This window comes from Camponotus floridanus, unplaced genomic scaffold, assembly GCF_003227725.1.
Source record: "Camponotus floridanus strain SB8 unplaced genomic scaffold, Cflo_v7.5 scaffold15, whole genome shotgun sequence".
Lineage (NCBI taxonomy): Eukaryota > Metazoa > Arthropoda > Insecta > Hymenoptera > Formicidae > Camponotus > Camponotus floridanus.
In genome coordinates, this window is record NW_020229270.1 from 762,520 (window position 1) to 817,609 (window position 55,090).

The following is a 55,090-nucleotide window of genomic DNA, read 5'->3' on the forward strand; positions in this document are numbered from 1 at the left end:
AAGTGCCAAATATTACAAAAACATCGACGCTTAATAAACATTTTAAAAGATAAATTTTAATTTTACGTGTACATATTTGTGAATATTTTCTGTGTCTCTCATTCATCTAAAATATTTTTAATCCTCAATTTTTCTCATTTTCTTGTCATGCATATGTGCACCAATATATTCGCGTTATCTTTTTAAGATATAAAAGAATAGATATGTATCAGGTACACTCACTCAACCAAAGCCCGGTATACAAAAGATGAAGGCAACGTGAGGTAACGCGATGAAACTGCAGATTTTATCAACTTTAGTCGACTGATGCGCGTTACCCTCCGAATGTATCAAATTTCGAAAATGTTTGAGCAAGCATATGACGGTCATATGACACTGTTAACCCCTTTCAAAAGCACTTTAGGATTGAACTATCGACGCACCCTTCAAATATTTGTCATTTATTTTTAGTAGTTATTTTTCCTTTTTTCATACAGTTGCAATTGCACAATTCGCGTTTTAAATCATCGAACTATTCTAAAATTGCCTTTTATTCTAATCAAATTTTCGTGCGAGCTAAACTCTTAAAATGCAAGAAATTGTACTGCAAACTATGTCAGCGAGCTCTCAAAAAAGACACGATATTACGAAAATTCAGCCGTGAGATCATAAATTTTTCAACGATTTCCAATAATTTTAAAGTTGTGAAGTTGTTGCGATTTTCATAGTGGATGCTATAACGCCATAAAAAAAAAGTTTCTACATAAATATCTGCTGCATTACGCCATGTCTTATGAATATTTAATCGCGCTTCGTTCGGATCGTGTACTGAAGCGTGTAAACATTCCTACAGAGATTCACACACATTTCTATGTATAATATATACATGACGAATATATACTTCGATATGCAGCTCATCGTCAAGCTTTAAACGTGCCTGAACATTGATTGTTCCAATTGCAATGTCAGCGGTTTTCGAGTTTATTTAAAAATATGACAAGAGAAAGATATACGGCAATGGAAAACATTCTTTTTATGCTATTTAATACTTATGGCAAAATTGTTCAATAAAAAAATATCTTATTGATAAATTCTTCCCTCTCTATAATACATTAGACGCATATAATACTTATCAATAATTACTAATAATTATTAATAATTACATTTTATATTTCGCAAAAATATTTTGTAAAAATATTTTCCGCACGAAGTCAAGCTTTGCTCTATATCAATTATCATCGATAATTGAGACTTTAAAGGATAATTAGAGGCGGAACATTCTTAGCAATATATACAATCGTTTTCAACAAATCTTATTTTCTATGATCTCATTTTAAGGGAATTTTCATATGGCAAACATTTATTTGCCATTATATTAATAGCGCATTCGTTTTAATATCATAATAGTTGAAGGCAGAGCATTGTGCAAAAATAAGACTCACCTGTCGCAATCTCGTATGTCGCATCAATATTGGAGCAATTGACAAAATTGTAATACTCACCTGGAACAGAAAGAAGAATATATCGTATTAATATCTTATGTATATATACTTTATATATAATAATTAAAGCCTATAAATTTGGCTAAAAATAACATTAACAATAGATTTTACTCGTATTGAGAATTTTAAAGAAACTGGTCTTTACACAATTTGAAAGAAACAATTAGGAAAGAAACAAATGGAAAAAAGAAGTAAAAAATCGCGAGAAAAAAAGAATTTTATTAATGGATAATACTATATAATGGATAATACGAATCTTCTCATGCGAATACGTGAAAGACGTATTCCCGGAATATTTAAAGAGGTAGCGGTGAAGAAGCTATTATTGTTAGCAATTAACTGCGTTTAACCGTATGCCCACGAATATTATCAAGCTCGTTGATAAATATGAACAAGCATGACAAAGAGAGAGAGGTAGAGAGAAGCACTCATTTTAATTATATCGTTGGTATTCATGAATAAACATGAATTCTGGATCTGACGTCCAAAATGTGTTCACGATATCACGTGGCAAAACGGCGATCTTTGCCGAGCATGAAAACAATGAGAAAGAAGACTAGATAATCCTTGTTAGAGCAAAGTTATATCCGTGATATAGCCTGATTTTCTATGAAACGACAGAAAGATAGATCGAAAATTGCGCAAATAATTAATAAAATTGTAACATAAATCATATAGAAAATTATAATATTGTATGTAAATACAATATGTATAAATACATATATTATACAAGTACATTACACATACATATCTGTAAATTAATTGAAGGAACATAATATTAATTAAAGAAACGTAATAAAGCATCACGAGATAATTTGAAATGTGAAAATTACTCACTGAAATCATGTTACATACAAGCCACATATATTTCAGTGAATTTTTATACTAATTCTTTTACAACGTAACACAGCACTCTCGTAGATTATAGTTTCTCTTTGCGAGAATATTTAACACAAACAGTCGCTTTGTAAACCATAGATCTATATCAGCCTTCTTCATTTTCGTGATGAATGACTATACAGGCGGCGTATTTTCATTTATAATTGTAAGTAACTGTCTTGCGGTTCTCGCTTCGTGTATGCGGTTCGTATTTGCCTTATACATTAAACAAATTTATTGAGAAGATTTTCTAACGAGATTAGCTCATATTTGCAGAAATTACGAATAAAAAGCTATCAAACTTTAATTGTCATATTTTCTCTTGCTCCACGTGGAGATTAACACTAATTAATTAGTGTTTGTTCATATATACATTCAGAATATTAAGTATCAGTGTATCAGAATATCCAACGATCCTCTGTAAAATTATAACAATAATGAGAGTATCATTTATCATTTATATGTAAAGCCTTACAAATACTCATGATACCATCCATCTCAAATAATATTATTTATATTCCACAAATGTGTCGTAACTGAATCTCATTAGTGATTCTCGTGCAATTTCCGATAGAGATGTACAATATTTCATAAGCCAAAACAAATATTTTCCCCGGCGCGCTAAGAATATTATCATATTTTAATAATTCAGAACGCTAGGATTTCAAGTTGTTGCAAGAGGTGAACGCTGTGATAATAGAAAATATTATGGCATACGACCGGCAAAGCTCTCTTTTCCTACGCTCGCTCTATTGACTAATCTTATCAGCGTTGTCATAAAGGAAAATAACCCGCGGACACAGGAGAGAAAATTATGGGATATTAACCTCGTTCCGTATACCGGATGTCGAGAGCTCGAGAATCAAGCCGGCGGATCCCGGCTTGAAATGTTTGCGATCTGTCGTTTACAAAACGGCCAGCAAGATTAATGCCGTCAATCATGGCGATTAATGCGAGTACACTCTCTTTCATTATCGCACAAATTGCATCGAAAGGCCGATTATTCTTTTAAAATAATGCTTCAATTAAAAACAGGATAAATAAAGAATGCAATTTAATATTTCACGACGGAGCTAGTTCAGGGATCATAGTTTGCGCCGTTTTCTAACGTTCATATCACTCGGTTAATCCACTTTTTTGGGATCGCGTGAACATTCTGTCATTTTTATCTTAATTACCATATATCGTATTAAATATGTGTAAATATACGTTAATACAGTAGGAAGGGAAGTCATAAAAAGGAGTACGCGATAAAATCATACAATAAAGAGAGGGAGAATACTGTACCAACATTAATTAAATCTCTCGCATCGCATTTTACATAGGAATTGCAAATATTTATTTAACGATTTAAGAAGCTTATCCAGAAGTGCATTTTACTTAACGTACATATTCATGTAAATAAGAAGAGGAAGAAAAGTTATCAGTCGAATAAATGATCGTAATAGTGATGCAATATCAAAATTTGTTTTGCATTTGCCGACTTTGCAATCTACGATTGATGCAAATTAGAGAATTGATAGAAAAAGCCCCGCTCGACTACGAGATGCTGAATTAAATCGCGGCTTTGCGAATTCATTTCTTTTGATGATCGAATATCTTTGAGGCTGCCATGCGGGAAAGGGATCTCTGCGAGATTCGCGACCTGCAGAGCTTGGCCGAGTAAGGAGGTAAGTGGAAGAATCGATGTCTCGTTTGCCTGACGAAACGGGTAAAAGGGAACGTTTCTAAAGCGCCTGGACCAATACCAATTGCTTGGTTCGACGGATACGGACAACTTCAAAAGATGAAGATTCTCGCTTTTAATTCCTTTTACATTTGTGTGTGACCAATTCTCTCGGTAAATATGAAATCTTAAACTGAGAGAAGAAATCGGCTCTGTTTGATTATCCAAAGAGTGGATACGAAGTCATATAATAGATTCTTTTTTTCAACGGCACTTGGATTTTTTTTTAAAGCGTAATTGTTTTCGTTGACCTACTATCGACATCACACGAGTAAGTACGATTCCAACATTAAGTAAGAAAAAACGTGCAATTTTTTAAAGAATTTAAGACGTACAGGTATTACTCGTGATCTATAAATCGCGCAGGAGGATAAGAACCTTAGCTTACGTTTCAGCTGAATATAATTGGCAAGTGATTCATTTGTCATTGTTATATCTGATTAATAACGTAAGGCGATAACGACCGTTAACGAGCATCTAGAGGATTATTCACATATCTTAGAGACGCGTAAGCTAAGACCATAAGATCAGCTAATCCACGATTGATCGACTATTTGATACGTATTGATAATATCAAATAAATTCGACGAGATTTTCTAAAGTATATAAAATGTTTAACTGTATAATAGCATATTTTAAGTTAATATTTAATAATTTACAAGAGAGTTTTTATAATCTTTTATAAAAATATCTCTTCGTTATTTCACAATATGAGATATGATTGCACGGGAATATATTTAAACATGTTTCCTAGATTTGTTTACTCGTTGAACAAACAGCGATGATTCTCTACGGCAAAGTTAAAACGGCAGAAACTTTATATGACAGAAATTGCACGATGGACACAACGGGAACTCGCCAACGACAACGGTTCCAATAACGCATTAACCAAGGCTCTCTTGCGCGTAAAATGCATCCGTTAAAATTACTGGAGCGTTATTTTGTTGCGCGGAAGTTGCGCCGAAGTAAATGCTCGTATTTCTTACAAACGTTTACAAAACTTTGTCGGCGATATCGCGGGGATACAATCGGAATTTATCGCAGGAGATTTCGAGGACGCGAAAGTAGATGAAAACATTTGCGCCGCAGAGTACTCGCTCTTAGTTACTCTCGTTACCGAATTTCAAATACCGAGCGTCGAAGGCAAATATCCCGAGGACGAGAATACAAAGCATTTGACGATAAGTCCTGCACAGCGTGCATAGACGACGAATGCATCATGAATATTTCAAGTCCCGTAAGTGTCTGCCATCGCGGTAGAAGCTGTTTCGAATTCAACCGAAGTTGAAGCAAACGACCAAGTGTTCCTCCTTCTCTCTTCGTCTGAGATCGATGAAGCTACTTTTTCGATGCATTCGTCGTTGCAAGGGAAACGCGAGTAGCTGCTGTTATCGTCAATGTACAGTTGATAAAAATAAAAAATCACGTTTCGTATGAAAATATGAAGTTAAAAGTAATAATTTAAAATAATAGAGCAAATCGTGTAGATATAAATATTTTTTCCGTTTCGTTCTCTTGTTACTATCACGGTGTCGCTTGTAATCAAGAAATAACATATGTACCTGACGCAAGAAGCGAATGATAAATGTGTACGTGTGACTTTTAATCTTGCAGTGCTCGCGTCTCTATCATAGTAAACCGGTAATACATTTTTCCACGTCGCTTCCGCCGTAAAGTAGCTCTATTACGGGGGTATTTTTTGTCTCTTTCATCCCGTGCCATTAACGATCATTGTAATTACAAAAAAGTCCATTTGTCAAAAGCTCGTTCATCAAAACGATCCTACAACTCGATTAAACTAGAAACGAATTAAACGGCAATTCGGTTGCATAGATATCGACGTTTTTTTCAATAAAGATACACGACTGACGTTATCGAAAGCAGTCCAATTTCCGTTTGACTGGCAATGACTCACCACGTTTCTTTCCAGAGTATTAGGATTGAGAACCATCATTCGCTTCTGTTTCTTGATGAGTCTGCTGAGTCGTTGAGTTCTTTGAGCACAGGTCAAGGGTTTTCCAGAGATCGAAAATTCGTCCTGCAGCTCGTTCTCGAGATCATCGTCTACGCTCTTTCCAACCTGCGAGTTCTTCGATGTTACTGTGCTCAACGGAACAGCCTTCGCGATCAGAGTTTCGCTTCGTACGCTCCAATTGGACCCGCCATATTTCTTCATATTCATCAGATCGCCTATGCTGCCTCTCACGCTGTTGCTGCCCAGCTGAAGATTCGTTCGGGACAAAGCAGGCGAATGCGGAAGCGATTCGGAGCATTTTTCCGTCGACTTTACAACGTCCGGCAGACTCCTCTTGCTTTGAAGCTTGTCCAGGTCCGACAGGGACGATCCTCGACGTATTTTTGCCCGTGGTTGAAAACTTTTCTTCAAAAATCTCTCCTTGTTCTCCTTCTCGCTGCGATTCACGCTTTTCAAGGATAACGATGACTTCATAGCGAACAGACCCGCCTTCAGAGGGAACAATAAAGCCCATTCCGTCGACTTTTCCCGAGTCTCCATTGTGTATCTCTTTTTTCCTCCTTCCTCTTGAGAGACTGATAGACTAGAGAGACTCAATAAAATAGCTCTTTTGTTTCAGTGGAAATCGAAAACTCAATTCGTCGGAATATTATCATTTTCCGAGCAACACAAGAGTCACTTGATATTCTCGTCGTTCGCAACGATTTGAACACAGTATTTCGTTATACAGAAATGAATAAAATATTGAAACAAATGTTGCGGTTATACGTCAAAGATATTGCTATCTTTGCGATAGTTTCATATCCGGTCTGATATTTAAGGATATCCGTTTCTGTGATTATCGAGTTTTGCTCACATCGTCCGTTAATTGTATCCTTGTACTTTGATTTGACAAAAGTTTCTTATACGTAACCCATTATTTTCTTTATAGCTCGTCGCATTTATCTTCATTGCACATGTATAAAATTCACAGACCTCATACTCTTCTTTTTTTATCCTCTTTGTCATAATTTCTCTTTCGGGGTAAGTCCTTTATATTTTATATATAAATTTTTCATGCCTTTGACATTTTGAAAATTGAAAAGCGCGACGCGACTTTTTATTTTGATGCGAATTTATAGTTTCTCACGCGCGAAGAAAGATCCTCTTTCGGCCAGTTCCACGATCACACTCGCTAAAAAGATCCGAGCACGGGAATCGAGCCGAAGGAGGTGGTCAGTCTCCCTCGGTCGGATCGCTAGGTGGTATTTTCACTTAAGTTAACACGACCCCCCGTGCAGATGTACCCTTTGCGAGGCACCCGACAACACTTCCGTCTAATAAAAGCCTAATAACGATCGATACAATCGCCCCGCCTCTTTCGTTCGCCGATTCGTTGTAGTCAAGGGTAGGTGCTTAACTTGGAGCCAGAAGAGAGCCCTAACTTGAAGAGAACTTGAAAAAGCGGGATAAAGTATCGTCCCCTTCGATTACGGGCATCTTTTATGCGACATCGACACGCTCGTAGTCGTCGGGGATTGTAACTACGATACTGGAAGGAAAATGCTCAGCTCGCGTTGACAAGTGCGCGTTGACAAGGCGCCAACCGCGATAAGTAAATGGCGGGAGGCGAGACCTTGTCGCGAAGGTGATACCAATTCCTCGCCGTCGAACGAGGCAATCATACGGGTTTCTGATTATGACACGGGCCACCGGCTTGACCTACATCGATTACATTTTACGAGGTCCTATCGCGCGTATACGCGTCTACAAGCTCGAGAGTGTCGCTTTCAATTTGTTAAAAGCGGCGGCGATTTATTTTAATTGCACGTATGAAACTTTGACGCTGCCGATAATATTTCTTGACACACGTATTTATAATTTCATTAAAATACATAAATTACAAATATTATAAATATTGGTTTATTAAACGTGATTCTAACTGACGGAAAATTATAATGTAAAATATTTACACATGTGCATGAAGATGCATTTTATACTCGTGTATGCTTGTTAGTATTTCATAATAAATATACAATAATTTTAATTTTATTCCCGTTTTGAGCGCCAAATATTGTGCGTAATAAATGGAACACTGGCAAGAGGAAGGCCGCCTTTATCAAGACGCGTTCGACGATGGAATGTAAAATGTACGGGACGCAGAGGAATCCGAATATATAAAATGCAAAGTGAACGCGGTCGGAGTATGGAAACGTACGTCTTTACGTGAATAATAAAAAAATGCGGCAGCGCGAGACGCGACGGTGAAATCCGGCGCGATGGTAGCGGCTATCCGGCGACCACGATCAAGTATAAGAACGTGTCTACACGTAAAAGCCATTTTATCAGTAAGAACAAGAAAGGGGAAAAATACGGTGCGGGAACACGTCGCTCGAGCTCTTGTAAATCGCTTTTGCGAGAGCCCGGTTCCAAGCAATAGAAAAATTTCTTCGCCGTCGAAATGTCGTCGCGCTAATGCGATCCGAGCATTATTCTCGCGGAGGAAAAGGGAGAGGAAGAAAAAAGCCACATCCAGTAATTATCGCGCAAAGTTTGCAAAACGTGCCACCGACAATAACCGCCACCATCATCAGATTTTTATCGCGACGACAATGTTTTGTTTTCGAGAATTTAGAGACGTATGACTCGCGATTGCTCGTGAAAATCGTACCCGAGGGACTCCTCGCACTCGGTTTAATACTCGGGCAAATCGATCCTAATTGTTTCCCGGAGGACAATTATTCCGCCGAGGATAGTTCTTCCGGCGGACATGCAATCGGCAACGGAGAGGGCAGCGAAGAGAATAACGAGAGAGCGAAATACGAAAACGAATGTGCGAGGACACGCAAGGGCGATAATTGATCTCCGCAAGAATAGCAACTAAATTTGACCGTTGTTCTTGCGCTCGAAAAATTCGCATTTACTCGCGAAACGATTGTCTAAATACTGCATACACGTTTCCTAATGTTGCCGATTCTTTTCGCGCTTTTTTATTTTTCTTAAAAAAAAATCGCATTTTTTACGCGATATCGCGCGGCGACATAAGCCTCTTTGAAAATTGACAGCTTTATTTGAACCATTGTTGATTGTAACAATTACCAGAGGAAGCGACCTTTTTGGCGCGATTTCCAAGTCATAAAAGAGGAAAACAAACAATCGTTTCCAACTGCCTGTTTCACTCGCCCACGACTCCGCGCAAATTTACATTTTCCATCACCGCCAAAGTTTCTCGACCATATATCGACTGCCGTTGCGGCTCTCTCTTTCCCAAGAGTGCGCCAGATGCGTACTCCGATTCTCTCGTTTGGGCCAACAAGACTGCGTTAATGGAAGTTTCGTGTAAGCCAGACGATAATCTGGTACCGGATGATACGACGACGAGCGCTACACTTTTCAAGTGGCGATACCTAAACGATAATGAGCGTCGATAATTCGAGATACTTTATGTCGTCTCGCACCTAAATCAATAAAGCGTATGACGGTAATAACATTTAACGATCATTGATTAGTACGATATGAAATGTCGGTGTGTATGAAACTCAAGGAGAAATATGTCTTCATCAGGAGTTATAAGTTTCACGCGAGGAAACTCGTGGGGAAAAAAAGGGGAAAAAAATACCGTAATGCCTTGTAATGCGCGTATATCGTGACTCTTATACTTATCACTGTGTTTCGAGTGAACTCAAGAATAAAGCGAACATTTTAGTGAAACGATGCTATCGATATGTCACGCGAATACTCGATCATTTTTACAAGTTCACCTCATCCTTCTTGGAAAATAACGTCACGCTTCTTTATCCGACATTGGCAAATTATTTGCGCAATTGTTTCGCAGCTGTATGTATGTACGATGCTGATGTATATCGTCGAGTCTTGTTTCTGGTCACCGGAAAAACATTTTTCTGCCAATCAATAAAAGGCGACTCCCCGGTCTGCATTAATGATAATGTCGCCAGTGTTCTATCAATCATCATGACACATTGGCACATCGGGCAAGCGAGCGCAAGATATATGAGGAAAATTAATTTATGCAAATTAGATATACCTGTACAGAGATAGAATCGACGAGTTTCTATTTTGCCTAATTTAAACCTCATTGCCTAAATGTATTCATTGATTAAATGTATTCGATGGGGATCAATGCACTACCAGCGACCTTTCGGCCTTGAGCAATTAACACATAAACGCGCGACAAAGCAAAAAACCCGTAGCTTGTCTATATGTGTGATCGACATTATGCGAAGGTAATGATTGACAAGGCCAGCCTTCGCGAAGGACTATGCGGGCCGCCGGTATCACTGCATTTTTTCAAAGGTCGTCGCTGCAGTCATTGACCGTCATTCAAGCCTCGCATAAATCTCAATTTAATCGCTATTGTCGTTTCATTTAAAAAATAAGAAAATTCTTTCGCGGAGAAGTTGAAAGTGAGTCTGCTCGATCTTTAATCGCCATTATGCCATTTCGTTAATTAATAATTAATTTATTCGCTCGCAATTTTAAAGAGTGTAAACTTTACGTACGTTTAGCTGCATGATGATCTGATTGTACGCCCAATGCCAGCGTTGTCTCGCCGTCATTTCCGGACGTTCTTTCAGTTGCGTGGGTACGGGCGCGACCCCGACCATCTCTAGCAGTTCCTCATCGGGTGGCGGCTCCGGTGGACTTCTCGGCGGAGTGTCCATCTGAACGCTCTCGTCCAGTGACGCTTGCTTAGTTATGCTCCCTGAAATTGAGTCGACCGATTGATAGATTAATAAATTATTAAATAATCTCCTATGTTTGATTTGTTCAATAATTAATAAGATATTTCCTTACCGCGCGGACTGTCAATATGCGACAAAGACGGGGTCCCTTTATATTGTTCCAATGAGTCCTCTCGAGAGTTACGAAGCAAGGCTTCCTCACCTCGTTCGTACCTTCGGCAATAATACGAATTTATTGTATACATACAAATTAAAATATCAACGGTATTGCAATTTAATTTTATACCTCTCAAGAGTCTCGTCCCGCATCTGATAGTCCCCGTTTATCGCGTTGCTCAGAACGATGTCGCTCTGATCTATCGATTCCTGATCCTTAAAGTGACCGCGTTGATAGCTTTCCGCTCTAGAAATGGGCTGCAGCGCGGTAAAGTTTTGTCCGTAATTGTTTCCTCGTAATTCTCTCTGCTGATATGAATCGGTTCTGGTAAGAGGCGGCTTGAATCCTTCGGTAGTCGACGAGAAAGAATCTTTTCTGGGCAACTGTGAGTACGATTCTCTACGACTGTAAGACTCCTCGGGGAAATTATCTGAGGCATAAGAGTCTCCTCTAGTGAGCTTCGGCTTCTGCGTCGCTGACTGAGAGTGTTGACTGAGCTGACTCTGATGCGACAGCTGCGAGTCTTTTCTCTGTGGCTCCTTGGGAATAATCTCCGGGTATTCCTCGTCCTCGACGATATCCTCCTGATAGGAATCCGTTCTGGCTAATGGTCGTTTGCCGTTCACGATATTCGTCGTGGTATGAACCATTGCGGTTGTGGTTACGTGATTGGCAGTCACGTGATTGACCATCGTGGTCGTTTGAGATTGAGCGACATTCGGCAAAGAATCTACCAAAGTGACGGCTGCGGGACTTGAATCACCGGCCGTCGAATACTCGCTATATCCCTTCTTCAACTGATTGCTGCTGACCGAACTTACAGCAGTCTCAAACGAATCCTTTAATTCGTCATCTCTAGACTCGAGTGAGTCCGTGTTTTGCTGAAGAAGTGGGCTGGCTTCGCGCTTATTGCCAAGCTTCTTCCTTCTCGAAGTGCTCAATGGCGACGCGTCCTCGTTCTCTTGATAAATGTATTCTGATTCGCTCGACGGATAGCCATTCGTTCTTGTCTGTCCACGAGGCGTAGTCACGGAGAGCTCGGGAACTTCGCTCTGCCTTCTATCCGTCGTTGTTGCCGTCTCTCTTGGGCTTTCTTTGTAACGCTGCTCCTCGAAAGATCCTTGATAAGAGTCTGGATATTCATCGTATATCTCTTGATAATTTTCCTGATAAGATTCCTGATAATTGTTCTTGTATGTTGTAGGCACATCTTCCTGTTTACTGTATGGCGTTTGATAATTTACAAAATCTTCCTGCGGCTTCGTATAAGATTCCTGATAGTTTTCCTGCGATGTAACAGGCACTTGATTGTACGTTTCTTGATAAGTCTTCTGATAATCGGTCGACGTATTGATATTATATTGGGAATCGTACTGCTCCGGTTGATACTGATTATATGTATTCGTCACATTATTTTGATCATAAACGCTCGACGGCACGGTGGTGACATTATAATCATCGTATTGCTCTTGATAAACGTCCTGCTGTTTATAATCCTGTTGGTGATACTGAATATTGTTCTGATTGAAACCCATCTCATGATAATTATCCTCGATTATCATACCGTCAGGTTTGTCGTATTGATTTTTCGTCTGATTCGTGTACTGGTGATCATTTGCCTGGCTGGCGATCGGATATGTCGTATCTAAATAGGATTCACGATACGTTTCAGCGTTTTGTTGCTCGTAAGGTTGCTGGAACTCGTCCTTGTACGAATTCTGTTGCGCGTATGTCTCTCCATAGCTGTTCTGTGTTTCCTGCTCCGGATACGATTGGTCGTATTGGCCGTCAACCGTTGCGTATCCGTATTGATTAACCTGATTTACCTCAGGGTAATGAGTCTTGTTAGCGACGTGCACCTGATCCACCTGAGCACTTTGCTGTCCGTAGCTGTTTTGTGTTTGCTGCTGACTGTAAATGTTCTCCGTATACGTATCCTGTGGAAGATTATCCTGACTACGGTAAGCGTAATTATAGTCCTCGTTGTAATCAGACTTGTAATAGCTTTCCTCGGAGGGCGTTCGGGTCTTTGGCAGTTGTCTGCTCGGCGTGGCGGGCAGGGAGGCGAGTTTACGGTTGATTACAACGTTGCTCGGCTTGGTCGGGGTCGGAGGTAGTTTCTTACCGGTGCCGCCCTCCTGCCGCGACATCGGACGCTGCTGCGGCTGCAAGATCTTCCGGCGACGAGTATTGTATCCGCTTTACAAAGAATATTCAGTAAGAATTGCAATATATATCTAATTATAACGTATAATATATATCTAAATATATATCCGTCTCTTTCAACCAAATATTATTTTAAACGTATTTAAACATTCCAGAATTAAAATGAAATAATAAAAACGAGGAAAAATGTATAATAAATATAATCCTTTTCCGAAATGACGTACTTGTAGTCGAGTTCTTCTGATTCGTAACTACGCTGTCTAGTAACAGTGGGTCTATAATCTGGCCGATGTATACCGATGCTCGAAGCTGGTCTCTGTGGAAGCGTCTTTCTGTTTCGCTTATTTTCATAATACGTGCTCGTTCCCAAGTGCCTTTTCCCTCCGCTGTCCCATTGTCTGTCCTCGTCGTCCTGACCGTATCTATAAAAAAGGAGAGATTAGTTCCTTCAACGATGATTTTTATCGTTTCAATCTGCAGTTTATTACTGCTCTACTGATTTACCTCTCATCTTGATAGACGTATCCCGTTATGTTGTCGTAGTATTCATTATATCTAATATCCGTCTCGCATTCCGGATATGTAGCGCTCATTTTACCCACTCTGCCGTCGCTGCTATATCCATCAGCGTAATACGAGTGATCGTCATATAGAGTCATTTGTCTTTCCAGAGACGGTCTTCTGTATGGAATTGCTTGAAAAATATAAGCAGAAATGTTAAACTTATTGGTTTTCGTCTTTGACATTATCTTATAGCGGATATTCAATAAAACTAAAAATGAATAAGCTTAATAATAAAAATATATGAATTTATTTAATATATTTTATCATTACGTATAATTCAATATAGTTCCTGGAATTTATAAATGCATAAGGATAAGAGAGAGAAGATTTAATAAAGAAATTTTCATTACTAACGTTTTATAACAAATATTCGATAAAATTAAAAAAAAAGCTTAATAAAGAAATATGTGGATTTATTTAATACATAATATACTTTATCATTGTACATGTAACAAATAAATATAGCGTCTGGAATAAACGCATAAAGATAAGGGAAAGAAAAGATTAAATGAAAGATAGGAAAAAAACATGAAAACTTTATTTAATAATCTGCAGTGCATTTATAATTAGATCTTACCTTTTGCTCCTCGTCTTTTTGTAGATGTCGTGTTGTTTGAGTAGTATTCAGTATCGCTATAAATCCTCGCGTCGTCGACCTTTGTTCCTTGATAATCATAACCCTCACTGTACCAGCCGTCTTGGCTGAAAGCATGAGATAACGATCAAAAAACGTTGATCACATCAGGAATGAGAAATTGAGCTGTGAATGATATGACTCATGATAAAGGACTTTTATTAATCTTCTGAGTGATCACAGTTGCGATTACTGCATCATGCAAATGCCTGTGAATTGATTAACTCGTCTTTTGAGTTTGCTAATTAATGCCTTCAATAATTCATGTTTTTTTTATTTTTAATGACATTTACATAATCTTTTCTAAAAATTCAATCCCTTTTTTTAAACTATATATGTTTAAATAACCAGTAGCATGAAGCCATGTGTAATTAAAATAAAATTAAACTATAAATTAAAAAAGTTAATCTATAAAGTAATCGTAAAGCGTGTGAATATTATTTTTTATAACGTTATACATAAAATTTTTATATACATTACATAAATGCTTGAAAATAAACATTTGATAATGGTGGCCTACATTATAATGAACAGTTCACTTGAGTTGTAATCACTGTTGCGATCGATGCGTTTGCAATTGCATATGGTTAATTGAGTGCAATGCAATCGTACAAGCTAACCCAGCATTGCGATAATGCGCGAAATGGTGCTATGCGAGATATGCTTGGTAAGAACAAAACATGATAGATGAAGTTGATAATCACGTATGCGTGAGCGAGTAGTGCTATAGAAATAAAAGTCATTGAAATCCTCACGAAACCGCGCTCGTACCTGTCGTCGTAATCCCATGTGTGCTTCCGTCGTCTGAATCAGGCAAGAAAATAATAAACGATTTTCTTCCGTCACATCAATTTCTATAAACTTATAAAACTATGCGCAATTTGTTGCATAGACAACAAACGCTATACATATTTTTGCACAAAATAGCGCCGTAAATTAACGCGTGCGAGAACCGTCAATATTTGTTTAATTTATTATCTCATTGTTGAGTATAATTATGTTGTAATATATAAGTATATTATAATTAAATATATATTGAATTAATATATAATTAAATATATATTGAATTAATATATAATTAAATATATATTGAATTATTATATAATTAAATATATTGATTTATTATAATTGAGCATACTAGTCGTGTGAACAATTCGTTTCGTTTATAATACCTGTATTCCTTGTAGTGCTTCGGTCTACTGTTGTAAAAGAGTGGCTCGGAAGACTCTGAAGGGTGCTGCTGGGTCTGCAAGTATCTCTGCGGTAGACCATCCTCCGGATATGGCTCGTCGTATCTCGGACTATGGCCCGAACCCCCGTAACTTCCATAATTACCAGGCGCCAGCCTTCCTCCGACAGTGACTGGAACCTGGCAACGTTATCCTCTTAATTTACTGTCGTGTAATTAGCGAATATAAGAGAATATAAATCGAGAATATAATTGGAACAGTTGATTATTTAATTGACACACAGTCCAATCGTTTCGGGCTCTTTACTTCTCTTACGAATAATTGAAATGAATAAAATCGTTACATGTCGGAGATGTCGTTCAATAATATTCATATATTTATTTGATTCGCGAGTGTTCCGTGCAAACTTTTCTGCGATTCCGTCGTCGATCAATACCTGATGATCGTCTCTCTCGTAACTATTTTCTCGCGACGTCTCGAGGGATCTTTGAGGTGTAGCCAATTGGTTAGCCGCCGTACGAAATTGTGAGGCCGAGCTGTTCGCGCCCTGTCCACCTACTGGATAATTCAAGTCCGACGTGTAGTCAGAGTCCTCCGAGTATCCCGCTGAAAAATGGATTACAAAGTATAGTCTGTGCTGTGGAAAATGATCCGGAGAAACTGGAGTAAAATATTAACGACGCCCCTGATAATGCCCTGATAACTTCGCATATCGAAGTGCATAGATATCGAAATATCGCCTCGCTTCTGCACGTTGTGCCGAAATTATTTATATTCCTGCAACTGACACGGCTAGGAAACAAAAGGCGCATAGATAACTGAAAGGAAAAACAAAAGTCATACTTTGAATAGACAGAAATGCAAATTATTTTACAATAATTCTCACAGCCTCGTCTATACCGAATTCGATAATACGCTTGATAAAATTACGTCTGCACGTTCACATCGGCATCGTAACTTAGCTATTCTCTGAACAAAACGCGAAGCCAATTCCAACTTCGTCGTGATAGTTTCGCAACTTCCCACAGACAGAATTGGTCGATATTGGTAGAATCCGGGAACTGAAGTGGTGCAATAGCAGGAAGCAAGATGAGTATAATTAACAGCCATGCGACAAATTGATCTTTACGTAGGCATCCTCTCGATCTCCTGGAGGATCCAGGAGACCCGTGTGTGTTTCTCTTTTTTTCTCTTTCTGGAAATTTGAGACTGGTAGAAATGCAAATTACCGTACAAAAGGTATTAATGGAACGTTTGCAAAAACATAGAACAGAAAAATCGGCCAGACATCAATGAGCTATTCAGTACAAAGAGAAAGAGGAAGAGAGGAAGAGAGAGAGCTAGTCTGCTTGCATGCCGTCTCATAGCTGTTACATGGGCTTCCTAGAAAGGGGTTACTAGAAAGGGAGTAACAAGGGTGGTAAGTTACCGACGATATACGTCGATGGCCGATAACACATATGAAATGGCGTCCCTTATGCCTATTTCTCTCCAGAGTACATCTCTACATATTCTCCGTGGATAAGAACGGCGTACAGTCCCGATCGTAGATAGGGACTAACACGAAACTAAATTGATTTCTCGCATGAAAAAACAGGGGCGTAAAAGTTTTATGACTTACTCGGAAGTAGCGTTCGAGCGAACGACCTAGAAAGCCACGGTTTCTAAAAATACTGCAAGTATGTCAGACGTGTAGATGAAAGCGTTGTGTGACGTAGGCTGCAGTAAATTAACGCTCGCGATATAAATTTTACAGCGGTATCCAAGCACGACAATTCAATCTCTCTTCGCGTATCGCGCCTTCTCGGAGTTCAAATAAAACGCGAGTAGTAATGGTCCATGAACGATTCAGCGCAGGAAAGTAGTAAGGGTGCATCATGGATCAGTCGCGGCGAGCTAGGAAGCGAAAAGAGATATATCGTGCGCAGATCCTTTTGAATAAAACTGAAATTGAAATAATCCAATATATGCGCTTTTATTTTATAAAGCTGACTCTTTCACAAGGAGAGCGGATAAAGATTTCTTCGATATAAAGATTTCTAACTTTCTTGGAAGACGCGTGCGTTTCATTTATTCGGATTCGCCGCGAATCAAATTTCCTCGGAGGGAAGGAAAAGCAGATTCTTCGATATATCGCGAGCGAAATATGCCGGATAAGAGAGATGAAATCGATCGGGGGACGTTTGTCTCTCGCCGCAAAGAGCATTCGAATGAAATATCAGCCATCTAAACTGTAATTTGGACGGTACTTACAGTGGCCTATATTGTATAATATCTGCCTTCGTGCCTGTTCGGCCCGCGCCTCCTGGTCCATCATGTTGTTCAGCATTTCCAGCTTCCTCTGCAGATCGGCCGCCTCCGTGTTCTCGGGGTCTTTCGAAAAGATAGATATCGATGGGGAAACAGTTAATCGCGAGTCTCGATAATCTGACGTCTTCAGTCGATCTGTCATCCTAAGTTTACTTAGATACCAACGAGAGATTCTCTCACGAAAAGAAAGATAAATAAATTATTCAATATACACACTGCCTACATATCTATAATAATGTTTCACTAGTATATCTAACGAGCTCGCGATGAAGAGTAGCTATAGAGATTTTTAATTTAGGTGGAATATATATTATTTAATCCTTATGTGCAACTATACATTTTTCATTAACTGACGTGAAACAAAATATAAAATGTTTATAAAACGTGTCTGTTTACCGGATTCGAATGTACACATTGCTCGAAAATTGCGCAAATCTAGATAAGTAGTCTAGAAAGAGCAACTACACTAGATTACCCTGTATAAATAATATAACTTCTGGCGTTATTTTCTCTCTCTCTCTCTCTCTCGTCTTTCTCTCCTTCCTCTCTATTATAATTACATATTGAACCAATAAACTCCGAGGAGAGTTTGTAAACTTTATCAAGCTACGACAACGCGACTCGCCGCTTCCAGAGTTCCAGGCCGATTTATTACGGGACTACCGCTCGCGAGCTTCCCCATCCCAGTCAACAATTCTACCGTTCTGACGACATTAGAGAATATTTCCCGGTGGAAGAGAGAAAGAGAAAGAAAAAGACGACCGTCTCGGCGTTTACTCCACGAGCAAACTGAGTGCATCAATTTTCCGCGTCATCTTCGCGCTTCTCATTCTGTCTTCAAGGAGAATCTACCATTTAACTAGCACTTCGATCGGCTATTTAGGATGTAATATACGTACGCAGCGTCATGATGAAAGTACGTCCCTGTTGGCGTTACTCCAAAATGGATCGCACTTATTATTTCATCCGCATCTTCTATGCTTTTCTTGTAGCATTTAATTCTCGCAATTTTACTTGCAAATGTCGATGTCTTAGTTAATACAGATGCTTTTTTCGGCTGCAAAATAATCGGTCGTTGCAATATATGCGACCTTGGCATATATACTTTGCATTTCATTTTTTGCAGACGTTATAAAGTCGCATGCGTTTTGCGATGCATCTTCCGCAATTTCTGTTGAACGTTGATGATCAGCTCAACTAGCCGCTGTGCACCGTGAAGAACGCATTTTCCCGGTTTCTCGTCGCCTATTCTCTTGGATGCAATTAAAAAAAGGGTCAAGCCCTGGAGGAGATTTTCCGCGTCGTCTCGGAAGAGTTCTACTTTCCTTTGAGAACCAGGGCACTCGTTTCGGATCTACCTCAACCTCGGCGGCTATCTCCATCCTTCTCCTTTCCGGTGACCCTCGTTACTCGACCCTGCGATTCTTTCGTCCGTTTCTACCGCGCCGACTCTCTGTCGTCTCTTTTAAATGCAAAAAAAACTTACACCCAGCTGCACCCAGAGAATCATAACGCGGTAGTCGGAAAAAAAAGCGGCTTCGCATTTTCGACACGCCTTCCTGTTGTTTCGTATTCCCAGCTGAACGGGATGAAATAAATACAATGTTGCAACTGCAGGCGCCGGTAATGGCGTGACAGTAACAGCTGGCCACCCACATATTAACAAACTTTGAGCGACAACGCGCGATGACGCGCGTAGAGGAAACAGAAAAAAATCTCGTTTCTTTCTCACTCTTATCTCCATTTCAATGCTTGCTTTTTCTATCTCTGCTTTGCTCACTATCTCCTTTGTTACTTTATTGAAAATCATTCACGTTCAAGCAGCTAAATTAAGGATTATTGGCGTCGATATCGCAATCAAATATAATTGGCGACGATTTACATATCGATATAATAATACACAGGAAATCTCAATTATCTTACATTTCCTTTTATCTCTACAAATTTTAACAATTCTATTTATATTATCCATTAAATATTCCGTATACGTGTCATTTGTCAATTTCAATTGCAAGAAATTTTGTTGAACTTTCTCAGTCACTTTTAACTCTGTGCATAATTACGTAGAGCGACCTTCCGGAATCGAAAGAGAGACCGTATTTCTCGCGGGATTCTCAAAGAAACGAAATAAATTTCACACAATAGAGCGCCGAAACCGTAGTTCCCACCCTCTTCATGTACCATCGCCGCTTGAAGAAATTATACCACGTTACCGCTGCTTCTCAAGCAGACTCTATTGATTCTTCTACGACTTTAGAGAATCGCTTCAGCTGACTTTAAATGGGCATCCGACGTCTCTTGTCGGTGTAAACGATTGAAAAGATTTTCTGCGTCAATATAAAGCGTTTGGAGAAACGCTTGAAATCTTCTCAGACATTTTATCATTATTATCATTTTGTAAAAAATTGCTAAATAAAATAGCAAATTTAATTTCAAAACAACTCGACAATTATAGCATTTTTTTAGAAATTATCACATTAAACAATTAATATCTATTATTATATCGTGTAATCCTATTTTCATTTTAATATATCAATCTGTATAATATTGTTTATAAAAATATAGGTTATTAAAAGTTCAATATTACTTCAGATTATTTTTACAAAAAGCGAAGCGTTTAAAATAACACCAAAAGTGAATTGTGTATTTGGTTTCAAACGGGTCACCTTATATACTGGCAAGCAATACAGGTAAGGATTTATTGGCAAGTTAAATCCCCGGAAGGTCGTCTTCGTTCTATTCATCACCCCTCGTCGCTCTTATCTCTAACTCCATATATCCGGTTCGCCCCTTCGTGCCCGGCCACACACGTGGCTGAGCAGAAGCATGCAATTAGTCCATTTCAAATAATACAAGGCATATAAATAGAACATTGTCAATTATTAGATAGATGGTCGAAATAAATATTAATGAGCTAGTCTGGAAAGTATAAACGATATCGTCGAATCGTACCGATTGTTGCCCAATCTTATGACAATTTCGATTTTGACGGGTAATATTTCTCAATAGTAAAAAATCATTAAGATATATAATTGCAGGCAATGCTAAAATTGATTATTAATATAATTTAAATATATGAGAAAATATTTGAGGGAGAGATGTATAGAGAAACTTTACGTAAGATTTATATCTCAATATCAAGCGATAATATAATTTATTCATTTAACTAAGAAATGTCTCATTTAATTATTCTGTCCTATATATATATATACATATATATATATATATATATATATATATATATATATATATATATATCGACCGCTAGCTTCCATTCCAAATTTAACTTTTTTGTAAGCAAGAAAGTCGGATATACATCGTGCACAAGATACGTGTTCCGCACATCAAACATTACACTAACAGGTATTTTATGTTACGCTGTACGCATCTCAAATACATAGAATCCTTCTTCCCTTTATAATACGTAATATTATTCGAGCAATGTGTACACATGTCTTGTCAATCTTCTCTTTAAAAATTAAAGAGAATTTTTTATAAATTAAATGATATATTCTTGGTTACAATAATTCTTCTTCATTCAAATTTAAAAAGAAATGTTATAATAACAATCTTATATCTATAAATTATATTATTATCTTAGCACTTATATAACAAAAAAAACTTTCAAGAAAAATGGAACAAAAATAATTTAGCTTCATCGAGAAACAGAGAGGTGTCTCTTTCGAAATACCGTCTTCATTGTGCGAGAGAACGGTCGCGGAGGAAAAGAATAGGTACATACTCCACAATGCTTGCTCATGCTTGAATAAGATTAAACTATAAGGGCTCTTCCGTCATCGTATTCGAATGAATTTGTACTTAACGATGGACAGTGTACTAACCACTAATATTGATATTGCTCCCCCATCGTGGTTTGTTTGTGATATTCTGATGTTAACTTTACTAATAATGCCACAGCACAATTCTCGTGTAACTAATTACAAAATACAAATATAGTTACGTAAAACAGATATATAGGTAGAGAGACGGAAATAGCGGAAAAAGGGGAACAAGTGTCTACGAACAGTCGTTAATTACAGTGTCGCAGCCATAGCTTAATGTATCTGCAGGTACCCTCTCTTTTTCATGTATCGTTACTTGAAAGAACAACACACTGGACAATAGAATCTCTGGTCTCTTTTTCTTCATTTTCTTTAGCTCATTCGAAATTCGTCCCCCCTTATTGTGCTATCGCCGCGCCACTGCGTGCACGTGCGATGGTGCTCCGGAAATAAGTGTGTGTGCTCGTAAAAAAAAGATGTACCTGAAGAGAGAATATCTCCTTTGTCTTCAGTCGATTCAAATTAATATCGACCAATTGAACAAATGCAATGCGCAAAAATGCAGCGCTCGAAAGAACAAGGTGCTGAGATGTGCTTTTGAAGAATTATCATATTATTCAATCGCGATGCAAAACTTATTCTTTTCTCTGATAAAACTTATTAAAAAAATTAGGACATACAAATGAAATAATAATTCTCGAATATCTGCGGGCTGATATGTATATGTATATTATTATATATTTTTTACGATCATATTTTTTTCTCTAAAATATGATATAATAAACATCTGAAGCTCATCTCCTTTCCAATTAAATAATTAAAAAACGTAACTTCAGGTTCTCTACATTATAAATGAGTTACGTACTCGTATGCTAGAATAATGTAGTTCACCGTAATAATATCCATCAGTGCGTATAATAAAGCTAATTAAAATGATATTAAACTGATTCAAAGTAAGGAAACAGAGGCTGGCAAATAACTGATTACATAACAAAAAAAGAACGAAACGATATTTCAATGAACAAATATTTGAAGATATAATAATTCGAACAAATCGTATTTGGAATTAAATCAGATACGCATATTTATCAAATAAACGCATAGTGGTTAAAATTGAATAAAAATCGTTATTGTCTGTACTCGTCGGGATCACTTTCCGCAATTTCATTTGTTTCTCCATTTGTTAATTCTAGCAAATTTTTCACTACGTGCATCACTAAAAAAAAACACGGTGCTCGTTTCAAAGGCACGTAACGTTCGGCGACTGCTTCACCAACACCGTCAGATAATACTCATTGAAAATAAAGCATCGCATGGGAAATATTTTATCATTCATTTCTCATTTGCAATAATATTACTGCGGATATAGTACCGTGTATTTTTGTTTTCCGATAAAATAGAATAATAATAGCGCACCGGACGAGGGCAATTAAAGAGAATACGTGAAAGCAGAAACATCGAACATCCTACCTCTTTTCGCTAAAATCACACATGACAGATTCACACGCAGTGATATCTGGTGGTAAAGGTAGGGGATCATTCGGGGCGGTGATGCTGTGCTTGTTTTACGGTGTCGTGTTACTTGATCGACGACGTACGAGACGAGTGATATATCGAGCGATAAACCGACGTATCACACGAGACGCGAGAAAAGTAATCGACGAACGTCGATGTCGAAAATTACGGGGAGGTCGCGTCGCGTCGACCGATGATGCAGCGCGTCGTCGATGACATTCGGGGTGAAAAGGCTTCGATAGGTTTCCAGCAACACGGCCGCGCGTGTCGTCGCGATGTCGTAATTAAAGTCAGCGCTAATCAGGTATGAAATCGTATCAAAGTCCGCCGTTAACGTCTGGAACAACTGTCTGGTCGCGTGACTACCACCCACTCAGATGTATACATTCCCGTTTCCCCTCTTCTCGACACGCACGTAGTACACGTATATAAAGCTTAAAAGCAACACTTAAGTTAATGAAACGAACCGAAGGGAGAGTTGGCTGTGGTGGAAGACAAAAGATATCCGAAAACGGGGCGCGATGTACGAATAAAACTGAATGCCCCTCGTAAAACCATCTTTCGGCGCGATCCTATTTCGACAAGTTCTATTTCGCGCCAGAAATGATTACAAACGTTCCTCGTTACCCGCAGACGCAAATTCGTGCGCATTGAAAGCGACGCGCAAAGAAAGGTAAGCCGAGAGATCCGGAATAAGGAGAGAGGTTTCTGGTGCAGTGACTGACGAGCAAAAAGGAGTTCGTTAACGCTAATTGCGTACAAATCAATTCAATATTCCTTGTCGCGAATCGTGGACACGCGTATTGACACATACAATCTTCGAGAGATTAAAAATAATTATTCTTAACTCACTTGTCTCCGAAAATAACAGATAAAAGTGACACAACTGATAGTGATACAACAATTCGGATTTTTATATGTGCAATTGGCGTGCATTGATGTTCTTGTGATTTAAAAAAAAATTACACAGTTTTACAGAGACATTATAAATCTTGGTTACAGAGAATTCTTCGAAAGAGCATTTATCTCAATAATTTCATAGAATTGGTTTTTGCGTTAATCGTAGTTAACTGCTTTAATAAAGAATTCGTTAAATTTTATAGCACAAGACGCAAATCCACGATCGGCGAGAATATCACAATTCACATGGCACTCGGATGCAGATCGGTCGGTGGAGTCGAGACGATAAAGCGAAAATAGAGATCTCGCGATCAACGACGATCCCACGATCAGGATCTTTTAACGAGGGTACCTGAGCCACACATGGGCCGGGCTGCTCGCAACTGCATTGCTGTTTTGCTCGTTAGCAGGGCTTTCCATCCAGTTCGTTGTACGCGCTTTCCTGATTGGTTAGACACTGATCAGACGGAAGGTTGTGGATGTGCATGATACGAGTGGCGATCATGTCCATCGTTTTGCGCTCTTCAGCGCGTGTCATCTCGCGCGATTGCGATTTCCAAAAGTGCTACGCGAACTTTTTCTTTTTATCATTGTAATCTTTGCCGCTGGAAAAGCGAAATAATACAACGTACAATTATGTACGCGTATCTTTGGAATGTGTCTTTTCTTCAATTAAAAAAATGCTTAATATTATATAAAATATATAACAATGTTACAAATAATCCTGTAAAAAATATACTTACTGTACAAAATAGTCTGTTTTTCTAAAACTTTCTTTTATCTGTGGCTTCTTCGTAATCTAAGTTTTTAATGAAAATTTAATCGAACATCTTTTTCACATTAAAACATAAAAAAACTATTTAACACCTGATAAATTATTACAACCAACTTTTAAATTAAATTTCTAAATTATACTTACAATTAAGAAAAAGATGAAAAACATAATTTTTCTCCTAAATCAGTTACAAACTGATCAAAGAATCCATAGATGAAAGGAAGGACAGGAATTTTAGTACACTGTACTACGTACTCGAGAAAAATGTTATAAAGTAATCAGAGAAAAGGAAAAGAGTCACATCGAAAAGACACAAAAGATTTTGACAGCGCGAGATCAATATTTTCCTTTCGTACCTTTCCCTCGTCGAATTATAGCAATAAATAGGACAATTTCCTTCTGGTCCTGAAAGCTCGCAAGTAAGTACGTTCTAAAATTACAAAAATTTATCTGACAGTACTTGTTACTATCGCCAATTTCACAGGACGAAGTATATGAGGGAAGGTAGAGAGAAATTATGCTGCGAACGCAAAAGTCGCACACGCGCCATTACTATCCGTTAAGTAGTACGACATTAATTTTGCACCGACGTCGTTACTATCTGCAATTTCCGAAGAAATCATATTATCAACTTTCGATATTTTAAGTTCGTGGAATTGTAGTTTACGAGTTCACGAGAATTATATTATCGGCTAATATATATACTTCGACAAACAAGTAACCTATTTCTCGAATAAACTTTAATTATCTCCTTCCGTTCAGCGTCTCTTTCCCAAAGTCTTCTCGATTTCTTTCCTAAGCAGCGCCTCTCTTCTTTCACATCGCGTCGTATTCTATTTACATGACAAGCTAAACGAACGTCTCTCTTCCTCTCGGAGAAAGTCAATAACAAAAGTTATTACCGGCGGGCGGGAAATGTACTGTGTGCGCGGTAAAAATCCATTAAACAGCGCACGGTTGGCGATCGAAAAACCGGAAACGGCGGCCGCGGGAAAACGCGGACGAAAAAAGAAATAGCGTAAAACAAGGAAAGAGAGAAAGAGAGAGAGAGAGAGAGAGCTTAACAGATCCATAGCACGCGGCTAAATGACGGCGTTAGCCACACGTATACCACGGGGGTTTATTATAAGCGGCCTCGTTTTCCTTCATTTCGCAACACGGTCAAGCAATGCATCGCGTGGTAAAAAATAATTTGCACTCCTTTAATGAAACGCAGAACATTCGTACACGTCGTCGGGCCGAGCATCGGTCGACGTTAAAAAAAAATATTCGCGCACCCTCAACGCGACATCTGATCGCGATAATAGAACGCGACGAGCTCTTTCTAAGCGCTAAAAATAAATCTCTGAAAATTTGCATACAAATTAAGACGCGCGTCTATATACGTACTATCGGAATTTATATTCGCGGAGCGTATTAAGAATGTCAAGTGCTTTCGAGTGTTCGTAAATTCATTTCGGGGAGACGATCGAGCGAATCGCCACGTACGATTAGCCCCTTTTCGAAGTCCTTCTCGAAGTCGTCGCGAAGGATCGATAGCGTATCGATTCGCGCGGGTGTCGACGACCGGGCACTAGGTAAAAGCACGTCAATCCTGGTTAAAGGGCCGAATTACGTGGACTCTCGCGGTCCCTCGTAAACAGCGCGGATAATGGAATATTCCACGTGTATTCTATGTGTATATATGCGAAGATGCGGGGGAAAAGTTGTACTTGTTGCTGCCTACGAGTTTGCCGAAAACTCTCCGTGAATTGCGCGTCAGATAGTCGATAGTCCGGAAATTGCCAAGGGACCCTCGCTGGCTTGATAATCGCCGAAGCGAGGAACGAATCGTGGAAAAACCTCAAAAAATCAACAACCGCAAACGTAAACATTTCCACGCGCGCCTAAAATATTAAAACTTTAGATACTCGTTGCGAATATTTCTTGGCCCTTTTTTTCCTCGCGCGTACGTCCCACGAGAGATCTTAAGCCCGTTGAATATCATATTGAGAAATATGAGATCGCAACTTGGTTGAAATTTCGCTCGCTGCAAACTGCAGACGGACAGAAAGAACCACTCGTAACTTTGCAAAGGCGTGAGTTTCGTAGCCCCCTTCATTTGCTCGGAAATCCCTCGGCATTTTCTCAAGAGTACCATATGCCGTTTCCTTGTTACCTTTTATCGCGCCAAATTTCAGACATCGAAATAATTTGAGAGTGCACGTAACTACGTAAGTACGACGGCAAAGTCGAAAATGTGCGGGCGCCGAGCCAGCAGCGGATCCGACAAATTCGTAGACATAGTCAATTAAAAGTTCGTCCCTCTCGTCGCTCTTGCTCGACGAGAAAAAGCCGAACAGTTCTCGTCGATGATAGCTTTTGCGTCATTCTTTTTCTCGCCTCCACGAACTCGACATTGCGATCTCATAATTGAGTGATATGAAGAAAATCATCTGGTGATTCTCGTATTTTATCACCCCCATTAACCTCGCACCCTTATCATGCGAGATCAAATTGATTATGACGTCAAGTGAATTATTACCGCCCAGATGAGCAAGCAATTAATTTTGCAGCAAAAAATTATTAACAAAATTATTAAAAAAAACTTCATGGTAAATTAAGACGCTAATATGAGGATATTTGAGAATTCAGGCATAAAAGAAATAATATATTATTATTAAATATCTTAAATATTGGAATTAAAATTAACAAGTTATAATTTCAATTCCTTATTGTTTCGATTCCTTTTAAATGATTAAATTTCATCATGTATAAATCATTAAATGAAATATTTGCTTCAATAAGTAGATGTCACTTTTATAAATAATAGTCGCTGCGTTGCGTCGTTAATCATTGATTGTAAGAAAGGAGGAGGATTGTAAGGAATAACTTTAAAGTAATTATATCATATTTTCTTAATGCTTGAATTCAAATTTTTTTACATTGCATTTTAAATTTTTCATCGATTTATAAATGTAAATTGCCTGTTATTTATCATCGCGTGATTAACGTCGAGAAAATAATGCTCAAAATACTGCGCGATTTTCATATTTTGCTGATTAATACGCGCGCGATCATAATTAATTGTATTTTCACAAGTGCGTGCGTGAATTATATAAGTGTCATAAAGGGGCAGGTAAAAATAAATGGGAAGAGAAGAAAAAACTCGGAGATATCTGACAATGGCGAAGCAATTTACATTTAACCGCAGCGAGCAATTTACATTTAATATTTTTTCTTATTTATTATTTTTGAGATTAACTATTCGTTCTTTTATGTTCGCAGTAATAATAATGTATGTTTTAGATTTTATTTTAAAAGATATTTAAAATATAGCATAATCAAATTAATTTGTATATGTATAATATTTAACTTTACATTTAAGATTTATTATGTATTCCAAATAATTATATATATGTATATATATAATGTGTGTGTATTTATTGAAATATATATATATATATATATATATATATATATTATAAAATAGAGAATTTACATTTAAAAAGAAACATTTTTTCTCGTTAGTTATATGATTTTTTATCAATTTTTTTATTCGCGGTTAGATTAACAAATTAGCTATAAATTAACAACTTGAGTACATATTCAATTTGATTTCTCGTAATGAATGTGGTGGGTTAATGGAGGTTTCATTATCAATTACAAGCGAATTACGGGTAATTTTCGCGCAACATTCAAAGTTTCGCTTCATATATTCGGTTTCCTCGATAATGTTAGTTATCCCTTAGCATTAGCCACTTTCTTTTCATCTTTCGTACTTTCGTACTTTCGCGAAACGTTCACGTTCGCCATTTTAGATTACACTATTCGGAATTCGTCGATCTTGAAATTGGAAGATCGAGTCTTTGTCGGCGCCGACTCGAATTCAGCGAGTCGAACTTTCTACTCCGCAAGCATACTTTTGGCAATCGCATCGCGTTTAATGAATACCACGCGGTAAAGAGCGAACTGTCGCTTTGCGACAGAATTTTACTTAGTCATGGCGCGATCAAAACGCAGTCATGCTGGCGTTCAAGGGACGAATTAGGAGCGAATGAGCGAATAGTAGATCGGAGATGCGATCGCGCGATTCGATCGTGATATAAAGACGGACAAATTACGTTGTCCGGAATGCGCATGAATATTTTCGCATAGAAAATCAGAAATCATTGCAACCCGGATCTTCTATTCGCTTAACACAGTGACATCGATAAACTGTATACGCCAAACGTATTCCCATATCTCGCATATATACATACATACATACATATATATGTATGTATATACGATTACATACGTCAGACATGCGATTTCATCATCTACTGTAATCTAACGGATCGTGTCGTCACTTACCGTACGGCAGCTCTAGTCGGCAGTCGATTAAAAGCGAATGACCGGTCGGTTTCTTCGTACCGATGATATCATTGCCCCTCTGCTCCAGCTCCAGACCTAAATTGACCCACTGTCCTGTAGTCTCCTGAAATGTCGGGAAACGTAGGGTTTTAAAAAATCAAAATATATTTTTCCGAGAAGATATATGCACGTACGTTATATATATGTTCTCTAGATTTACTCGGTGGTGACTGGTTGTAACTTTTCGTTATACGGTCACCGACTATTAAAATCGTTACAACGACACTCACGTACACTCTACGCGCGGAAACTGCCGCGGTATCCTCACGGTTCGTGCATAAAATAATGAATTAATTAATACCGGCCATTATTCACTCTACCTTCAACAGTACGTTGCCGGCAGCGCGGGAAATAATTCACTCGAGACAATCTCCCTCTCGTATTCCGGTCCCATCCATGCGCAACCCCCGAGAGCAGGTGCAATTATTAGATATGAGCCGTCGTGTAATTTATGTAACCGGAATAACTTCGTTCGAAGCCATATTCTTTGCGCGGCGTGTGGAATTAATCTGTACGCGGATGGGGTATTACGCCATTGCGGATATGATGTACTTTATGGACGTGCACATGCAGTTTATATGCACCGCCAGCATCTGGCGTCGTCGTCGTTAGAAGAAGGAAAAGCGTTAGGCGAGGAATATTCGGTTCTTCGATTTTTCCATTTCCGCTTTTCCGCTTTTCAAAGCGAAAAATGAACGTAAATTGGACCGAAATCGTGGTAAATCTAGAAAAATTTTGACAAAGCTCAAAGATCAATAGACGACGAGCGAAACTGGAGAATCGCGACTGCAAAGTTCGACATATAACGCGTTATATCGCGTAGCACGTAAAACAAAAACGTGAGCGTAACTTCGAGCTTCGATGGTATAGCGGTTTAAAAGCTTTATAATCTTCGGGCTCAAATCACGCCCGATCAAGACCTTTGTTGGTGCCAATTTGAAATTTTGCATAATATTCTTCCTCTTAAAAATATCAATTTTTCTCCCGAACGTGAGAGATAATGACAATTTAAATGTGACGTAATTTCCATGATCGGAATAATTAAAAAAACGATTAGCTTGTAAATTATTCATAAGTTTCGCGATCGCTGTTGTAAAATATCGTTAACAAGTCAGCGGAGAAAGAAAAATATGCATATATAAATTAAACTAGAAGGAAAAATAAACGATCGACTAACTTATTTCTGAAAGATGATTTAAAGGCGAGAAACTTTAACTTCGCAAACGTCCACGTGCCGTGAGCTTCGACATCGACAAAGACGAGGAAAACACCGAGATTGTGGTATGTCTGCCGGCGAAAAAGTATTCCTCGAAAACAAGATACAAATCCCATGGCGACACTCTGTCTCGAATGGATCTGTTTGTCTCGAAAAATACAATCGCTCGAGAATTACAATCGTAGCGGAAAAGAAATTGCGGCCAAATTTTTTGACAATGCCTGAAGAAAGCACTAAAACAGTGATACTCGTACAATTGCATCGGCCAAATTTTGTCATCAATTGTCTTGATTGTAAATTTATTATTAAGAGAATCACGTATATTATTTGATACAACATTACTTTTGAACTAATGAATATCATCGAGCAATAGAAATGATGAACGAGTTATCGTTGTGTAACGAGTTGTAATTGCAATCATTCTATCTTCTTTCGTGACATGAAAAATAATGGCCACATAATATTATTTACAATCGATGCATAAGTGAGGGATAAAAGATGGAAATTGCGAAAGATTATTCTGATACCGACATGTGATCTCAACAAACGCGATGCTAAGATATAATCGGTTATTATTAGACCTAAGTTGCATTTTGCTACTGGAAATCGATAAACCATTTAAAGATCAAAGCGGGCCATCCATTTGTTCGCTGTACAACAACATCTGAATTCGCCTCTATTCGTCACATATAAAGAGAAAATATGAGATTAGGGCATAAATTTATATTTACCTGACACGAATCTCTCCTTTTCGAGAAATCGTTCCCGTTTCAGGTAAATGTCACGAGTATATTGTAAATTTTTCGCGTACCTATATTTCTTCACGCGAGAAATTCTGCAGAATTTTAATGGGCGAAGAGAAGGAGTATGGCAGAAAAAGATCAATTTTTTATTATCATGGGAAAAAGTTATAATTTCTTTCGCTCGTGCGAAAGAGCATTGCAACCGACTTCGCTGCAACGTTGCTAAAATAAGAAGGAGGATTGTGCGGTTGTTCGTTCCAGTTAATTTCGCCCTATTACGATGATGCTGAAAGAGAGTCGAATTAGGTTAGCAGTGACGGGAACTGGTGTGACGCATCAGTCGCCCCTACCTTTCCGATTTCAATCTGTTTCCTCGGACCTGGTCCAATTAGCCTGCCTATCATGTGAGAAGGAGTAAGAAAGCGAATAAGATATATATATATATATATATATATATATATATATATATATATACACGTTTGCCTTTCTATAGCGAGAAAATACACACGCCACGATTGATCTCGATCACTTACGAGAGTCCAATATGCACTTCCATCGAGCACCGATATGATTTCCCAATGACGTTAGATCGGAGAAAACGAGTTTTCACGCAATTTACCGACTTTCAGAACGGCTGTCGTCCCCGCCGACAAAGCTGGCAGAAAAGAAGACACCCTTTTCGCTCGCGTCCCAATAAAATGAACAATATTTTTTGATTTTTTCTTTCCACACGAAGGAAAATATGTCAAAGTAACGAGGAATGATTGTAAAACCGCGTATGCGGTTGCCACTCTTCACTTCATATCCCAGCCCGTCATATTTCGTCGCCAGTAGAATTATTATTTCGCCGGGAAATTGCCGCGTGCCACCATTTATTTTCTCCACGTGATAAATAGCTGGAGGAACGCATCGTTTCTGCGACATCGATGTACCGATGTCTGCGTGACACGATCGCTAGTGATTCCGTGTCTTTTTTTCCCCGCTCGTCTCTTTTACATCCTTCTCTGGCTCGTTCGCGCACGAAACTTCTCGTTTTTTAATCTCACAACGATAAAAAGAGAATCGCAGCGACGACGACAATGTCGCGAAAGACGGTGATCATAGTGATTGCGAGCGATGTGAAGGCGGGGCTGACGAGCACCCACGAATGGGACATGACGCCCGTGTAATTAAGCGTCCAACGGGGCACAATGATTCTTTACCAGTCGACAGAAATATTCACGACTCTTACGCGTACACTGTCACACCTGTGAGAGGCAGCGCGGAATTCAACGGCTTCTGGTTTGGCCGGAGATGACGGATGCTGAAGTGGATTAATGGCGACGTTGGAGAAATGCCCGTGAGAATAACCGATAGTTTTAAGTCTTTCTGTCGTGAAAAAGAATCTTTGAACGTTCTCGTTGCTCCTAATCTGGAAATTGCACAATTAAGCTCGTCGTAAAAAATTTCACTTATAATTCACAAAATGATTTCGTTAAGATGTATAATTGCGAATATTAATACATAAATTCAAAAGAGAGAAGAAGAGTTGGTGAGAAGAGAGTTGGTGGCATACAATTAATTGGAATGCAAAATACATAATTGTAAATATGACTGTCCACTTGAATAAAACACATATGTTCGTTGCATAAACGTACTGTTTAATGTTTGCGTATCTCTATTTATTTGGGAGTCCATTTATTATGCACGGTCGATGAATCTGTCTTAATATTTACCATAATAGCTACATTCACTAATAAATATTATTTCGTTCACATTGATAAGAGATTAAATCGTTGAGAGACGACTGCTAATATTTAAATGAATTTAATAAAAAGCTCATTATTGAATAATATTAAATGCCCGTTTCGTTAAACGGAGTTTAAAAGGTCCTCTTTAAGAAGCTCTCGATAAAAAACGAGAATAAATGTATTATCGAGTATCGTCTCGCGAGTAATAAAAATTTCCAAACTGTTCGTTTACATAATAGATTTATTTGATATCGCGTCACCAAATGATTCTGCACAAGAAGAATTTTCGAGCAATTTATTTTTGTCGCTTTATAATGTCACAATATTTACATAAACCAGAGGCGATTCGACAATAATATCAATGGCAGTTTATTCGATAATATCAGCCCACACATAATGTATCCCATGTGCAATAACAATGACGATATATATTTTGATTCGTTTCACGCACGAGAAAATAAGAGATTCCGATTGAGTTTGAATAAAAATTTGGCTCGACTTATTGGCTTGATTTCCCGTCTTCAATACATTCGGAGTAGAATCGTCGACGATTGCCGTTCGTCAATTTCTCGAGTCAACAAAGCGGTCGACTGCATCCACAGGCCTCACGAGCTACCATTCTCTCTTGGGTCGAAAGCAAACAGGTAACTCGTTCCCATTCATTCGGACGACAATTCCACCGAAATGTCCTAACTCGGGAGGTATCCCCTGATTCTGTTCTCGACACGCGCGCCGGGAATGCTCGACCACGTGTCTACGATCGCGACGTGATGGGATCGAGGAGATTCCGGTGGAGAAGAAGGAGAGCCGAAGGGGAGGAAAAGCCTAGACGGCTCGTGCGATCGATCGACAACCCCTTCCCGTTTCCAACGACGTTTCTTTCCCCCTTTCCTTCCGTCGAGCCGTTTCCTAAAAGTACGATCGTCCATCAGTCTGAAATTCTCCGTGGATCACCAAGATGATCCCGGGATCCGTTTTCCATCAGCTGGTTTTCGAGCCATCTTAGCCAGCGGTGGCTGTTACTTTTCTCGCACATTACATACGGCGAATAGACGCGCAGGTCACTTTGCTCCCGCCTCTTTCCCGCCGCTACTAAGTAAATTGACGGTGGTCTCGTTCTTGTTTTCCCGGGTTATAGCGGAAAATGTCAGGGAGCTACTTAAACGGGCCGTCGATTGATTTTTCCGGCGACCGTTAAAGCCGAGGTAGAAAAGAATCTAGGTTGTTGTTATGGCCTCGAGTGTGTGTATGAGAGAAAGAGAGAGAGAGAGAGAGAGAGAGAGAGAGAAATTCGAGTCGTTAATGAAAATGCAAATCACGAAAAATAAATCGACCGTGGCGAGAGGCCCCGTTTCAATGAGAAAATCCATCTCTCTTCAGACAGAAACGAATAAAACCAAAAGAGTCGCGCGAGATGCGCGCGCGACGCGCTATTAATCAACGTCTCGCGGATTAAAGCCGAGACGCGGAGACGAGATGAGACGAGAGCTCGCGAGTGCTAAATCAGCTACCGAAATTCAGCTACCGGATAACACGTCGGCGTGAAGTCTTCCACATGCGAGTATCTTCTCCAAAGCCGAAATTTCACTGCTACCGTGACCCGGAGCTACCGGATCGCTCCAACAACGAAGAGATTGAAAACGTACGTTGACGGCAACGCTGTCAGTAACACGTACACTCGACTACACTGTCAACGTGAGATAATAAAACATTGACGATCCTTACTATCTGCATTCTGATTAATTAGCTCCAAGTCGCAATTATTCGCAATACGATCGGACAGCTGCCATCTAATATTTATTATTAAATTATATAGACTTCGCGTGCTTTTTAAATATTTTAAGCCGCACTTGTGACCCCAATCGTTCTTCTCGTTACATGGAAAAGCAATCTGATCTTGTGCATTGATATTTTGAGGCTCGTTTATCTGATCCCGTCGCGTATCTCCCCACGTTTTATACCGTCGTCGAGTTTGTATGATCTTCATCATCTCTCGTGTTTGTCATCTTTTATCCATTTGACCAAATCTGTATAGCTTCTCGCACCTGTGTTGTCCCTTCGTCTCCTCTCTTGCTTTCTTTGTCCTTTTTACACACGTGCGCGCATGCACTTATTTCTTTTTCTCTCTTCCGCATCGACGCTTTATCTTCGCTGAATGTCAGCGCTGCTGGAGCGCAAGGTTCGTCGATCGTCCGGAAACGTGGAAGGGACGATTTATAGCGTGATTTGTAGATTCTCTCCCATTGTTGCCACAATCGTGCCGTTTAAAACGGAAAACCGAGTGAAAGAACTTTGTGGGAACGTCTTGACGCGCCGTCTCTCTCTCTTTCTCGTCGCTGAATAAAAGGCAACGACGTCGCTTTTGTATTCGCGCATTCGCGGATCATAGATCACACGGTCATCAGCTTTTGGTCTCGCAGCCAAGAGTAATGTAATATTTCACGGGCTAACGAGGAAGCAAGAACGCAATGGATATGAGGTATAAGATGTATAAAATTGCCGCGCGCACATCATGTTTCGTGGATGTGAATGAGGGATCGTTAGCGACGAGAGTCTCTTCGACGAGAGGAACCGGCCTGGTAAGTGTCGTCGTGCCGGGTTTCTTTTGAGCGAGGAAAAAACGCGAGAGGCAGATGAATTTTTCGCCAAGGTCGTTGCCTTTTCTAAAGCTCGCTTGCATATGCGCACGCGGCATAATGTCGTCGTAAACCTACGGCAGACTACGTGCGACCACTCGACGATTCGACTTCCCCGAATGTTTCATTGAGCGTCGCGATTTGGCCGCGCGCCAAGTGACGTCACGAGCAAAAGAGGATCCGGGTATTGCCGATAGTGATGGCAATGTCGTGGCCGAAAACGACGGGGGATGATAGGGGCCGATGCCGTGATTTTGACCTCTTTCCCACGAGAAAGAGAAAGAAGTCGTACGAACGCGAGTTTAAGTCTTGAAGTAAGAAATTTTTTAACTGACGATTGATTTTTTTCAGAGACAATCTTAAGTTACCTTTTAAAAATAAAATTTTATCTTCTTTCTGCACTTTTTTCCTACTAAATTTTTGATCGTTAAAAAGAAAAGCTCTCGTACAATGCGCCACTATAATTTTCCAGACTACTTTTGAGAAAGAGTTTATAACAGCTTTGCGAAAGAGACACTTGAAAAGTTACACTAGTAGTCGAGCGTACCTAAAAGTAGTGTTCTCACACATGATCAAATTGTACCCTATTCGAGATAACTCTGTTCTCTAATTTAATTTGTTTGATTCTCCACCGAAAAATGCTGCAGATGCATTTCGTGCAGAAAAACCAAACAAGTCTATGTGACTTTAGTCATCTTTCTTCATTTTTCAATGTTATTATATATTTTTATATATGTCAAATTTTTTGACATACATATATGCTTCCATAAATGATCTATCCATAAATTAAAAAAATGTAATTATATGTCAAGCTTGATTTTGATAAAACAATGTATAAAAAACGGCATATTTAAACAAAATTTTTTTCCGTACAAGAAAGTTTTTATTCGATTTATGATAATAAGATCGATAATGGGATCGTGCTGTCATAAGAAGAACGACGAGAAATTGACTTTAAGGCACTCGGCGGTTGTCCGGGAATCTGAATAACAACCAAGAAGAAGGAACAAAAGAAACGGAGAATTGCTTCTTCATTTCCGGACCGCGCATGAGTGACTTCTGTCTAGTCGTTTAAAAGAATGACTGTGAGCGCTTCAAAGAGTTATTATTCTCGCCAGGGAAAGGGTGATTTCATCGAATAAGTGAATACCTCGCATTTCTTTATCCCGGCTTTGAGATAAAGCATTTGAACAATTTAATTAACGAAAATTCACACTTTTATCGCCCTACCAAAGTGCAGTCGAGTGCAAATGAAGACAAGAAGATAAAGGGAGGCAAATCGTAAGAAAAAATCTCGGTTCGAGAACCTCAAAAGGCGTATTGTAAGGTACAAAGTGAAAAGGGATGGATCTTAATCTCGTTCGAGTCGCTCTCTCGTTCTCTCTCGCAAACATTCATCCTAGTGGAAAAGATCTATCCAAGCACATCAATTTGCCATATGAGGTACTAAGTAAAATGTAATTTGTGTTACGTGAACTGACATTCCCAAGTTCTGGCAACTTGCATTTCGAAATCCTGAGAGTGTACCCGATAGAAGCGGCGATAAGAGAAATTAGGTCCTCCGTGGCTGCTATTAATATCTAATTATGCACGCTAATTATGAACGCATCGTAAATGTACATTAGACAGAGAGAGAGAGAGAGAGAGAGAGAGAGAGAGAGGGAGGGAGAAGAGGAGAGATAGATAAATAGATAGATGGAGAAAGAGAGAAAAAGGGAGAGAGAAAATAAAGTAAATCTCAACCACGTTGCTTGCTCACGTCAGCAACGTAAATTACACACTATTGTTAATCACCATATTCGTTGAACATGATACTTCACATTCGCGCGTGATTGCGTCTATGAAAACACATGGCAAATTAAACGATATCAGTATCGGCGGAAAATGGTCACCGTTGCGTCACTTTCGCAAATTCAATTTATACGTGTGCAACATAATATAGGGTCGAATTGCCCTCGCGATCAGTCACGTATCGGACATGACATCGATTGATCGCATGACGTTTTCTCCGTTTTGTGGTCCTCTTCCATCTATTCGCTTTCAGATTTATAGCGCGTCGCAAGAAAAAAGAAGGATAAAGAATCGCCCGAGATTTATCGACGTAATAGAGGACTATAACGACAGACATTAGCCGAAGAATGATGCGTGACAGATCGACGGTTCCACCGAAAATCGGCGGATGATCCTAACGCAGTAGATAGTAATTGATTTTGGTCCCCGTTCGATGAGCAAACACTCATCGAATTTCATTTCACGTGCGAAGCCATGCTCACCGCTAAAAGAAAGCTGACGAGAACGTGCCTGGAGAAAGAGTGAACGGATTCCGCGAAAGATTGTTACGTGCAGAGAGTGCTTAAGAATTGTTCGTTATTCGTTGTACGATGACATTCTTTTAAAAATGGCTTATCTCTACGGTGAGAAATAAATGCGGGCGAAATGAGATGAGTCTCGACTGTATCGAGTTATTGCGAATCGTAAGGAATACTTGTTGCTGCCGTTTACGACGCAGAGTAATACAGCAATTATTCAGCAAGTGTTTTCATTTCGATCGTATTGGTGTACCTATTTTAGTGTAGTATAAAACGAATGTATAAGAGTTGGTGTACCGTGTCAGTGATGATGTCTGGCTGTGTGTTGCTGTTGGTATCACGCATGTCGGGCGATGTGTGTCGTTCAAATTGCTGTACCTCTGTACGACTTAAGTTGCACTGATTTCTCATTACCTCGTTCATGTAGGACACCTCTGACAGTGGAATATAGTAGTAGCCCAGAAAACGGTCCCACAAGAATCCCTTGCACCATACTTCGATTACGAGCCCAGCATTCATGTCATTCGTTTCGCTGCGTAACAAACAAGTTCCATTAATTTCAGCGAGGTAACAAAGAGAATTATTACGCTGTGAAATAAACACCTATGCTATTTGTAACCTCTATATAATATAAATTAAACGTACAAAATGTAACAATCAAAAATTTATTAATGTCAAATACCGCTTGAGCGGTATCCAAGATTACAAATACAAACAATACAACTTCACGTAATATTGTAATAATTAACATTGAACAACGAGATAATCTCTTTTAATTCGCAAGTCGATTTTATGTTATTTTAAAAATCGTCTTCTTCTTCTGATAATCCATTTAATAGCTCGTTCAAAAAGAAAAATAAGGCTCGTAATGGACCAAAGATCTCATCTCAAACAAAGAAAGAGTTTTGTCAAGGTGAAAGATAATAAAATGCCATATTATGAAAAAGAAGCACGTTTCTTCCTTCGTAATTTCATCGAAAATTTTTGCGCTCGAAAAATTCGCGATCGGTCGACCGACAAGATTGATTTCGCGAGTTGGAGTTAAATAAGACCGCGATTAGTCTCAGATTCTGTTAGATGCGCACAAATTACTAGCTGTCCTAGATATTTTAGTACCGGTGCACACGCGATATGCAATGTTTCCGAAGAGTGCAATGCCATAGTAACCATAAGAGAATTTTTTAATTGAAACACGTTTAATTTGATAAAATTTTTCATGAGTTCTCTCTCTCTCGTGCTTTACATTCTTGCGTTTAACGAATATCTGTGTAAAATTATCAATAACTTACAAGAGGAAATCTTGTTCCCAGCATGGATTGGCCCCTTTCACAGTTACTGTCGTTGACTTTACATTTTGTAGTTTCAACGTTACGTAGGAGTTGAACTGCTCCGCTGGAATTTAGAACATTCAATAATATATGTTTTAGCTGACTAGTTAGAATACAATGTGGACTTTACTACTCACAGTATACGAGCAAAGTATATTATTATATTCATTTATTACGATGACAACCGTTTGAAACATCTCAATTAAAATAAATTTCTCTCTCTTTTTCTCCTATTTATTTACAGTAAAATCACGTGAAACAAATGAATTATATTTTTTATGAATTATATGAATTATATAAATAGAATTTTTATTATAATTTTAATCTACGTGTAATATTAGCAAATGGACCGTTTTGCTCGTGATTTAAGAGCAATGTTTGTAATGGCATCTTCACGGTTATATGTTCGAGAATGAGAGGATGGGGAGAGAGAACTGTACTCTATTAAGTTGAAATAAGTTCCGCCCATTGCATCTACTGTACATGCTCTCAGCTGCACGCCTTCGATAAGTCGCGCAAAAAGCAGGAGCGAGGTTTTACGATCCGCGACACAGTGTTTCGGGTACGGTAGTGCGTCACCCTCGACATTTTACTTTACGAGCCACGAAATTGTCTCCGAGCGACCGGCGAAATATGTTCAAGGGTCGCGTTCCACGGCTGACTTTGGTAGCAGCCACACGCCGAACTCAACAGAGAATTCGAGTTATTAATAAAAAATTAGACGCGACATAAATAGAGCTCGACACGACGTGAAAATAACGCGCAGCCTTTCTTGACCTGGGGGATACTAGATATAGAACAAATCGAATCGTCAGGATATACAGAATAAGAATAAGAGTCTCAGCGATATACAACCTTATTTCTTCGTTCTTATAAACGAGAGACGTGAAGGATTACTGTAAATGCGAAAAACGATTAACTTTAATGAAGTTAAGTTTGTTAAAAATGTGATAAAAAGAGAGACAGTTGTTCATAATACGAACGAAAGCACGATCGGTGCGTTGAATAAATAAATTCATAAAACTAGATGCTTTTAATGTTCGCGATGCGAATGTAGACGTTATCGTTACTTCAATCTTGCAACATTGCATGGAATAATGGTCTTTATATGTCCATTCCGTACAATGCCATACACGTGACGCGCGTGGTTGGATATTAAAAAAGTACAATATATAAACGCAAAAGCGGAGGCTGCCAAGGTTACGCGCTCGTCATCGTAGAAAATATTGAATAATATTAAGGTATTAATCGTAATCGCGCGTATGAAATAAATTTCACGGATTTATGACACAATTTATAAAATCCCTTTAACATGTCTCTTTAACAGGGACTGTTAACGTTATTAATATATTTTCCTTTTATTGAAATAATTTGTAAAATTTATAGTAAAAGAGAGAGAGAGAGAGAGAGAAAAAGAGGAAGAAAGGGAGAGAGACACGTACTTAAAGTATTATATGATATCTTAGATTTATATATACCATATAACTTTTTCTAAAAAGATCTTTTATATTTTCGGAAAAATTATTTCGATATAAGCGAAACATCACGACATTCTGCTTGAAGAATCACATAATCTGAAACTTGGAACTGTTCCAATCGCGCGGGGCGCAATAAATCGTTCGCGGATTTTAGAAACGGAGCGTGAGTAAGGGTTTTGATTTCGCGGCTCGTCTCAATTCCAATTCCGAGTACACGATTACGCACGCGATAATATTTCGCTCGTATATAAGTTTGAAAGTAATCGGGAAACAAATCAATTAAATAGATGAATCCTGAAGTTTCCATCTTCGTAAGATTCCTTATTTTTTTGCCACATAATACGAACCATCCTCGCAGATGAACCGCGCCTTCTTCACTGCAACAGAGAGAACAAAGAAGGGATTACAAATCGTAAATGTTGAAAAAAAAATTACGAAAAACACTTACATTCGCAACCTGAGCTCAATCTTAAAATCATAAAGCTTGTAAAGCACTTAAGAGTAATGCTGTAATCGACAAAGATTTAACGTTAATTAGCTCGTTCCCACAAGTTGTGTGCGCTTATCGGCGATCATTACATCAATATTGTACCTATTTAGCGGCACTTTAACGCGAATTATCGAGCTATATACATAATTACTTGGATCGTAGCGATTACGTTTTAACAAGATTTAAATATACATGTAAAGGTCAAGCGATGTAAAATCATTCGCACGCCCAATAATTACCTTTGATGCATATCACACGCGTATGAACTTTCAAATTGAAATCCCGCCGCGAAGGAAATTTAACTCGCGTAGTATATACCTTTGTCGCGTGGCATTACCTGGTCCGTGCATTCTATCGACTTTTTCGTCAATTATTTATAAACGCCGCATCCTGCAAACACATTACGGATTTACGTAACGCGGATAAGAAAAACTAGTCGAGTATTGCGATCCACCGGAAAGAGTTTGACAGTTTACAGTTTTACAATAAACAATTTAATAGATACGTCATGGAAAAACCTTGTCTATAAGAACGCGAATATGTGTGTAACGCAGCTCCGCCATCGTGTCGGCAGCGGTTTAAAGCAATGACCTATGCTAATAAATGCCAGATAGTCTACGTATCGGGAGTCTGTACGAGTAACTACCCTTAGGATTAATCCCGGCGTCACAAGGAAAGACGACCAGTGTTCACATCGTCGATGATGCATGTGTAACAAATGATTGGGGAGCGGGAGGGAGAGCTCAATGATGAGCGGGTCAACCGTGTATCCGCAGGTCACAGTTCATAGAGGACTTTTTCTCCGTTCCGTCAACGGACGAGATATTTTTCCCGCTCGACATAGACGCGCTTTTCTATTTTGCACGCTTAAATCGCGCGCGATTAATTAAGGGAGAGAGAGAGAGAGAGAGCGCGGGAATATTCTCGTCGCCGAGATATAAAATTGTCAGCCGCAGGAATGAACCAACGCTGATGTCACGCAAACAGGAGGGATCCCTACGGTCGACCTATAATGTCGGGAATAGTGAATCGACTATTGCATCTGCTTCTGGTAACCGAGAGGTCGAGTGCGGTTGCCTTACACATTGACAATCTCTCCCTTTCCCCTTCTCTCCCTCTTTCTCTTTGTCTCTTTCTAAATAAACTCCTTGATAAATTAATTGCTCCCGCTTATTTAAAAATAACTGAACTCATACGTGGCGCACTTTGGCAGTCGGCCAGTTACGATTGAAATCCGATATGCAACGTGAAAACTGTGGGGGAAACGCCGGTATTAAATCGACTTTAAGAACGTTTCAATAAAGCGCCAATGGCGGCGCATATCGAGCACACCCTCGATAATTGCATTAATTTCCACGAGACGCAAGCGTACTTCTAACACTTAATCGCATCCGGATTCTATCCGATATCGCTACGAACTGTCCCGCTATTAACGATGCAAAAACCGGCAACGTAAAATGTGCATCGGTTTAAAGTAAAACAAAGCATCGTATCAAAGTTATATTGCGCGAAATTGATAGCTCGAGGCGCCGATGATATACGCGGCGGTAGACGAGATTCCCATGTGTATACGTGTGTGTGTGTGTGTGTATGCATATACGCAAGCGGGCGTGGGCAGATGCACGACGAAAGAAAAGTGAAACACAATGACGTCAGCTTTAACGCTTCAGTTGTGATCTTTTACCTTCGAACAACTCGAGACAATGGACGTCCGGCATATGAATACCGTGCCAAGACCGTGGTATCGTTGTGCCATACACGCGCGCGCGTACTCATGAAATTCACCCTCTTCTAGCGCACTCCCGTGTGCACACAAATGCGTCTTTGTACAGCACATACACGTGTGTTGCACGAGAGAGAGAGGACAAGCGCACGTATTGGTGACACGACGCTTACTTTTCATCCTGCGGCAGTTTTCTTCGGTGACGACGTTACCGCGCCGTGAAAACGGATGCAGAACGATAGGCGACAGACAGGAGGGAGGGTAAACGGGGTGGAAAAACCGGGAGCGCGCGCTGTTATTTATAGGCCAGGCCGATATTAAAAGCAATATTTACGCGGCACGCGTAAATGCGATATCTTATCGGGCCTTATCAAGGTGTCATTTAGGTTCTCTCGAAGATGACCAGCGTACACTTTTCTCTTCCTAAAGCCGATACCTTACTCTGCGTGATATCCCTGTATAAATGAGCCTGCCGACGACCCTTCGGTCGACCTCTATATCCTGACTCCCTCTTTATCCCGCTCTATGACATACTTACAGCCGTAGCACGTGCGCGTTTGTGGGGAGAGAGGAAAAAAGAAGGAATATATTCTTTAAATATTTTTCTTGTCCAAAAATATTTGCAGGATATTCCTTGAGAAATATTCGCTCTTGAGGTATTCTCGAAGCAATATTCTCGCTTCGTATCGCTCTCCTTCGGGAAAGATTGACTTTACTCGACTTTACTTTATCGATTATCATTTCGTTACGAAATATCACGTCAATTTGTGGATGGATTTATTCGTGTTATGTAAGAAAATTGAAGGAATACTTGAAGTCTGATAAATTTTATCGTCTGCTCTCGTATGTTGTGCTCGTGCTTGTCTAATTACTTGCGTCCTTCGTGTGCGTTTGCGCGAAGCGCAATCGATGTAACGGGTATAACGGGTTGCGAAATGTATGCACTTACGTTTACTTATGTCTTCAATTAATCATTTTCTTTTGCGACACATCGTAATGAGATCTCTTCTGAATGTATAATTAAAGATCGCAGGGAGCGCAAAAAAGAAAGAGAAAAAACTTTAAGTACAAACGGAGCAGAACGGTGCTATAAAGTCGATTAAACCCTACAAGTCTCTGTCCAGGTTGAAGGTAAGTGCGCAGCTGGCGCAAATGCGAGGTCTCTTAATGAAGCAAATCGAAAGGTGTTTCGAAATTCTGCGAGAAATAAGACAGATCGTTTCGCGTTGTCCCATCAAATTCAGTTTTAGAGGGCAAGATTCTGAAAAAAATATTTTTATTTCTACTTGTAGTAAATCAAAACGTTCGCGTATTATGCATGAAATATCGTATGCATCATCGTCAACATATGAATCACCAATTCCACAGTCCACGAATTATCGATTATACATTTTCGATAAAAGTCAGAAGCGCGAGGCAGGAATGGAACTTTATCGAATATTTTAAGAGGGAGGAAGAATAATCATCACCACATAAATCAGATTTGAAAGCTTTCTCGATGTCCCGGACGTCGAATATACGCGAGGGTGATAAGATAAACCATGCACGTGATTATCACGCAACATACGGCTTTTCCAGGATCCCACTGTCGCAAACATATGGCCATCAACAATGCCATATGAATTTTGAGGAAAAACTATCGCTAGCGTGATTCAATTTTAACTATGTAAAGTCATTTAATCTTTAGTTCCGCAAACACACAAATAGAATCGAATACCCTTTTTATCTCTGTTAAAGAGATAAAAGTTTTAAATTAACTCGAAAGAGTTAATGTCGGGGCGTATCAGCACTTTTGGGGAACAAAAACAATTTTATACACGGTATAGAGATAGTTTCTCTAAATAAAATATCGTTATTTCCAAACTATAATGCAAATTCGCTAACTGATTTTCGTTTCTAGAATTACGATTTTCTTCAAAGTGGATTAGACTCGTACTTAAGATCTCTTATCTTTTTTTCATTTAAGGGTACTCTAGCATTCTCGAAAAGCTATTAAGAGTAAATCAAATAATTACAGTGATGACAAAAATTACATGCTACAAGTTTATAAATATAAAAATATAATTTCTAATATAACATTGCAGGAAATTCAAATTAACACATTGCTATCGAAATATAATCTCATCTGCTAAATATTTTGTATTATCTTGCGCATAAATATGAATTTTCTAGATGTTATATAATGAGTAAATTCAAACTTGCTCAAGCATTAAATAACCATTGCATTTTTAAAAGCTCATTATACGCCTTTATAGATTAATTAACGTAAGTTTATTCTAGTTACCGCGATGAGAGAGAGAAATCTGCAAGATAAGAATATAATAAATACTCCGATTATTTATGCTAAAGGAAATGTATCCGATGTTATCGCGATGATGAAACATTTTTTTCCCGTAGCAAAGTCGAGTCTTGCGATTACGAGGGACGAAGCCGCGCGAGATGTAATTAACAGATTACGCGTTAACGGACTTCAAACTAACGTAAATCTCCTACCGATAAATCTGAAGCTTCTGTCGGATTACTATTTCGTTAAGTCGTCGTGTACATAGTGCGCTACATCTCTTTCTCTCTACATGCTCCGATTTGTATTTACTGTGGAACTCTATCTATCAGAATAATTTAGACGGTTCGTGTATGGAAAAAAAATTTATACCGTACAATCCTCGCATATTATCTCCATTACTTGTATTTATTACTTGTAACAAGAAACTTTTATGGCTAGTCCATTAGCAAAATCCACCGTTTTTATTTACCCAAGAAGATTCTGCCTCTGTTTACACGAAAAAATTCAGAAAATTCAATAATCCGTTAGTAATCCGACTTATTCTCACAGTTTATAATCCCGATAAAAACAGATCATTCGCGTTAATGATTTATTTTACGCGGCGCATTAACCCTGTCATGAAGGGGCGATGAACAGCGGCGGCTTTATCGAAGTTTGGCTTCACGTCCGATAATTCCTTCGATAATATTGTTTTCGCGCATAATTAACTCCGTGGGCAGCGCACGTGGCATCGATGTGCGCCTCTCTGTGGACGTCTCTGTCACGAAATTTTCGTCAGACGAACCATTCCCGTAATGCCGATAATCGACACGATGACGGCGATGCGACCGCACGAAAATGCACGCCACACAGGACGAAAGTTATTGCAGGAGATGAGGCCAGAGGAGATGGGATCTTCTCTGGCGTTGCCTGACGTCAGGGAGCGAGTTCCACACCGCCACCCTCCACCGAGACGAATTATTAATACCCCCGCTGTGTGAATTGCATTCGCGCGGAAGCGACAGGCGGAAAGTTTCTGTCGCCGACCGGATCACGAGGCGACATTTATACGACGCCCGGTATTAATACAGCAATGTCTGTATATTATATAAAGTACGCGACTATCAGCTATACTATCTGTTTACTATTACCGATACTCGTCGTCAATAAAATCGGCTTAGCGGCCAAGTTTTCTATCAACGATTCGTCGATACGGCGCATCGCGCGCGGATTTCCGCCGGCCTTTTATCGGAAAATGAAAGACAAAAAAAAATGGAGAAGAGAAGGATCGACAAAACTGCGAGTCCCAAGACTCGAACTCTGCTCGATAGTCCGAGCTATTGCATTTCCCCCCTCCCCCCCCCACGAGCGATAGAGTTCAAGGACCCCTATTTATTATGACGAAGCCAGTATCCCTTAGATAGCTTCGCGAACTCCCGGTGGAAACTCGTATGGTATTGGATTCCGTTCTCCTCTACACGTAAAACGTACTAGTTATACAACGGTGAACGATAGAAAAGGGAGACGGATTACGTTGAGTAAGACCGAGTAAATTGTAACAATGATTAATAAGCTGTATAAAAGATCGGAGTTGCAAATAATTTTTAAAAGACGTTTTCCGGGTTTTAGTATAAAAGCTCCTATAAAATGATATTTTAAACAATAATAAATATAATAAATATAATAAATATAATAATAATAAATATAATAATAATAATAATAATAATAATAATAATATTATATTAAATTTATTATATTAATAATATATATTAATATATTAATAATATCATATAATATATAATATATTATATTAATAATATATTAATAAATATATATTAATAATATATTAATAATATTATTATATTAATTATAATAATAATAAATATAATAAATAATAATAAATAATAATAATAATAATAAATATAATAAATAATAATTGATAATCTCTCTTCTTAAAAAATGATTGCTTTTCGGAAACCGTTCAATAAGAATGCAATGTCATTAATATATATCTTGCCTGAAAAATGCACTCGTAATAATGACATCTTCGTGGTGATATAAGAGTATCATCCAAAGAATTAGATAGATATAAAAACATTAACGCAAAAAGAATTACAATTAACAATATTATTCCGTAACGTAAAGTATTTCTGCATCATCGAATACAATTTTGAAGTTTTTTGCGCTGGCCATCGCTCTTTCTCGTAACAATAAACACTCGTTTGAAATATCTACTCTTGCGATCAATTCTGGTATATCGGCGTCGCTATACACAAAGTACCGGCAGTTATCTGCAGGGGGTTGATCAAAGCGTTTCAAAAGTTCATTCCGGTCGAATCCACACCGTCCTTCGAAAAGCATCGGAATATTCGTCGTCAGAAATACAACGAGTAGTCGCAAGTTCGTTATTGCAACCTTTGTAATGCCCCTTAAAAGTTCTTTACACCCTTTTCCGTCCTTCGCTCAATTCCAACGAGGTGCAGCGAGAGCGAACTTAAAAGCTCGAAGGGCTCGATTATTATGAAGGAAAGCTTTCGAGAATATCGTCCGAGAACGCTGATCATCGAAGCGAGAAGTGGCACAGAGTACATACAAGCCGTCCGATAACCCTTTAACACATCGCAAAATTTTTCGTCCGATAAACGAAACCTCCATCGGCTCGGAAAAGTGGCTCCCGTTCATCGAAGTGCGAGAATGTTAGCAAAAAGTAGCTCGTTTTTCATCATAGCCGACATGAGTTCGCGTAGACGTCACATGACGTCATATGACGAAAATTCCAACTCGAAATTATTATTTACCACAAGTTAGCTCGTTATTTTTCTTCCTTCTGGAAAAATAGCTATCGCTAATAAAACGAATGTTTCGTTTAATCAAAAATATATATAGCAATTAACTTTTACAAAATGAAATTAAAAGATTATTCATGTGAATATAAATTCGGTATTAATATAAATATTAATTGCTCCGAGTTTCGCGTACATCGGTACGTTGTTAACGACGCGCGGAGTGACTTTGCTTCAGTGTTCTTGAGCGATGGCCAAGTTTCACAGCGGTTACTGTACTTCGTACTGTTTGAAATACCGACACAATAAAGGGAAACTTTTGCCCCGAGCAAGTTACATTTCTTACGCTGTGTATCCCATTTTCCTCGCAGAATGCTTAGAAACTGATACTAACGTCCACTTTTCACAGTTCATGTATAAAATCATATTATATACCTTATGAAAACGATGCCGAAATAATCGTCGTTCTTTTCTTACTTTAAGTTTTAGCATCTTATGCACGGAGAAAAAAAATACATGGCTGTTGTTGTTACACGTGCAAAGGTTCGTGTTGCGTAGTACATGAACGGAAATAGGTAAAATATTTTAGGGGATGCTGGTCTCGAGGAAATGCTCGGAGAATCTCGTTTCCGAAACGTGGGATAAGATCAACCTTCGTTTGCGAATGGCGACGACGATGGTTTCCGTGTCTGATAACGTTTCCTCTTTCTTCCCTTCAGGAAAACTACTCGCCCGAGCGCGGGTATATACGAAGAAACGGATGCGCACGTGTGCGGATTAAAGTACGCTAGACTACCGCAAATCGTCCATCGAAAATTCACATTCAAGATCAAAGAAACGAGGTGATGCAACGTAACGCGTACAGTCATTTTCACGTTTCTCCCATCAGCATCCTACGAGGACTTTTTTCCCCGATGAAAGTTTTCTTCCCATGCAAACACAGTGCTCCGTAAGGTATATTATTATTCACACGTGCATTTTTCTATGTCTTTAAATTTATAATAGAGTCTATAGTGTAAATTTATAATACATTCTATAATAGTTTTATAATTTATAATAGATATAATAGATAAATATGTATATTTTATACAAGAATCAGAAATGAGAGCTTTTTCAAGCAAACTAGAATGCGATAAATCTCAAACAAAAAAGAAATCCTACGTTATTTGTAGAGGACAATAAAAAAGCTATTTTAAGAAAAAAATGACTTTTTTATTATTCCTCGAATAACGTGGGATTTCCATTGTCGCGTAATAAATTAAGAAAGCTAGTTTCATTACTTTCATATTCCGTAAATCGAAATAATCGCAGTTGTGAAAAATGTGATTATTATATGAAATATTCCCGAGGAAAGAACTTGCGAAATGAGCAATTCGTGCCGAAGCGTGATTTCTTTCGGATCTTCATGTTACTAGAAGGAAGAAATGGTGCTTCTTCTCTCAAATAGCAGCGCGATTTTGCTGCAGCGACAACGCGCGAAAATAAATGTCCGTACGGTCGTTAACGCGGACGAAACGAATTGCCGTCGTTATTACGAACGTTTCATCTCCATTAACGATGACACATTTCCGGCATCATGACGATGAAACGCTAAACGCGAATATGTAGCCCTATGCAAACTACGTAAACGACCAGAGAACGACAAGAGAACGACAGAAAGAAAGTAGGTCTCTGCTGGAGACGTCCGCCATTGAAAGTGTTATATTTTCGCTGACGGGCAAGACACTAGGAAGAGATTTATAATGACAATACTGTGCACATGTGCGACCGAGAAAACGCGTCGAAAAGTCATTTCGCTAAAGAAAATCCTCTCGAATTTCGAATAAATTTTTTACAACGCATGCGACATCTTGAATTGCAAGATTCTTGTTATTGCAGACAAACGCCCGAATTTTTGTTTCCTTTTTCACTCCTTTCAGAGACCATGAGGAACGCAGAAGCGAGCCGTAATATTTCGAGTAGTAAGCTTTTTAAAAAAATCAGGACAAAAAAATGGGAACTGATTGCAAGTGGTAGTGCGAAGACGATCATAAGTATAAAGAGAGCCTGAGTGGATTGAGCTTGAGCAGCGAAAGAGTTTCCTTTTCATGTAATGGCACTCTTCAATCACTTCTTGCTCTTTGCAGACTTCCACTTGCTTTTACACTATCGCTTTTTGCCCTTATGCGATCATTGTAGTTTTTACGATCACGCTTTTTCTTACGTGTATTACAAAAATGTCTCCGGAATTTTTCTTTGGTGCGAAGAATTTACATTTCTATCAACATATTTACATGGTCGAAGCACATGTCCTTCTTAAATTATTATTCAAATGTATGTACATTTTAAAAATGTCTACACGTATTTCGCGTCTCGCGAATATTTGAGATTCGTATTTATCCTCCAGAGGTAATTTCCGAACGTGAAAGGATCGTTTTAATCAAACCGCTCCGAGGATCTAAATCTAAAATTAAGGAGAGATAAATCTTAACCGTATGCAAAGCGTAAAATTCGCTTTAATCACGGCCACGCTCGCTCGAATCGCCGATCCGGATTTTGATCGCGATTTTCGCGTGCAAATTGCCGCCTTCTTCTTAACGATACGTCACTCAGAGTTCTTTGTAATTCGCTCGTTCTACGAGCGCATAGCGCGAGAAACGAGCGAATCTAACGAATATCAAATCGCCACGGTTAACAACAGCACCGGTTTTCTCCACGCCTAACATCCCCCGACTCACAGACAGGGGAAAATTCAAGTTGGCTCAGCCCGGTAGTATATAATGCGGGAGATTTACATAGGTCGTACCTGGTAGATACATCGCTGCTCGTCGTTTACCCAAGCGAGAGAGGAGAGAGAGAGAGGAGAGGTGGTTGCGATAGCGGCGAGCCGCGAAAGACGAAGACAGAGATCGAAAGAGGCGATGGTGGATAGCAGAGGAAAGGGGAAAAGGTAGGGGGAGAGGGCGGCAAAAAAAGCCGCGCTAGGGGGCGGCGATGGCGGGCGGCGAGTGGGGTCGGAAGCGAGCGGTGGCTGAAGGAGGGAATGACCCCGCGTACACCGGGGTCAACCGTTGCACTGTACTCTCCGTGTCTCATAGTCATGGACGAGCCTCGCGTTTGCTCGCTCGCCTCGGTATACGGGGCTTAGGCGTACCGTGTATGTGTGCGAACGACCTGGAAGGAGCCACCTGAATCTACCAGACTCGGATGTTGCCCCTGTCTCTACCTTGCCCTACCCTACGTGCCGCGTACGCCGACTTGCTGATGATATTTATGAATACACGCGGGATGAAGAGATAGCAACGGCGGCGGCGAACATTATTTCTCGTTGTTGTCAGTCGATATATTTTTAGGTTGCCCCTTCTTTCCCACAGACTTCCTGTCTAGACGATGTCGACTATTTCTCCCGTATACTTTGCTTATACGAAGTAGGAGAAAAAAATAAAAGCTCGAGAGTAGATATTTTCATCTTCCAGATTCATGCATGAACATATGTGAAAGCTTGCGGAATGTAATATATACACAAGCATCACGATGTCGTTTCACACATGTCGAGTTTGGTCTGCCGGAAATATATACCGAGAGAGAACATCTGAGAGCTTATCAGTCGCGACATTATGATAAAGTATTCAATTGCAAATCGATATTCCTTGACTAGGCGTTACTATCATTAACGCTTATACAAGATGGAGAAAATTTTGTACCGATAATTAACGCTTTTAAAAATTAATATCTCATTAAACTAAATTATACGCCATCAAGATGTATATTATAATTCGGAATTATAATTCAGAAAGAATACTGAACGAGAACGATTCTAACGTTTAACGGTCTACTTTTTCACATATAAAGAATGCATGATACAGATAAAAATGTGCGAAATTTGCACGTACATATCTCCCAGCGGTTCTTTCGCGAGCGTTGAATTATGTCATAATGTCAAGTCAGATCTCGCGCGGCTACTCACGGAACAGTGAGCATCCGCTTCCGAAGTCGCTTTATGGCACGATTATATTTCTTGGCTACCCGCATCCCATATTTTTCGTCTAGAACAGCAGATATCAGTTAAGTCATGTTGGATATAACCGTCCGCATCCATCACAAAATCAAGTTACAGGAATGTTCTATTGCAACATTTCGATATTGATTCCACGTACGTCCGCATTCAGTTGTATATGTGTGTTTGTGCGTACGTGTATATGTGTGTATGTGTGCCTGCGAAACGCAAGACGATATATAAATCACGCTTCTAAGTCGATAATCGAGCGCAACGCGCGCGAGAGACAATGAGAACGAGAGATGTATGATAAGGGTAAAGGCAGTCGATCGATTTGCGGTGCATCGCGTTATCGTACTGTTAGATTATAATCCAGCAACAGTAGCAGCAGTAGCAACAGTAGCAACAGTAACAGGCGGCAGCTGTTGCTGCGATGCATTACAATTTCTTTACGGCACGGCTGGAAAATTAAGTGCATCACCCCGCAAGTTGCACCCCGTCCGGAGGGGGTGATGGTGCAGCGGGAAATGTAAATGAGAAATTTTTTTCGTGATACTTAATGCGCGTCACAGCGGCACGCCACCGCAGACCGCCTCTCCAATTAACGCAATTAGCGATTTCATTAGCGCTAATTACATCACGCGTCTAGTATCTCCCCCCCCCCTCTGATGCGTCTATCCCCAGCGGTGCAACAATGATTGATACCGCGCGGAAGTTGCCGAGTTTTCTCTCTCTCTTTTTTTTTTCCTCGCGGCACGCAAATCCGGAAAAGGCCTGAAAATCCTCTTTGAACTTTTCCAACAAAAAGAAGTTTTTATCTCTCCGTTGAAAACCTCGTAAAGAAGTAGAAACGATTTTGAACCAGCCGTTGCTTTTTTTCGTACGAGATTTTAATAACCCTGTATCGCTCATTTTGCTGCTCCGAAATGTGAGATTTTTTTCAATTTCACACGCTGTTACTTTTAATCGCAGTTTGCATTCTCGAGAGTGTTGTCACTTATTTAATCTCTTTTATTATTTATCAAATGTTATGCTTTCCATAATTATTTAGAAATGAGTAAATTAATTTTTAAATGAATAAATAAATTAATTTTTAAAAAAGTATTCCCGAATCGAAATTGTTTTTACATTTTCAACCTCAATTTAAAACATTTATTTTCATATTTTAAACTGTCAGATCAATCTCTTTTAAATCTATTTAATCTATATTTTTGCCGAGAAAGCTCATCTTTTAAACCTTTTACTAGGAAACTGTTCATTTGCTATACAATCTATTGAAATACAAAATAGTAAACTTAATTTCTAAAAAAAAATTTCTTAAAAAATTCTGTAAAATCACAAATGAGAAAGTTGAGGTTGAAAATAAGAGGAAAATTTCGACTCTGATTTATACCAATAACTAATAAATCTAAAATTATAATAATAATCCTCCGAAAGAATCTAAATTTAGAAGGCTTAAAATGGGGTGGGGATTAAAATGATTTAACAAGGCTCAGGTCGCTTCGCTAAATTTTCATTTACAAATCGGCTGGCAAATACATATTTCCCACGCATTCATTAATTTCGACAATTGTATAAATATTGCTTGATTGCAAGTTCGATAAACGACACTTTTTAGGAAAAAAAAAGCAGTACAAAAAGAGACTCACCCGTTACGCTGAGCAGCGACATGGTCGGAGGATCCTCGGTTGGTCGGCTCAATATCTCGAGTTGTCCTTAATCGGCCGCCGAACAGTGCACTAGAGATCCGTACGAAAGTGATGCTGCTTCACGATGAAAAAACGCCGGCTATACACTTTTTTTTTTCGTATACGATATACTGGCTATTACGCGCCGCGTATATATATTTAATATATTAATAATCCTCCTTTTTCTCTCTCCCTCCCTCTTGTTCTCTCACGCTCTTTCTTCTCCCTGCTTTTTCTCACCGTACGTTTCTATCACGTTATACGAACGCGGAATACATGTGTGCATGCCTACATATATATACATGCATATATATATATATATATATATATATAATATGCGCGTGTCAAGTGGTCGCGATGTACGCGCTGGTTACACACGAACTGAAAGCTCGCGGTAAGCTCAACACGATCCGTTTTTTTCCCCTATCTTTCTCCGTCCCTCTGTTTACCTCGTGTCGTACACAAAACAATTGTAAAATCTTGTTTACAGTCTGTCACAGGTTAACCGCTGCGATCACGACGAAGTGTTCGTCCGTACCTTATCGCGTTTACACGGCTTATCTGGATCGACGGGCGACCTCTCCTATACCCCGGTCCACCCTCTTCCGCCCACTCCCAATGTATACACTGGCCGATGACCGTACGTGACACGAGTTTCTACGTGCTCGTATGTAACACTGTTTTTTTCTCTGTATACCGGCGCGATGACGATCGATCGCGCGGAGAGAGAGAATGACTGTTATATTACCACCGATTGACTCGCTATCGATTGGCTCGTAACTGAAGTCGCGAAAGATCGACTGGCGGATTATCGCTTGCACCTCGCCGCATTAATCGTCATCGCACTACATGTCATCGTGCGTATCGTCGACTCGGCGAGTAGTAGTAGCCAGGCACTTGGTCACGCGCAACAACGCAGTCCATCCCGACGATCACTGATCGCTGTCACTAATGCCTCGTTATTGTCCGCGTCCGCGTTCTTGTGTTGCGTTGGAATCGACGCTATTAGCAGATTCTCCTTCTCGTCGTCGACGAGCAACGCGGCTACGTATTTGCAATAATAGCGGTAGCAGTAATAGTAGTAGTACGGCAGCGCCAACGCGATTACTGTGGAGCTTCCGCTGATCCGGTCGGTGCTGTTGCTGCTGTCGTCCCCGTGTAACGCGCGACGGCCGCAATCCCGAGACAACATCGCCGAGGAAGCGTCGCTACGCAGGGCCGCCGTCCTCGTTGATCGCCGTTGCCCGTTGTGGTAAATTCGACCTAGCGTGTCTCGCTTGAGGAGGAGCGCCCACCGTGCCGTCGTCGTCGACTTGGTCGTCGTCGTCGTCGTCGTCGTCGTTGTCACCGTCGCCGCCACCGTCACCGCGCTTCTCGTTATTATCATAGTAGCGAGGGCTGCACGGGATGTACCGTCGCGCGTCTCTCGTGCTTGTCAGGGGAACGTGCACCACCAACGACGCCAGGCACGTCGTCGCCGTCGCTCCGAGGCGCGATCGGTCACGCGCATTTCACCACGGTACCGCGAAAGAACGCCAGGCCGAAAGACAGAGAGCGAAAGGGAGCGAAGTGACAGAAGGGAGCGGAAACGAAGAG

The 55,090-nt window shown here is 39.4% G+C and overlaps 1 protein-coding gene across 1 annotated transcript; it reads right to left on the reverse strand.

The window, feature by feature from the left end:
* Nucleotides 1-1,349: 1,349 nt before the first annotated feature.
* Nucleotides 1,350-54,322, reverse strand: LOC112637267. The gene is made up of 17 exons (XM_025406569.1): nucleotides 53,456-54,322; nucleotides 40,919-40,948; nucleotides 39,055-39,157; nucleotides 38,063-38,297; nucleotides 29,072-29,195; nucleotides 24,314-24,403; nucleotides 17,708-17,827; nucleotides 15,891-16,060; nucleotides 15,437-15,633; nucleotides 15,036-15,068; nucleotides 14,208-14,332; nucleotides 13,571-13,760; nucleotides 13,291-13,488; nucleotides 11,030-13,099; nucleotides 10,856-10,956; nucleotides 10,561-10,763; nucleotides 1,350-1,481 (listed from the first exon to the last, which is right to left on the reverse strand). Exons 1-17 carry the CDS (start codon nucleotides 53,475-53,477, stop codon nucleotides 1,350-1,352), a joined length of 4,143 nt encoding a protein of 1,380 aa, XP_025262354.1. The 5' UTR covers nucleotides 53,478-54,322.
* Nucleotides 54,323-55,090: the final 768 nt, after the last annotated feature.

What these genes read in the sequence shown, in the direction of transcription:
- LOC112637267 (XM_025406569.1), bottom strand. Translation starts at nt 53,477, where the DNA reads ATGTCGCTGCTCAGCGTAACGG. An exon ending in CAGACATCATCACTGACACG is followed by an intron (nt 29,196 to 38,062) that starts GTACACCAACTC and finishes CCGACATTTCAG; the next exon opens with GAGACTACAGGACAGTGGGT. An exon ending in TACGTCTATCAAGATGAGAG is followed by an intron (nt 13,489 to 13,570) that starts GTAAATCAGTAG and finishes CCTTTTTTATAG; the next exon opens with ATACGGTCAGGACGACGAGG.